Source organism: Macrobrachium nipponense, chromosome 44, assembly GCF_015104395.2.
Source record: "Macrobrachium nipponense isolate FS-2020 chromosome 44, ASM1510439v2, whole genome shotgun sequence".
NCBI classification, from domain to species: Eukaryota; Metazoa; Arthropoda; class Malacostraca; order Decapoda; family Palaemonidae; genus Macrobrachium; species Macrobrachium nipponense.
Window position 1 is genome coordinate 33,545,351 of NC_087221.1, and position 72,089 is coordinate 33,617,439.

At 40.5% G+C, this 72,089-nt stretch overlaps 2 protein-coding genes and 1 long non-coding RNA gene across 3 annotated transcripts in view; 2 read left to right on the forward strand and 1 right to left on the reverse strand.

The window, feature by feature from the left end:
- Positions 1-3,118: 3,118 nt before the first annotated feature.
- Positions 3,119-41,266, forward strand: LOC135204159 (uncharacterized). The gene is made up of 5 exons (XR_010312117.1): positions 3,119-3,186; positions 17,579-17,721; positions 18,357-18,467; positions 25,140-25,355; positions 40,791-41,266. It is a non-coding gene; the product is annotated as an uncharacterized LOC135204159 (long non-coding RNA).
- Positions 41,267-52,996: 11,730 nt separating this feature from the next.
- Positions 52,997-53,860, forward strand: LOC135203955 (uncharacterized). The gene has a single exon (XM_064233885.1). It carries the CDS (start codon positions 52,997-52,999, stop codon positions 53,858-53,860), a length of 864 nt encoding a protein of 287 aa, XP_064089955.1.
- Positions 53,861-69,708: 15,848 nt separating this feature from the next.
- Positions 69,709-72,089, reverse strand: part of LOC135203956 (hatching enzyme 1.2-like) — a 6,104-nt gene continuing 3,723 nt past the window's right edge. Inside the window, exons 5-7 of the mRNA XM_064233886.1 lie at positions 70,936-71,134; positions 70,526-70,681; positions 69,709-69,834 (exon numbers count right to left, since the gene is read on the reverse strand). Coding sequence (XP_064089956.1) covers positions 69,709-69,834; positions 70,526-70,681; positions 70,936-71,134 — 481 coding nt within the window. The remainder of the gene's footprint in view (positions 69,835-70,525; positions 70,682-70,935; positions 71,135-72,089) is intronic.

Consider the following 72,089-nt stretch of genomic DNA (forward strand, 5'->3'; position numbering starts at 1 on the left):
CGTTTCCCGCCAAATCGGGAGATTTATTCAGTGGGGAAACATAGATACAGATCTTCAGAGAATCACTACCCAGAATTAGTGGAATAACTTTTGTTATCTTTCTGTATGCAGACCTCTATATTAGAGCTGTTCAAAATTGATTATGTATATATATATATATATATATATATATATATATATATATACATACATACATATATATATATATATATATATATATATATATATATATATATATATATATAACATCATTACAATATTTATATATGCATACATGTATGGTTGCTCATTTCAATACACGGTACAGCATACATACTACAGGTATGAACATGAATACGCTCATGTATAAAAATACTTGTACATATATATATATATATTTACATAGATCACATACACTAAAACTATAAAATAACAAATTCCTTCTTTTATTGCACTCACACTATTTAAGACACACTCTCTCTCTCTCTCTTCTCTCTCTCTTCTCTCTCTCTCTCTCTCTCTCTCTCTCTCTCCTCTCTTTCTCTTTTCTCTCTCTGTTGGAGCTGCTTAGGCAGTGCACTGAAGAACATTATTATTATAATATCTGTGATGTCTTAGTGTACTTGGCGCAAGAAGGGCTCAACAGGCAAAAGGTGAAGGCGACTTGAGGGTCCGGAACTCAATTCCGAACTCTTTCATATGTGATGTTACTATATAACTGGATAGTTTATTTTCTATACATAATGAAACATTAATTATTGTAAAGTATTTATCTTTATATGTAAATGATTAATGTCCATTTTAGCACTACAGAATATAATGTGTATTCTGGAATTTTTTAACTTATTACCTGGCAAAGTGAAGTACTTCTGTGAAATGTAATGCCATGTACTATATTAGAATACTGTAGTGTACATCTGGTAGACTTATGTCAGTGCAGCTATTAAATTTCTGGAAAGGCTTCTTTTTTCAGTTCCAGCTGAACTTTGTTTTTCAGTTTATTGAGTAAGCAATTTTAAGATGCAGTGTACTGTAACTGAAAATATTTTAAAATAAAAAGAGTATTAAGAAAATTATATATCAATATTTTCACTCTAAATATGTATATAGAACATACAAGAAAAGGTTAGTATTATTTTATTATCCCAGATATAATATACTTTACTGAAATGGCAGAGAACTATTTTATTATAGACACTTTACAGGGATTTATGTATGAATGTATCAAGTGTCTGAAGAACTGAACTCTATAAAATGAAGAAAACTATTTCAATGGCCAGCTTGGCCTTTGTACATGACCCTTAATATAATGGACGATATTCTGTTAAACAAAAGACATGAGCCAAGAATATTCTCTTTATTAATAATGGGACATTGACCTTAACTTGGTTTGCATTGTCAGCAAGAACCATCAAATCAGAAGCACCAACAGCCATCAAAACCGAGGCCAGCCGCCTGTTTCGGTAATCGGTAAGCCAGTAGCCATCAAGCTTTTGGTGTCAAAATACCAACCCATCCAAGTGCATAACCTTAAAGAGGCCTACTTGCTGCTATATGTCATGTCGAGTACCAGATCCTCCAGCTGCATAGCCTGAATGAGGCCTAATTGCTTCTTATGGATGTCATGAAGTCTGAATGTGGCCATTGAGCCACATTCCTAGTATCAAGTGGTTCGCCTGAAACATTCGTTCTTTAACGACAGGTGAGAATCCAAGAAAGGTATAGAAGATGGACAGTTAAGTAGTAAGAGACCAAAGGGAATGGATGAAAAGTATATTTAGAGGACAAAGCCATAGGTCTACAAGCTAAAACCATGATAATTGTGAATGTTAGCTTACTGGGCTGTTTGTACTACCATTTAATAGTAATAATGGCAAACAGCTTCCAAACTTCACATACTGAATTTAAACTGAAGTTAAGTTGGTTCTTTCAGAATCTAAATACCATTGCGAAATTAATTCTCCTTCTATTGACATCCAGATCTTGTGTAGTACTGATTTTCATTATTATTTAAACAGACAGCACAGATAGATCTCCCAGAATTTTCAAGTTATTTTGAATAACATTCGAGACTAAATAAAACAATAAAAGAAATCTATATGTGTATTCAATATCCAAGGATGGAGTAAAAAATCAACTTCTGCTGTCTTGAAAATTCTTGGAAGGGTGTGTTGAATGTAAAGCCTTGATACTACTAGTAAGTTAAGAAGAAGAAAAAAATATATGGAACACCTTGACACGAATTTTTAAATGTCACGAAATTATAACTGTTTGGGTGAGAAGATATTAACTGTGATTGTAAGTTGTCACAGTTGTAGATGTACGTTGGTAAATGCTAAGGTACCTAAAGTCAACTATTGACTTGGGAAGTTGCAACTTTAGGAAAAACCACAAACGCATTTTGAGGCTGAAAGTCTGATCTAAGAACTACACAGATTACATTAAGTCTGAAAGTTTGCTGCTGTTTTTGTGAAGCTTTGGAGTTTCCCCAATGCACTAACAGCTTGTGTCTTACCAGAAAGGATTCGTAGCCTTATTAGGTTTCCTTAAACCTAATACTACTCTTAGTCAAGGCAAATGAATGACCAAAATTCGACATTTACCAGAATATTATGGCACATCATTAGGTACTATGCAGTTCTTTGAACATGTTTGGCCAAGGAGGAGTGGCTGGTGTAGATGAAGGTAGTGTATGCAAGCACAAACTCTTTCCCTTGGCCTGATATCATAAGTTCAAATATTTCAAAAGCGTCAGATATATTTTAAAATTAAAACCCCAGCCAAAGAGTAAACAAATTTTGTTATTCATGTCTCTGTTTTCCTTAAAAAATATATGATTAATGAAAAAGTCCTTGTGAGCACACAGTTATGGCACAATCTAAGGCATATAATGTGGAGACATAACTATATACTTATGATCATAGACCAGTGGCTATAATCACTTAACCCCGAAGAGTTATCCTCAGCAGTCAGCATATATTAAATTTGACTAGTATTCAAGTTCTGTCGACGTACAATCGAGGCAACGGACACAGAAAACATGCAAGGAAAAGAAAGTCGTGACGACGGTGTCGCCATCTATCCCCTGAGTAAATAATTTTACAGCCTCGCCGAGACGCGACGACTCGAGTCGAGTGACCGAGTCGCCACTCATAAAGTGTCATCCATAGATCATAGACCTAGAGTCACGTTCTACTAATTGTGGTGGTATTGTTACTACTGTTACTGTATTCGTTTGAAATTTTAAGTTATTTATCTTCTGATAGTTTTTATGTATCATATCATGATGGTATACGGTGAGTAATCAAATCCAGTTCCTTTAATTGGCCTTGTATAGACAAGCTGTTGTGCTACACAGAGCAAAAAGATATAGGCTATAGTAGTAGCCTATAGGGGCGCACCCATATTGGGATGTAGGCAGTTGCTGGCCTTGGAACTGCTTTACTGCTAACTCCAGGCAACAAACCTATTATATGGTAAATATAAACCATTGCATTTCAAAATTCGAAATACCTATTAGTGAAATACTAGAGGCCAAGGATGTATTGAACCTGGATGTGGAGTCTTCACCTGACTGCTATTCCCCCTTCCCAGTAAATAAAAAATAGGGTTACGATTTAACCTGACTCCGCCTAACCCAACTTAAGGGTACTTGGTTCTTACTTGGATTAGGGTGACCCGCGACCTTCACCTAACCTGTTCTAAAAGACCCCTGCCACCACCCTCCCAACTAATGAATGGGCCCATCGATTGAAAATTAGGGTTGTAATGTAACCCAAGCACAGGTAAGCTGAATAAACCCAAGGATGCCAGGTTTTTGTAACCTAGGGGGGCTAGGGGTCTTCACACTTACCACCCACCCTTCACTCTACTACTAGGTAGGGTAGATCTAGGTATAACTCCATGTTAGGTATTTCTTTGTAAATTACAGTATCCTATGGTATTTTGGTTCCTTATTAAGAATTTACTGTAATTTTTTGGGAGTCGACAGCAATTAACCTTCAGGGGCTAGTACTAAACCCGAAATACATTGGATGCCCCAATTCATAGTGGCTTTCATATTCACGGGACCATTCCTTGCAGTCCATGCGGAGTTATTGCCTGGAATTACCCAAGGTAGGTTACCAGCTTCATTTTTAGGTTAACTTCAGAAACATTCAATAGAACTTGCCTTAGTCAGAATGCAGAAGTATCCATGGGTTAGTACTTTAATAGCCTAATGTGTATCCTTGCATTCTAGTCTTTTGCATTTTTCCCCACCCTAAAACCCTGTTTCTCAGAGGCTCCTCTTAAGTGTAGGCTATAATTGTAGGATGTAAGTATATTTAAACTACTATTAAAACTTTGTTAGTGGTCGGTATAGGAAAAGGATATATTAGCTTATGCAGTGTAAACAAAATTGGTTATCATAGATTCAGCATAAAGTGACTGCTCCATTTGTGCTTTTACCCAAAGTTACTAAAGGTTTATGCAAAATGGTCAGGAATGCCATTTATACACAGCAGTTGACAAATCATCAGGTCATTTCCTTATTGGATGGAAGTGCTCATGAACTATCTCGTATGAAAATTGAGAACTATTGTTTTAGAAAATTTATTAGACACCGTTAATCATTTAAAATGGTGAAATGGCAGTTATTAGCTGGTATGGTGGCTAGCATATTGTGGCATGCTACCCAGATGTCTTGGGTTTGCTCCACCCCCAGGGCGATGAAAAAGCCTGGGCTCTGTATCATGATCAGTTATCAAATTTAAGTACTTCACTAAAAAGAGATAAGTCCAAGGTTTTGTTTGATATATAAATCTAAGCGGTGCTAGGTCTAGAAGTGGTTTAAAAATCAAAATTAAATTTGACCCACCTGAAAAAAAAACTAAGTCCCTCGACTTCATAACACACTCAAATTCCTCTTCAGACTGAGAGTTAGTTTGTTTGTATGTACGTTAAAAACATAGAGTGCCATTATTACATCATCGACTGTATTCTACGTAGCAAGATGTCACCCAAACGTCATAGTTTTTAACCAATGATGATGGTCCACATTTTACTTGGGACTAGCATTTTAACAGAACTAGAATCACGTGGATTGAATACCCAATCAAGTGTCAGTTTTACTAGGAAACTAACACTTTCGACATTTTTCACACAATTTCCACCACTAATTTTTCAGTCTTTTGAGAGCCATGGAGGTGTGCGGACCTTCAACTTCTGGTGCGGGTTCTCAATTACCATCTACTTTGACATCAATTTATGTGGATTTTCTCCTAAGTTCTTGTCTCAATTACTGTTCCTGTAGAAAGTAGGGACAAAGTGACACTTTTAGCAGTGATAAGGGATTATATAGAGCCCAGCACTACCATCATTTCTGACTGTTGGAAGGCATACGATCGCCTAAATGAGGAGGGATTTCTTCATTTAAGAGTCAACCACTCCTTGAACTTTGTGGACCCGTACACTGGAGCTCATACTAATACTATTGAGAGGCGGTGGCGGGATTTGAAGAATCTGTTGCCTAAATACAGTCGTCGAAAGGATCAGTTTGTTGGATACTTGGCTCTTGCCTATTTTAAATTGCTTTTTAAAGTATTGGATCATAGGCTCCATGCATTTTTAAAGATGGCAGCTCACCTTTACCTCCAACCTAATTAAGTACACAAAGGGTTTTAGGCTGTCTTGTATTTAATATGGCTGTGTAAAGGGGGTTGCAGGGGGCGAAGCCCCCCCCCCCCCCCCCCACTAGGTAAGGATATGGCTACTGGATTAGGTTAGGTGGTTTGTTTAGGTTAGCTGGTGGCCTTGTTTATTGCTAATTCTACATGTGCCATTATTCGTATGTTAAAACGGATTCTTTAATTCATTCCCCACCCTAATACCCCGGTTTCCCACTGGGGGTCCCCCATGATTGGAAAGGTTAACAAATAGGGTAAAAATACTGTTCCTCCTCAAAAAAAGGTCAACTTTAGGTAAAGCACTAAGTTATTAATCAGAAAAAAAAAAATATAAAAATTATTGGTGGCGGAGCTATTGTATGTGTTTCACCCCTCCTTATTCCATAAACTACACAAACTGGGAACTCTTACATGTTGCCAATGGTGCCCTGTCTGCAAGATGTCTCGAGGCTTATTCAGACTGCGTAAATATAGAAAAATACTATTTATTTCCCAAAGCAATTGGTTATAACATAGAACAAAATTATTAACAAGTCATAATGGCATAAACACCCAAATCTACCCATAAAGAAACCAGTAAGATAACCTTCTACCCTCCTGACTAAGGTTACACTCCCAAACCCGAAAATGTCATAACGTCTCGTATTAGTCAAGGTTAGAGAATCCCGTTTCTAATCAACCATGGAATTGGACCCATCTGTAATAAAGATAATAGGTATAGAATCATATCCCCCACATCACTATTTTCAAAGTATTCACATAAAGAGAGTATTTCACACATCTCTCTCTTTTCAAAAGGTAACAGTTTTTCTAAGTTTTTTATAGAATGTGTTTTTTATAGAATGTGTCCTACCTTTACGATGGGCGTTTTCTCCCGACACTCTGAGCAACCACTTGATCTATTATCATTCGTCTCAAAGAATGCGTCTTCCACAAGTACCCTGAACTAGTAGGCCTGTAATACGCATACAAACGAACGTACATGCCTCACGATCGGGGGAATGATCTCCGGTCAAGTTGCTTGTTCAGCAAATAGTACCTTTTTCTCCAAGTGAACTTGTACTGCACCACCTCTTGTCTCTAAGCGAGGAGAGCTATGTGACTTCACTATCATTATATGACACTTTAAACATATTATTAGCCATTCCCCCTCTTTTCACCTACTAGAGGAGCTCGGCTACCACATGGTAGCTCCCTCCTAGCCACTAGACACACAAGCGTCTTACAATATATATAAAAAACCAGAGACTGGGTCAAAAAAGAAAATGGTGCACTCCCGTCGCACACCATATCGGCAACTAATGCACAATGTATCAGTTTACCACATGACTTAGAGCCACCTCTGTTGCCGGAGCACTTGTGCTTTGTCGAATGCTTAAAAGTTAAAGAACTCCAAGCACACAAATGGTGATCAGTATAGCACCTAACATGATCATTACTATTGGTATAGTATAACGGTCATCGAAAAAAAAAGGTCCATCTTTGCCACTATCTTCGAGCGGCGGGACTGTAACGGTATCCACTGTAGGTGGGATTCGAACCGCCTTATGGCTTCCATGTAGGTGTTGCTGAAACACCTTGATCGACGAGTTGTAGACACGCCGACTAAGCACCGAAGAAATCTGAAAGAATTCTGCAGGAACCGTCAAACAGCTGGTATCCCTGTAGAACGAGCGAATTGTTGTCTCCGTTGCACATAGTAGAAATCTTGCATCTGATGCAGAAGACTGCTGTCGTCATCTTAGTCGATATTACTTGGTATGGATCGGGGAATTCTCTAAAGTCGCAATGAGTCGGTAAGTCCTCGTGAGCTAATTCTAGTTCGCAACCTGACAGGTCAATACGTCGAAGAGTAAATATCCTACTTTCACACACACATCTATCATAAACTAACACACATCCCAGTTCATAGTCAACTGCCGAGGACTGGAATTCCTCACCTAATATATACATAACCTCTACCCTCGTCCAAACCACTACTGTCCCCTGGAAAGAACTAGGAAATGGCCTAAGTATATAACTGTGAAATGGTTTTTTATCACTAACTGGTATGTCAACAAGTAACCCCTTATCAGATAACTGTACCTATAAAACCCCATAGTATCTAAAGTAATTCTCCCGTAAAAATTATATTTGATCCCTATTCATATGCTGCGTCTTTTAAGGTTGACTCCAAAGTTCCCAACGGCAACATTTCCCTTGAAATTTTCCCCTGTGAAGCTGCTATAATTGCTTCCACGTGACTTTTGATCTCATTCAACAAAGATTCTGTTTCTTTTAAAATATTCAACAGTGTAGTGTGTGTAGTGAAAAATGTTATGGTGACGTCTAGGTCTTCCCGGATCCCTTTTACTGTTGCGTGTAATATGTTACTTGATTTCCTCAACTCATTAAATCCATTTTCTAATTTCTCATTTCTCCCTCTTAGAGAATTCAGAGCTTTCTCATGTTCGGCGAGTTCCGCCTCTAATATTCCAACCTTCACCAAACTCGCTATTGCTACTCCTGCTATGGCTGCAATAGCTACACCCCCCGCCGCCAACAACTGCACTGCCCTTTTCTGTCTTTTAGGCGGGTCCCTCCCCCCAACTGGTTTTGTCTCTGGGACCCAAGTGAGTGTTTCCCCGATCTTGCCTTGGACCCTGTTTGCAGTTATTTTTTATTTCCGATGAAAGACGTCCCAGTGATGCAGACAAGTTTCTTGTAGTCTCAAGTTCGTCTAACGTGTTTATCAGTCCTTCGACTCTGCTTCGCGATCCTTCGAGTTCTAATCTGGCTGAACCCAAACTTTCGAACTCGATGCACAGCGTAACTTTATCAGATGATAACCATACTAAGTGGTCTTCTTCAATTAGCACTCCGGGACCCAGGCGTACTTTCGTCTTTGCAAGCGCCACTAATCCCAGGGCGACGATTAAACAATATTTCAGCATCTGACAGAACGAGAAAGAAAAGAAAAGGAAAGCTGTCAGTTGTTTAATCTTCTCGGACGACATTGAGAAAAGAAAAAAAAGCATATATATAATTCAACATCTTTCCCAAAACGGAATGTGTACCGAATCTGCTAGCGCAGCAACCCTATCGACCAGAAAAGACCAGAAAAAAAAATCCCCTTACATGACACGTTCTCGTGAAATGCCATAATCAGCATCTACGAAAACAGTGCAAATCCCCGAGTAATCAATTCCAAAGAGAAGATTCGCAACCGGACTCCTTACAGCAACTTTAGCAAAAAAGAAACCCACCTATGAACACGTCAGGTGCTTCGCATTGCAGCATATTCAGACTCGCGACGCTAGAAACTCGTGACTCTCAAAAAAAAAAATGTTTAGTACTGAACTTCGTAAGCACACTCCGCAGAACCATCTCATTATTTATAAATCATCTTAATAATAACACCACTCCGGTGATATAAATAATTCCTCTATTTAATTACTGACCCCCACGCCAAAAAAAACCATCCCGTTTCTCAGCTAAAGCAAAAATTTGCCGAAAAATATTAACCCCGAAATCTTACGCCAAAACGCCGCAGATTTACATATAATAAGAAAAAAAACATTAGAAGGAAACAAAGGAGAAGGAAAAAAATGTGAAGCCATTCTGTCACCAAATCACAAAAACAGATAAGAAAAAAAAGGAAAAATTAATGCAATTGCGCAACCATATATTAATTGCCACAACCAATTCTTTTCAATTTCGAGATATGTGTTAGCCTCGACTGACCTGTTCGTTCATTTTAAAACTACAAACCTATTTCCAATTTTCTCTTCAATGACTTTAAAAGGACCTTCAAACTTCGGGCCTAGTTTGTAATTTAACTTATTTCTCACTTCAAGTTTTAAAAATACCTTATCACCGACATTGATCTTGGGATCAGATGATTTACTAATACCCTTCTGAACCATATCTTTGGTTGTGGATTCGAGATTACGGCCGAGACATGCGTGTCTCTCTCTCGCTGTGGATATCAGCGCTTCAACCGTATCCTCCCCCTGGTGAGGCGTAGTTAGCAAATCAAATGTGCCTCGCGCTGGATAACCAAACAAAGCTTCAAATGGGGACATTTTAATTGAATTACTAACCATAGTATTAATGCTATGTCTAACAACATTAATATATCTGTCCCAATTTCTATCATTACCACCTACCGTTTTTCTGAGCGCTTCGAGCACTTTCCTGTTTGCTAGTTCGCACAACCCATTAGCCTCGGGTCTGTATGGAATAATTGTTACTTTCTGTATCCCCATGACTTCAGCTAAACATTCTAAGGTTTTGTTCACAAATTCCCTCCCATTGTCGGTTAATAGAACTTCGGGTGAACCATATCTGCAAATGATACCATTGAAAAACGCTATGGCTGCTATTTCGGCCGTTTTATGCTTAAGTGGGAAAATTTCTACTATCCTTGTAAGACCATCTATTATCACTAGCAAGTACTTGTTCGCATATCTAGACTCTCAAAAATTCCCTAAGACATCCATATGTATTCTCTGAAAAGGTCTACTCGGTATAGGATACGATCCTAATTTGCATGACGTTGTCCTAGCAGGCTTACATGCGTTGCACACCGCACAATTCCTTACGAAATTTTCCACATCTTTACCCATATTTTTCCAAATGTAATTAGCACGAACCTCGTCATATGTTTTTTCTATTCCCAAATGAGGACTACCGAACCTGCAATGAACTATATCTAAAACCACTGGAATTAGGACTTTCGGAATTACGATCTGTGTCGTATCTCCTTTATTTTCACTGGTTCTCAACTTATATTTAATTTTCCTAACCAATAGATTTCCTTCTAACTCCAAACCCGAAAAAGGCAAGCTATAACGTTTCCTGACTAATTCCCCTCTCAGAAATGCTTTTGCATCTGCTAAAATCTCGTCTACATCTTGCCTTAGCTCTATGAGAGGTATATCCCATTGTATGGTTTCGCTAGTGACCTGCGCGACTTGGAAACCTTCCGTGTCATGAAAACTCCTGCTGAGAGCATCAAAATCTCTGATAGTTAAAAACCATCAGGCTCTTTTGGGCGACAAATCGGGTTTATTAAAAAGATCGAGTAATGGTTTGTGGTCTGTAAGAACTACTTTATTCCCCATCAGTAACATTTTAAAATGAACTAAGCTCGACACTATTGCAAAGGCTTCCTTATCTATGGTGGCCATGGACTTCTCGTTGCTGCCTTTTGTCCTGAACTTCCTGCTATAAAAAGCTATAGGATGAAATTTCCCATCAAACTTTTGCATAAGGCAAGCACCTATACCTTCCTGGCTTGCATCAGTCACTAATGTAAAAGGTTCCTTAAAATCTGGAAACTTCAAAACCGGGGGATTCATTAGCGGGTCTTTGAGCTTTTGAAAACTCTCCGCCTGGGGTTCCTTCCATTGAAATTGAACGTCTTCCCGCAACACATCAGTTAGGGGAGCTGCTATGTTAGAAAACACTTTTTCGAACCTCCTAAAGAAACCAGCGATACCCAGGAATGACTTAATCTCTTTCTTTGATCTGGGGGTGCGAAAGTTCGCTATTGCTTTGACTTTATCGTCATTTACTCTAACCCCTTCCTTAGATATGACGTGACCTAGATATGTGATCTGCTTTTTCAAGAACGAGCACTTGGCTAGCTTGATTTTCAACCCCGCTAATCTAAGCCTCCTAAGTACTTCTGTAAGCACTTCCAGGTGTTGCGCGATCGTGTCCGCTGCGATCAGGATGTCATCCATATACACAAAAACATTTTTGCCCAATAACCCGTGCGAAACTGTGTTCACCAACCTGGTAAAAGTCATCGGACTGCCCGATAAACCGAAAGGCATTCGTTTAAATTCATAGTGTCCCTTGGGCACTGAAAAGGCGGTATATTCCTTGCTACTCTCGCTGAGAGGGACCTGTAAGAAACCTTGCGCCAAATCAATTGAGCTATAAATGTTATGTCCCCCAATTTCGACAAATAGATCTGGTATGCACGCGACTGGGTAGCGGTCAGGGATCGTTTTCTCATTTAAACGTCTAAAATAGATGCATACACGGACCGAACCGTCTTTCTTAGGTACCGCTAACAAGGGAAAGTTGTAAGGAGACACGCTGGGTCTAATGATTCCTTCTTCTTCCCATCTATTAACCTCTTTCTTTACCTGTTCTCTGATTTTGAAAGGTATGCAATATGTAGGAATATAAATAGGTTTTGTGTTACTCTCCAAATTTACCTTATGCTGTAACACATTAGTCAACCCCAATTTATCACCTTGCAAGGCTACCGTATCCCCAAATTCTGCCAAGAGCCCGCTTATCGCTTCAACGTGTTCGCTATAATCCGCATTAGCTAAATGTTCTGTGAATGTTCGTTTCCTTGATTGTATTTCTGCCTCCGAAAACTCAGGGTTCCCCTCTACGATAGCCATAGAACCACTATCACAATTCCAATCTTGGAAATCCAATATATATGTGCTTTTCTGGAATCTCCTAACTGTATCATTACAGTATAACAACTCCACCCACGTAACCCCATCCTTGGATACACTGTTCACCGATGCTGTGCTTACAACTCCTCTGAGCTTTTCGCTGTTTTCAATAACACACACATCTATGGGTTTTCTCATTTCCTTCAATTTAACTTTTACCATAGTCTTTGAACCTGGTAGTAACATAATATCTTCAAATAAAACACCTCTATATTTGTGGTTAGTATCTCCCCTTGCCACTGCCCCATACAAATTACCACCCTCAGTATCATCCCCAGCATTGTTAGTATCAGAAATAACATCCATATTAGTATCATCACCACCATAATTATCATTGTTACCACTATGAACTCTGATAGAACCCCCGTAATCATCTCCCATATCACCAACGTGTGTTTTAACATTACCTTTCCCCATAACACTCTTATCACCGCCATTAATACCACCGAGCACCTCTCCTCTTTCAATAACCTCCATGTCCTCCATTCTATGCACGTCCTCATATGGTATGAAATAACCCATCTTTCCGATTGTTATCCCATTAGCACCCGCATGGATGGAAATCTTGTCTTCTACACGCAGGATGACCCAACAAGATTTTATTACCAAACGCAATTCCTTTTATTACCAAAAAAGGTTCTGTTAACAATCTGTCACCGAGAGTAAACTGTATTTGAACACAACCCAGGGTGTTTAATCTATGGGCTTGCACATCACACACCGTCTCCGTTGAGGGCTGCAAAGGGTAATTGGAGAACATGGATTTGTACAAATTATAGTCCATTAGATTTATTGATGCCCCTATGTCTAAAAAAACCGGGATATCCACATCCCCTACTATTCCATAGACTATAAGCTTGGGCTCTGGGGCGTCCCCCACGAGACCACAATGGCATTTACCAATCACCTGTACCCTTTTTGTTGACCGGGCTTCCAAAAATTTCGCCGATCCCTGTGCCCTCTTGTTTGACCTGCCTGGGAAGTTCTCACATTATAATTACCAGAATCTTGAGGTGTAGGCCGTATCTGAGACGGACAAGACTGCCAATAATGATCAGTACTTTTACACATTCCACAATATTTAACCCTACACAATTTCTTTGGATGTCCTGGTTTATTGCAGTTGAAACAACGCAACTGCTGTTGCTTTTGATCGATTGATCTTTTCTTATACTCAACTTTTGCGCACAGACGATGAGGAGAAAGTTCCGTGTCTCTCTGTACTCTATCCCTCGGGCCTGTCCCGTTAAAAATTGTGCTATCTACGGTGGGACATTTAGACCTGTGTTTATCTATTTGGGTATAAAGTAATTCTTCGTCTGAGGTAGGCTCAACCTTTTCATCAAAGCTATCCACTATTGCATCGGGTACCTTGTGTAAGAGCAGGGAAAAATAGATCAGGTTTATGAACATTATTTAGAGGGAGATTATCCCCTGTAACCCATTTAGATGTTTTCAATTTTCCTACCCAATCTGCCACTGCGTCAAACAGCTTTGAACTATGTCGTACAAGGCTATTAGTGCCTTTCCGTAGTTTATAAAGACCTCGAAGGTCTCTCACCATATCTCCGTGTTCCTTTGAGCCATATGCTGTTTTCAAAAATGCTTGCAAGTCTGTCCAGGTACGACATTTTGTAAATTGGAAACTCCTTGACCTATGACTGAGGTCTCCCTTATTGAAATCTAGCAAAGCTTTCGCCTCTCTAAATGCCTCTACATCGTCTACTATATTCTTTCCCGCTAAATAGTTATTAACTCCTTCTATGAAGATATTTACAGGTTGTGACAGTATGCCATCTACAATCCCTTTGAATGGGCTGACCCCAGCAGTAATGTTTGTCACATGATGTAGTAGCGTTGTAGGTTTACCATCCGCCATTTTTTCCTGTTTCCAAAGGCTGTTTTTTTCAATAAGCTTCCCCGATCTCAATATCATCAATGTATTTATATACATTAAACCCAATCAAGAAAAATCAACACAAATTTTCCCCCAATAATGGATAACATAAGGTAAGCGCGTCCCGTCCCCAATCACAAAATCAACCCCACGAAAATAACAATAAAAAAATAATAATAAGGAGGGGATTGGAAAGGAAAAAGAATGCAAGACGTTTCCCAGCCAACTTGCCTCGGCAATTGCCTCGTCCCAGTTCTCTCTCTCTCTCTCTCTCTCTCTCTCTCTCTCTCTCCGGCGTGACTCGCAGAAAAAATTCCACTCAGGTAAGTTTGCCACACAAATACAAGGAACATGAACAAGAACAAAAGGGTAAAAAAAATACACAATATAAAAAGAAAAAAAATAAGAAAGAAAAAAAACTCGAAAATACACTTACGTCTTCATATGACCGTGAACCAAATTCATATACACCGCAAATATGCGCGAACTGCGAAACACTTTAATATGTCGAAAATTAAACTTTTCCTCCTCACGTTTTTTTTAAAGCACCTTTATTCCGTAACTTCAAGAAATCGAAACTGACTTGGCTTGGGAGAGGAAGTCTGAGGGACAGCTTCTCTCTGCCGAATCAGCAGAAAGGACTCCGAGTTGCCTGTGACATGATTAATAACCCCTTTTCCTACCAAAAAAAAGGAAGAAACCCCCTATTTCTAACTGGTCACCCGTCCCTTCGGAGCGTACCTACAGCTTATAAAAATTATATAAAAAGCCTTTACCACTGCCACCACTGTTTCACCCCTCCTTATTCCCTAAACTACACAAACTGGGAACTCTTACCTGTTGCCAACGGTGCACTGTCTGCAAGATGTCCCGAGGCTTATTAAGACTGCATAAATATAGAAAAATACTATTTATTTCCCAAAGCAATTGGTTATAACATAAACAAAATGATTAAAAAGTCATAATGGCATAAACACCCAAATCTACCCATAAAGAAATCAGTAAGATAACATTCTACCCTCCTGACTGATAATAGGTATAGAAACATATCCTCCACATCACTCTTTTCAAAGTATTCACGTAAAGAGAGTATTTCACACTTCTCTCTCTTTTCAAAAGGTAACAGTTTTTCTAAGTTTTTTATAGAATGTGTCCTACCTTTACGATGGGCGTTTTTCTCCCGACACGCGGATCAACCACTTGATCTATTATCGTTCATCTCAAAGAATACGTCTTCCACAAGTACCCTGAACTAGTAGGCCTGTAATACGCGTACAAACGAATGTACATGCCTCAGATCGGGGGAATGATCTCCGAGTCAAGTTGCTTGTTCAGCAAATACCTTTTTCTCCAAGTGAACTTGTACTGCACCACCTCTTGTCTCTAAGCGAGGAGAGCTATGTGACTTCACTATCATTATATGACAATGTAAACATATTAGCCATTCCCCCTCTTTTCACCTACTAGATATAGAATTACCTGAGGTTGAAACTAATATTCTTTGGATGCATGAATTTCAAGTCGGTCTCCTGTGTGCTTGTTCCATGTCAATATGTTTCATTTAAATAAATATAGTAATAATTGTTAATACGTATTGATTTCCATATGGCCTTTGTCCCAGAAATAATGGTTGTGTGTTACTTGGTTACCACAAGAAATGCTCCAGCTTTGATATGATATGTTGCCTTAAGCATCAATAGAGGCTTTAAATATCTCCAACTAAAAGATTGGCAACAGCCTGCCTTAGGAGGAAGGAGGAAGTTCAGACTTTTAGATTAAGTAGGTATAGATGTGACTCTGTTAGTAGTTTTTTTTACCTCCACCAATGTTAGGAAAACTTAGTCTCCAAGAATTTGCAATAGCAGATGAAAATGAAGCTATGAGGAAGATGGTTACATGTCTTAACAGACTGGAGATGTGGCTCTGTATGTTCTGTGAAAAAAACAAGACTAAGCTATACATTAATATGAGATACTTTATTTCTACTTACTAAATGCTTAATCTAGAAAATACCCTCAGAGGCATGGGCAGTCCTGAAAAGCTTTGTTTGGGAAATCAACATCCCCACAAGTGTTCAGGTAGTTCATGCTCCCAGTAGCAGTTTATTACTGGTTCTGTAGGCACCTATACTGTGCTAAGATGTGAGAGATATACATGCCATGTGATATTGTGAAGTAGAGATATGGAGTGTACTAGAGGTTAGATCTAGGTAACAACTCTGTGTTGGGTATTTCTATGGAAATTACAGTTTCCTATAGTATTTGGGTTGCTAATTAAGTTTACCATTATTCTTTTGGGGTCGTGCTAAACACAGTGAAATACATTTGACACCCCAATCCCTAGTGGCTAGCCAAATTTGCGGGAATGGTCCTTGCAGTCTGTGCGGAGTTAAGGCCTAGAATTGCCTAGTAGAGAATGCTATCATCTGGTATACCAAAAGGTCTCCATTTTATGACCATTGAAAGCAACCTTTGTGGTGTTGAAGATTATTACTATAGTAACCCCTTAAAGAAGATTCTAAAGAGGCTTAATTACAAATTACCAGGTTCACAGCTGGAGGACATGAGATTATAATACTAATGAGAGTGTTACCTAAAGGTCATATTGTAAGACTGTTCTCAACATTTAATAACAGGAAGGTAATCACTAGAGGCAGAGTAGTAGATATGGAAGAAGTTGGATTCTACTTGTGGGAGGACCCAGTAAATCTTGTGAAAAGGTCATGAATGAAGAGAAATCAGATTAAAATTCGGATGAGCATATATGCAAGAGTGTAGAGATTATAATTGTCTAACACGAGGAAAAACTTAGTACAAGTAATGTGGTTAATTAGTAGCTTTTGTCTTACTGTTATATTTGTTTGAAAGTTCCTGAGGGTTTAGAAGTTGACTGGTCGAAGAATTCTGAACAGTGTAGTGAATGAAATTGGTAGATTAGTATTTTAACTTATTGAGATAAAGACCAGAAAAGAGCTAGAATGCAATATTATTGCATTTGTTTTAGTTACATTATCATAGAAGTTGAAGCAAAGCGAAGTAGGTAATTTGTTCATTTATGCAGAATTGGACTGAATTCCAGGGTGGGTTAGACTGACTTCAAGGTTATGGGTTCAGTGCCTTTCCAAACTACCTTTCTACACATGGAGTCATATCTAATGCTGTACAGCATTGCTCATTGATAAACATGTAAACGTAGTACTTAAGTCCCCCAATACTAATTGATGTTTGGTTGATATACTGGTAATTATAGCAATGGGCTTGTGGTCTATAAGGATAGAGGCAACGAGAGGTATGTATGATAAGAATATGTGATAGAGGTTCTGTAGATGGATTGATCACCAAGAAATGTCGTTCCTCTGCGTGGGTTGTAACATGCACCAGTTAGAACAATTTAGTGGCTTTGCAAATTCAATTAGGATAGAATAGTCAGTTATTTCATATACTGTAACTCCATAACTCCACTCTATCAGAGGGGAGAGAATATGACTGTATGTAGTTCATGTGAGGAGGCCACAGACATCCACCATTAAGTAGTTGAGTACAATTTAATTTTTGCAAATTTTATTTCAGGAAAGAAGAATAGGCTTGTACATACTAGATGTCCCAAGTTGTTTGGACCTGGGTTCTTGCTTCAGAGTGGTCACTGCATCCAGATATGCAAGCCACAGAATACTGTGATGGTGGACTTGTTCGTTGTAGCCACAAACAATAAGGTATAGATTTAATGTTCTCTATTCTCAAATCTTTTTTTCACCTGTGGGATAATCTTGTGACAACTGTAGGACTATTTAGACTATTTTCTTCACCTTATTTGTGTACCTATACTTACTTATGTTATCCCAGCTTCGTTGTAAAATTTTAATACTCTACCTGTATTATGACCTATATTATGGGAATTTGACTCTTAAGTCGAAACCTGGACCTTATCTAGCAATGCATTTGAGGGAGGATTTCAATTACCCACATGTCAGTGAGTAATGTTGACAGCATGCCTTTTACTGCATAATGCAACTGTGCTTTAAAGGTTCATTGCAGTGTTTCCTCTGGTCCCCTGGCTGCATTTCTTTCAGCCTTTTAATTTCAGGTTTCCTTTATTCTTCTCTCACCCAGTTGCCTAATTTCTTTAACCTACCTTGCAACTAGTGTAAAAATTATAGAAAAATGTCAAGGTTTCGTCTAATCTCTTACTGTATTTCACATCACTTTCCTTAAAACAATATACAGTATGTATGTTTATTCTTGTAATCAGCTTGACTGTCATATATTTTGTAATGAGCTCTGCCTCCTTTGAGAATTGGTATTGGGTCTTCCTAGATGGCATCTCTGATTTTCCCTTTATCTCATTTAGGAGGTTCAGGTGGGCTGCAGTTAATATAAATCTGGATCAGCAGCTGGCTAGCTAAGAGGATGATGCGCACCTGGTGACCAGTGCCACCAATGAGTGCTCAAACATTTGAAGGTTTGTTTCTTGTGTGCTGACTTGTCATACTTCTGCTGTATGTATAGAATAGCTATGACTACTCCGTACCACTGTAGTATATATATATGGAATGAAACTAGAGGACAAATTGGGTTGTGAACCTTTACTTTTTTAGGAGACCCTTTGTATGCAGATGATCATATTCAATTTTCTTATACCACTGCAAGGAACTTCTCCTTAGTCAAGAGTACTGCATTAGGCTACTGTGGGATATTTTCTATGGATTTTATTTTTTTGTCTGATGGCATATTGGAAGCTTTTGAGAAAATATTATTTTGTTAGCGTTGGATACTTCTATGACTCCGAGTCATACAGTACTGGGGCTTTTCAGATTTGGGGGAGTGGAGCCCTTAGGAATATTGTCAACTAGGTTCCAACTTACCCAACAGTTTTGGCACAATGTTAATGGGCTTGTTTCATGAGTTTGGTCACAGCAAACTCAAAGACTTCATGATGAGGAGGAGGAATGCAACAGAGTTGACAATAGGGAGTGAAATGTTTAAGACCACAAGTGCTTCTCTCAGGGCCCTGTCGTGTCATTCTATAAAATCATAGAACACTTCCTGTAGGGAATGCATAAGATTTTAAATAAAGCTATCAAAACAGTCCTAGACGACTCTGCGACCTCCATCACTTCTTTGGTAGTGGTATGAAGGAGTAATGATAGTAGTTTATATTTGACAACGTCTCCAAAAGTTGTGTATGAGAGAGAGAGAGAGAGAGAGAGAGAGAGAGAGAGAGAGAGAGAGAGAGAGAGATTGGTGGAAGAATAAATGGGAGTGGTTAAATGGCGGTCGGAAGCATGTCTGTTGTGGCGCTCTGTAGAATGTCAGTGGCAGTCTGTTAGGAGAGTCGTAAGAATTAAGGCAGTTAGTGAATTCACAGAGTTGGTTAGGCAGCATTTGTCCGTTGGTTGTTAGTTGGTTTTGTGGTATTTGATTGATTTTGGTGTTGTAAGGTTGTTATGCGTGTGTGTCTGGTTTTGGTGAAGTTGAAGAGGTTTGGAGTGCATTTTCGGTGTCTGTGAGTGGTGGTTGGGGAAGTGTTGGTTTTGGTGGGTGGTTGTGCTGGGGGGAAGTCGTGTGGTTGTCGTGTTCTTCCGGGCTGTTGGTGTTCGTCTGCAGTGATTTGTCGGGTTATTGAGTTGTTGTGGGGTTGTGGGTCTTGAGTGGTTGGTTTGTGTTTGGTTATCGGTGGTGGTTGTGTGTCGGCTAGCCTATAGCCTATATCCAGCGGACAGCACAGCCTAGCCCTGAGTATCAGAAGCCTGAGGTGAGTACCTGTTTGTGTTTTTTTGTTCTGTATGTAGGTATGGGTCAATTGTCCTGCTGTATTTTGTAGTGTATAGAGGAAAGTGTGATTGAGGGTGGGTTTGGTAGCCAGACAGATTAAGTTTATGTGGGGGAGATTTGCTGCTTGCTCTTAAGCTTGTGATCCCGCCACATTATTTTTTGGCGCCCGAACAGGGACTGCTGGTGTGGCAGCTGCAAGACATTTGGTCTAGGCTAGTGTGTATGAGTGGTGAGAAAGTTTGGGATGGAAGGATTGAGTAAGGTGGAGAGGCTGAAGGAGGAGTTGAGGCTGGAGAGGGAAGTAAGGGGACAATTGGAAGTGGAGAATGAGAGGCTAAGGATGGAGTGTGAGGAGCTGAAGAGCAAATAAGAGGAAATGAGAGGAATGCTAAGGAGTGCAAAAGTGGAAGTGAAAGGAGTGGAAGAGAGTGGTTGAGAAAATGAACGAAAAATTCTTAGTGATGATGAATGCAGTGCAGGAGATGATGAAGGGGTTCATGGGAGAGGGAGCTGTAGGAGGTAGGCCTACTAGGTCTTGTGATATGCCAGAAGTGGTAAAGACAGTGGAAGAGCGAGTGGATGAAACGAGTCATGAAGGTGACTTGGTTGTGATAGGTAAGGGAAAGAAAGGAAAGAGACAGGGTAAGGATAAACCTGATGACAAGAATAAAAAGGGGGCTGAGGAAAAGAAGACGACTAGGGGAAAGAAGGCTAGTAAGGATGATGGACAGGATGAGACTAGGACTGAATACATTGGGGAAAGGGCCGAGAGTGATTTAGATAGCGGTGAATGGAAACAGGTGGGTAGAAAGAAGGGTAAGAAGAGCGTAATCAGGAGCATGGATGTTAGTATGGAAGTTGATTTGCTGTATTCGGACGAGGTTAAGAGGGATCAGAATGGAAGTAGCGAAAGTGCGAGTGAGAGTGAGTGGGAAGTACGAAAGGCTGTATATATGAGAGAGATACTTAGATGTGCACAATACGAGGAATATGGTAGTAGGGACATAGGGGATTTTTTTAAGGAATATGAGAGGTATTGTGAGGCAAAGTATGGGGATAACAAGAGAGTCTGGGTAAGAGAGTTGGGTAGCTTTTTGACGGGATTTTTGTTGAGTATGTATGGGGTGGTGATGAGTGTAGGAAATGTGCCTTATGAGAGTGTGAAAGCCAGGATTGTGGAACAGGCTAAGAGGATAAGGAGTAGTGTTAGATTTAGGAGAAAATATGGTTTTGATGAGGTAAGAATGAATGTTGGTGAGTCGTCAACGATGTATGTGTGCAGGTTGGAAACATTAGCCAGGAAAAAGTTTGGGGATGAAGGGATAAATGAGTGTAAAGAGTTAGTGAGGAAGTTGTTGGCGACTGTGCCTGAGAGTGTGTATGAGTTTGTAAATCTGAAACGTAAGGAGAAAATGCGATGGACGAATGAAAGGTTGACGTGGAACGACATTTTGGAAATGGTTGAGGATTATGAGTTGGATAGGTGTATGAAAGAGAGTAGAAGTGTTAGTGTTAGGACTGAAGTAGCTGAGGTTATACCAGAGTTTCAGAGCTATAGGGAGGCAGTTTTGGAAGGGCCAAGGCGAATGGCAGAGCCAGTGGTTGATAGGAGCGTTAGAGCTAGTAACATAAGTACGGTTAGCCCTAAGAGAGATTGGAGTGCAAGCGTTGGAAGAGTAGGGTCGGTTAATCGAGAACGAGAGCAGTAGTGTTACAGATGTGGAAAGCTAGGGCACAGGAAGAATGAATGTTGGTGGCATTAGGAGCCTGCTTTGGGTGTGGCCAAACTGGGCATTTGGTGAGCGAGTGTAAGAAAGATAGGGATATTAAATGTTACAGGTGTGGGCAAGTAGGGCATATAGCAAGTGGATGTCGAGGTATCCGTGTGACTGAGGTTTGCGGTAATTGCGGGAAGAATGGGCATTATGCTAGGATGTGTAAAGAACAGTGGGCAAAATGTGTGGAATGGAAGGTCATGTAGCGAGCGTGTGTAGGCGAAAGAGGATGAGTCAAGCTGGGAATTCGGGAAACTAGGTGTTAAGGGGATTCAGTTGGGTGGGTCCTCTAGTATGCTACAGTATGTTCAGGAGAAAGTAACGAGTGAGTGTTTGAGGATGGGTAAATGTGGGCCGAACATCTGTGAGCAAATGGGTCTGGGAGATCGGCAGCTGGTGTTGGTTGAGTATGGAAGAAAGCGGAAGAAGGTAAGAAACGGGAATGAAAGGGAGAAACATGAACTGCATGATAGAGGGGTTAGTGGTAGGGTGCAAACAGTTGATAAAGCATGTGCTATGGATGACTTTGAGGGAATGAATGATCCTTGTAGTGTATGTAGGTTTGAGTTGACATGGACAAATAAAACTTCAGTGAGAAGGAAACTGAGTAGTGACAAGGTAGTTGATAGGATGGATAAGTCTTTGCAGGAGTTTGACAGAAGTATGGATGAACTGAGTGGTTTGGTGGCCGAAATAGGGGAGATGTTGGAACCAGAGTTAGTAGACATCGGTGAAGTAGTAAATGGAAGTTGGGAGGATGGTAGTGAGGGAGATAATGGGAGTTTGAATGAAAGTGGTTTGGAAGAAGTGAATGGCGAAGTAACTAAAAGAGTGTATGATGGTCCTTAAAGAAGATCCAGGGGGCCTGCATCTGAGCATCCTTGGGTGTTGCGAAAGGCAATTTAGTGAGGATGTTGCGAGTGTAAGGAGACGTTGTCAAATGTAATGGGGAAGGTAATGTGGAGGAATAATGATAGTAGTTATATTTGACAACGTCTCCAAAAGTTGTGTGTGAGAGAGAGAGAGATTGGTGGAATGTCGGTGGAAGTCTGTTATGAGAGTCGTAAGAAGCAAGGCAGTTAGTGAATTCACAGAGTTGGTTTGGCAGCATTTGTCCGTTGGTTGTAAGTTAGTTTTGTGGTATTTGATTGATTTTGGTGTTGTAAGGTGGTTGTGCGTGTCTGTCTGGTTTTGGTGAAGTTGAAGAGGTTGGGAGTGCATTTCGGTGTCTGTGAGTGGTGGTTGGGGGCAGTGTTGGTTTTGGCGGGTGGTTGTGCTGGGGGGAAGTCGTGTGGTTGTCATGTTATTTCAGGCTGTTGGTGTTCGTCTGCAGTGATTTGTCGGGTTATTGAGTTGTTGTGGGGTTGTGGGTCTCGGGTGGTTGGTTTGTGTTTGTGGGTCTTGGGTGGTTGGTTTGTGTTTGGTTGTCGGTGGTGGTTGTGTGTCGGCTAGCCTATAGCCTATATCCAGCGGACAGCACAGCCTAGCCCTGAGTATCAGAAGCCAGAGGCGAGTACCTGTTTGCGTTTTTTTGTTCTGTATGTAGGTATGGGTCAATTGTCCTGCTGTATTTTGTAGTGTAAAGAGGAAAGTGTGATTGAGGGTGGGTTTGGTAGCCAGACAGATTTAAGTTCATTTGGGGGAGATTTGCTGCTTGCTCATAAGCTTGTGAACCCGCCACAGTGGTAGATGTTAGAATGGGAGTTGGAGGCTTGCATGGGCTGTTCCATTGAGACTGTACCCATAGGGACACTAGACTTCTGGTTAGCCACATCTAGCAGCATTCAGAGAGGAGTATTGCCCATTCCTTTATGGAGTTGTCAGCCACTGAGATGGCTGAAATAAATGCAGTAATTTTTGTTATTGTCTCAGACTTCCCATAACTACAAGTTGACAACTTACCCTCAAATGATACTGTATACCATTTTAAAGGTGAAGGAGCTGAAGGCACTTTGTATGCTGGCAAGCATGTACAGTAAATTGTGATTCAGACAATGGATGTGGTGATGAATGAATTTCCAAATCATAAGCCTAGTTTTAACATACATAAAAATCCAAAAGTACTTGTTAGCTGATTGCTCTCCTGTTTTTGTTTTGCATTCAGCCCAGACAACAGTGAATGTGGGCATGTGGTTAATGAGTTTTTATGAAAAAATATAGTAATGCAAAAAGAAGTTATTATATATACTGTAATGCAGAAGCTTGCTTACCATTTCAAACCCGATGTGGCATCATTGTTCGGGAATATTTTCAAGGCTATTAGTCGGACAGTTATATTTATCTTAGATTGTATAAGTATGGTCGTTTTTCTGCACCCATTGTTTGATTGTTCGTATAATGTGATGAGGTAGATTGGGCAATAGGCATAATTATTCTACCATTAGATGGTGTCAGTAAAATTTAAAATCTTATTTATAAAAGTAGTAATGGATAATTATAAACACAAGAATTCCTATTTTTCATTTTAATCATAATCGCTGTTAAGGATAGGTCATCCTCATCATCGCAATCAAATGTTACAATGATGAGTTTCACAGTCAAGGAGGACCAATAATCCTCCTCAAACTCATGGCTTGATGATTAGTACTTAGGAAACCTTGGGTTTGATGATAGTTAACTTGATATTAATATCACTATAATTTCACTAAAAATTGTCATTGCTGTGAAATTTGTTGCATAAGGCTATACATAAAAAGAGTTTGGGGTAATAATTACTTGTCAAAGACTTATTTTCAGTGCGACAGCTCTCCTATCTTGGTTGAATATATTAAAGTTGGAGTCCAATCACACTTTTGCACCCAATTGCGCATCAAAGCAAATTGGCCATGTGCATGGTGATTGTAACACACCCTCAGTACCCAGTGACAAACTACTTTCTGGGACCGCATACCAGTGGACATTTATACTATATTGCTCAAATATTACTGTATTCAAAACTGATAACCGAGCCAAAACAGTCCTGTCCATTAACCATCGATTCATTACCACACCCGAAATTTCTATTCTTAAACTATTAAACAAAATTACTATAGAATAACTGTGTAAGACTTAATATCTCCCTTGTACAATTCAGAGAGAAAGGGGTGGACTAATAGCCTTAAAGATATTCCCAAAAAAATTAGGCCACATCGGGTCTGAAATGGTTAGTATAGTTTAATTACAGTTTACCTTGTGGAAAGTACAGCATTGAATGCAGTTGAACACTATATAAGCAGGGATATTAAAAATTTTGTATCCTAGGTAGTTATTGGATATTGTATTTTTTATAATGAAATTTGCAAAGTATAATTCTTATGCATAGGTAGGAGAGAGAATTGTTTGGGAAATCGCTTTATATGAATAATGTTCATAATATCAGATGAAGATTTGGACAGAATGAAAAGGAATTCATTTTTAGTCAAGTGCACTAATTATAGGTATCAGTTTTGTTTTGATGGTAATTTTAGCCAAAGCTCATCAGTCAATTTTGTGCACATAATCAAGAAACCTGCAAATTTAATGTTTGTTTTACCAGACATGTTTTGCCAATATGTATCATCTTTGTTATGCAATTGTAATTCATTATTCTCATTTATGAAACTTAGGCTGGCAAGCCCTGTATTGGAGTACTTTGGCCAATAGCACTCAAGACAGTGAAAAAGAGGGAATTACTGTGGATGGATAGCAAGAGAGAAATCCATAAAATAAAGATGAAGTTCAAGAATCTAAAGGTGGAACGTAAAGAAAACTCCACAGTTGCACTAAGAAGTAATGGTTAGAGGGGTCAGACAGCAAGATGAAGAATGGGAGCAGCAATGGAGGTAAAAACAGTGCAGCTAGGGATGCTGCAAATACTCTCAAGTAATCTCTACAGTGCACTGCACAAATCATTTAAGGTTTTAAATAGTTTTTCTTCACAACAACGAAGAAAGTAAAAATCTTTGCTTGTTGGCATATCTTGGGTTTTTGGGCTTTGCTGTATTGCTACTTGAAAGAATTCTTTCAGTCATGCACTTGAAGGGTTTATTGTTTGTTTCTATGGTGTTTTTATGTTGCATGGTACCAGTGTAGTTAACTCGTTTAGTAGAACATCACTTAGAATAAGAATAAAATTACCTTCATAGCTAACATTGGTTTGTAAATAGGCTGAATTACATAGAATGATTAGTCAGAAGTTAGTGTAGGGGAACTTTCATCACTCATCCCAGTAAATTTTAGTAGTCTCAGCGGAGGTTTTTTTTTTATAATTTTCAAAACTACTGTACCAGTTTTTGTTTTTCAGCAGTCTTGTTTTGGTTCAATCTTTTTGTGAATATGTAGAAAAAAAAATTTAGGTTTGGTTGTGTTTTTTATGAATATGTAAACATTTTTGTAAGTACTATGATTTTGTGGCCTGAGATTTTCAACTACTAATGCATTGTTAAAATGGTAATTGGTATGAAAATATGTCCAGCTATACATAACTTTTTCCAAAGATGTTGATTGGTTATTTTGGGTTATGGTATATTAAGACCAATTGTGTCATCTAGTTATCAACCAATCAACATTTCTATGAACCTTTTAACAGATACTTGAAACCATTTAACTAATACTAAAAGTAAACTTTTCATAAGTTTTCATTTGTAGTTGGTCTGATGTTTGCGCTTCACGTAACCCCATTAACATATGAAGAAAAAAACATACATTTTTATGATAAAATAATGTTTTACATATACTTACCTGGTAGTTACATATAGCTATAGTCTCTGACGTCACAGCAGAATTTCAAAACTCGTGGTAGTGCTATTTGATAGGTCAGGTGATCCCCCCCCCCCCCCCCCCCCCCCCCCCCCCCTTCCCCCCCCCCCCCCCCCCACCCCCCCCCCCCCCCCCACCCCCGACCCCTATTGAGATACGAAATTAATCCGTTCCGAGGCGGCCTTCGTATCATGAGTTTTTCGTATCTTGAACCGCATTTTACATGTAAAATGGCTAATCCGTTCCAAGCCCTCCAAAAATACCCCAGTAAATTATATTTCCAGGCCTACAACACATGTTCTAGGGTTACGACGCCGATCCGACAGAAAAAATATGACTCCAAAAAGGCAAAATACTGTACATACTTGAGTAATATTCAACTGCATGTAATGTTCAACCCCATTTTTACTGCATATATTAGGACTTTAGCATATGTCCCTTAGCAATAAGCCTAGCCTATGTTAGTGGTTGCGATGGTAGCCTAGTCTATGATTCTGACAGCTAAACCTAAGAAGCTAAAAGCTTAGAATATGCCAATAAAATGTATAAATAATCAGTATGTACTCATTTCAAATAATTATTAATTAATCATTAACTATAAAAAAAAAAACCTTCCAATCTTTTTACATTCAGCTTTTACAAGTACTGAACGAACGCCAAGCAATCACTTTTCCTAGGACACAGTAAGCCATAAATTTTCATTAGTATCTCTCTTCAACTAATGAAACTACCAAACAGTATAATAACCATTCATTTCTATTCTTTATTCTATCTTTACCTAATGGAGATACAGTTACTGACAGCTATAATGAAACATATACGTAACGTAATATCAAAACAGAAGAAGAATTCTAAAAAATACGTATTTGTTGGCTTCGATGATAGCTGTCTGATTTATTTGATATTTTATGATATCTAATTCACAATTTTTTTTATTAAATGTATTGCATGTACTCATTTCAAATAATTATTAAGTAACCATTAACTATAATAAACAAACAAAAAAAAAACTTCCAAACTTCTGTTTACATCCAGCACTTACGAGTATCGAACGATCGCCAAGCAATCACTTTTCATAGTACACAGTAAGCCATAGATTTTCATTATCTCTCTTCAACTACTGAAACTACCAAACAGTATAATAACCATTCATTTCTATTCTTTATTCTATCTTTACCTAATGTTTATTTTTATTTAATGTATTGCATGAATAAGTTTTTAAATTTACAGCATCTTTTACCAATAAAATACATAAAGCACAAGGGTTAGATGCTGACCAATAGGAGAGCAGGATCTTATGGGGTGACTAGCATCAGGAACCAATGGGAGAGCGGGAGGATAGTGGCGAGTTTACTCAGTTGGCGGCGCGCGAGTTTTAAAATTGTTCTCGGTGGTCCAGGCGAATCTCGGGACTTTACAGCAATCACCTTTTGTAACTTGAGCAATTTTCGTATGTAGAGCCGTAACATTTTTCGTATTTGCTTTTGTATCTCTAGTTTTTCGTAAGTTGAGCCTTTCGTATGTCGAGGTACCACTATACTAGGAACTACTCCAGCAAAGCTCAGATTTTTTATGCCTACCTGTCCACAGAGGGGAGGTGGATGGGTTTTTGTTATGTAACTACCAGGTAAGTATACATAAAACATTATTTTATCATAAAAATGTCATTTTTACGTATACAACTTACCTGGTAGTTACATATAGCTGATTGGCACCTTTAGGAGGTGGGTCAGTGACAGCTAACTACTGCTTAACAGAATTGAATAAGACTGAAATAGTTCCTTACCTGCTAAGGTAGCCGATTTAGCAATTACTGCCTCTGTAATCCGCTAACCTTAGAGCAACAGCGGGGTGTATGGACCTGGTCGCTGGTTGCTTACAGGAGTGCATGTTGACTAGGGCGTGACCTGTATGCGACACGACATCCATAATGCCCCTTCTCTGGGCGCAGTACCACAACGAAGAAATAAGGAGGGATCACCTAACCCCAGACGATTAAAAACTAACCTTAAAACACACTTCATCTTTACCCTAATTTGACTGAGGAGAACTCTAATAACCTCTGTTCTTTCAGGCAACCGTAAAAACCAAACCACCACAATAATAAAAGTAAGGAAGGAATGACTTCCTACGTTCTCTCCCCCAACACTGTGCCAGTCACTACAAAGTGACCTAAGTTATTGTAATTTTCAAAAGTCGTTTGCACATCACTGAGGTAAAATGACGCAAACACTGACTTACACCTCCAGTATGCAGCCTGGAGTATCGCCTCTAGAGACAGGTTCTTTTTATATGCTAGAGAAGTCGCAACTGTTCTCACTTCATGTGCCTTTACTCTCGCCATGGTTGTTTCTCTCTCTTGCAGATGCGTGTGCGCCTCTATAATTAAGTCCCTTAAAAAGAACGACATAGCATTCTCGGAAAGGGGCCTTGATGGATCCTTGACCGAGCACCAGAGATTACAAGACGGGCCTCGGACTGTCTTGGTGCGTTTTAAATAATATTTAAGCGCTCTCACTGGGCAGAGAAGTCTCTCCTGTTCCTCTCCCACTAAATCCGTAAGGCTTCGAATATCAAATTAGCGCGGCCATGGCCGAGAAGGATCCTCATTCTTAGCTACGAAGTTTAAAATGAAGGAACATACTGCTTTTCCTTCCGTAAAGCCAATTCTTTTGTCTAGTACTTGCAGTTCACTGACTCTTTTAGCTGTAGTGAGCGCAACCAGAAAAAGTCTTCCTCGTAAGGTCCCGAAGCGAACAGACCCCAGAGGTTCAAACTTGGAAGACATCAGCCATTTTAAGACCAGATCCAAATTCCATGAGATTAGTTTTGGAGACTGAGCCTTGGATGTATTAAAGGATTTAAGAAAATCCGTCAAATCCTACTTGCTTGAAACCTCAATGCCCCCATGGCGAAACACTGAGGCAAGCATAGAACGATATCCCTTAATTATCGAAAGAGAAAGACGGCGCACTTGATGCTGATGAAGGAGAAAATCCGCGATCTGACTCAGAGTGGTTTCAGAAGAAGAGATTCCAGATCGTTTGCACCAGTCTCTAAAATTAGACCACTTGGACTGATAAACTATGGATGACGAGGATCTCCTTGCTGCTGCAATAGACTTCGCAACTCCCCTCGAAAATCCTTTCTCTCGGAGGAGATGTTGGATAGTTTGAATGCAGACAGCCATAGAGCGGATAGGTTTTCGTTGAATATCCTGTAGTGCAGTTGTCCGAGTAGATCTACTCGTTCGGGTAGTTTTCTCGGGTAATCTATTAGATGTAGGAGTTCCGGGAACCATTCCCTCGCTGGCCAGAATGGAGCCACCAGTGTCATTCTTGTCTTCCGATGATTCACGAACTTGTTAAGGACTGCTCTTATTAACTTGAATGATGGGAAAGTGTATAGGTCCAGGTCCGACCAATTGAACATCATCGCATCCATCGAAAGGGCTTGGCTGTCCGATACCGGAGAGCAGTAAAGTGGAAGTCGGAAGTTCTTGTTGGTTACCCCAAAGAGACCACAGTAGATGGCATAGATGGTCGTGTAACATCCATTCGGTCGCTAAAACTTGATTCCTCTTGCTGAGTTGGTCTGCGCTCACATTTAGCTTTCCCTGGATGAACTTCGTGAGGAGAGTTATGTTGATCATTTCCGCCCTCAGCAGTAGTTCTTTCGTCGCTTTGCATAACAAAAAAGAGTGAGTCCCCTCCCCCCCTGCTTTTTTTATATACAACAGGGCCGTGGTGTTGTCTGAGTTCACTAGGACCACTTTGTTCGGGACGACTGACTCGAACTTCATCAAACCTAGATGAATTGCTTTCAGTTCCTTTACGTTGATATGCAATTCCTTCTCTTCTGGAGACCACAGGCCCAAAACCTCCCTGTCCTGTAGCGTTGCTCCCCATCCCCGATCTGATGCATCAGCAAACAGTTCGAGGTTCGGGCTCACTGGATGGAGGGATTTCCCTTGCAACAGTCTTTCCTCCGAGTTCCACCAATTCAGTTCCAACTTGATTCCTTCCAGAATGGGAAAAACGAAAGAATCTGGCACCTTCTTTTTGTTCCCAGTGCTCTCTCAAATAGAATTGGAGAGGTCTCATGTGTAATCTTCCCCGAAAGATGAACTACTCCAACGAAGCCAGTGTCCCTAACAGGCTCATCCAGTCATTGGCTGAGCATTGCGACTTCCTCATGAAGTCTCATATTTTCTGGAGGCCCACACTGACCCGCTGATTGGACGGAAAAGCCCGAAAAACTACTGAATCCATCCATACTCCCAAATAAGTACTGACTTGGGACGGGATCAATTGCGATTTCTGGTGGTTCACGATCAGACCTAATTCCTTTGCTAACTGAAGCGTGACTTGAAGATCCTCCGCACACTTCTCCTTCGACTGCGAACGAAGAAGCCAGTCGTTGAGGTATAGAGAAATCCTGATTCCTCTCAAATGAAGCCATTTGGCCACAGGTGTGAGAGCTCTTGTAAACACCTGCGGTGCTGTCGAGAGACCAAAGCACATCGCCCTGAACTGGAACACTTCCGTTGAACATGAAACGCAGATACTTCCTTGAAGCTGGATGTATGGAGATGTGGAAGTATGCGTCCTGCAAGTCTATGGAGACCATCCAATCCCCCTGTCGAAGAGTGGCTAGCACCGATTGGTTGGTCTCCATAGAGAATTTCGTCTTGCGTATGAATTCGTTAAGGGCACTTATGTCTAGCACTGGTCTCCAACCCCCCGATGACTTGGGGACTGGACTAGAAAGAGGCGGTTGTAAAAGCCTTGGGAAGGTGGAAGAGAGACAGTCTCTATGGCTTTCTTCTCTAAAAGGGATACTATCTCCTCCTCGAGGATAGAGCATTTTCCTGAATTTTGCAATTAGGAAGGAAACTGGATTGGGAGCATCGACAGGGGAAGGATCTCTTCGAACGGGATCCTGTATCCCTCTGGCTCCTACTGGCGTGCAGAGGTACACACTCGCTTTTTGGTTGTTGAAGGTCTGATTGCTTTGGGTGCGAATCTCTTCCTTCCTCGAGTCTTGGAGAAAGGGCGTGAGGAAGATCTGCTCCGAAAGGGCTTCTCGGGTTCAGGATTCATTGCAGGACGCGAAACAGTAGTTTGTACTGTCCTTGGCTTCTTAGTTGATTGTGCCAGAAGGTCTTGAGTGGCTTTCTGTGCTAGCGACTCTGCAATCTCCGCTACTAGGTTGCAGGAACAGAAAGCGCTTATCTAAAGGAGCGACAGTAAAGCCGACTTCTGAGAACGTGATAGCACTCCTCTCGCAGTGAAGGAGCACCACAACTGTCGCTTCTTCAGCACTCCAATCTTAAATACCGAAGCCAGTTCCGATGCACTGTCCCTGATGGCTTTATCAATACAGGACATCACTCCCACAAATTCTGACATTTGTTGCTTCGACAGGCCAAAGCTCGACCTTCCTCCCGAGAGCACCAATGGGCCAATCAAGGAAGCTGATCACTTCCAGTACCCTAAAAACATTCTTGGAGAGATGATCCATTTCAGGCGATGTAAAAAAGATCTTGGCGGAATTAAGGGCGGATCTCTGAGCTGCGTCGACTAGACTGGAGAATACCCCTTGGGAGGAGGCAGCAACTCCCAGAGAGAAGGCTTCCCCAGTTTCGTACCAAACTTTACTCTTGGAAGAGAGTTTGGAGGGAGGAAAACAAAACACTCTTCCCTTGATCCCTTTTAACACTATGCCAATCATCCACCTTCTTTAGTGGTTTTCTGGCTGAAATCGAAAGCACCAGCTTCATGAAAGTCGAGGAACTCGTCCTGGTGTCCCTCTCATACTGCGATTCTGGAGAAGGATGGGCGGCAGGAGCGAAATCTTCTGAGAAGTTGTCGGCAAAAAATTTCAGTAGGAGTTTGTAATTAGGCTGTACGGACTCCTTCTCTGCTTCCGGAAAGTCTTCTGCGGATCTTCGCAGAGATTCTCCTTAGAAGAGACCGGGGAAAGGTCGACAGAACAATGTTCTATCATTTCTTCCTCCTCTGAGAAAAAATCCACTCTGATATCCACTGCTTCAGCAAGGGGAGTGTGAACTGGATCCGCAATCAGCAACGAAGAAACTTGCGGTTGCATCTGCTGAGTACCCGGCTGTACGGCAGGTGGCAGGGTAGGCAGCAGGGTGGGTGGGACGGGGGGGAGCGCGAGCGGAGTGTCTGGCGCCAAAGCAAGCGTAGCTTCAGTACACGTCAACGCTTGCGATTGACCTAGCAGCCCTAAGATATTGTCTAACTTAGACTGCATATCTTAAAGGAAAAAGGAGGGGCAGACACAAAAGCGGCTGCATCCGATTTAGCAGAAGCAGGAGCGGCAGGTACACTCATGGGAGCGTCAACTAGTGCCACCTTAAACACCTCTTGAGGTGCTGATTCTTGATGAGAAGCGGCAGAAGACATCGGGAGAATCCAAGCGTGAATCATGACACTTGGCAGTCAAAGACAAAGCAAGTCTAGAAGCTCTTATGCTTTACCTTGAGCGTGGGAGACTTACGCTTGGAAAATTCTTCCTGCGAAGACGAAAACCCCTCTGGAGATTCCTAAAAACTACTCGAAGGACCTACCTGTCGCCTGATAGAAGGTTTCTTCTTGGGTACTTGTCCCGTAGAAAGCTTGCGTGTTCTCTTCAATGGGCGAGACTCGTCCGGAAAACGCCATCTCCTGCGTGGAGTCCTCCGAACTAGATTCGGAGGAAAGACACTTCCCTGAGTCGCCTTTTTGGTGGCGCTCGGCAGCAGTTTGGGAAATAGCAACAAAACTGCTTGAGGGGGCAACTGCTCGGGAGCAAGTCCCACTCGCCTCCCTTGGACTGTCAGCATGCCTCCTCCCAGGGGCTAGGGAGTCTGGCAGAGGCGTAGGTCTAGAACGAGAGGGCCGAACAGTCACATCCTCCACAACACTCGCACTAGGCACTGCACTCAACACCTTTTCCGACAATGACTTAACTGTCTTGCTCATCTTCTCCAAGGTAGTGAGAATTACACTAAATTTAGAGTCCATTTGGACTTTAGGATCAGCAACAGTGTCGGGTTCAGGAATTACAGAGTAATCCTAATTTGAAAAGTTACTTATGAATTATTTTGTTATAAATCTAGAATGAACTAACTTTTGAGATTTCTTGAGTAAATATTTAATGCTTTGTATAATAAAATATTTTTTTGCAATTGTATTTGATGTAATTATTTAATTTTAGAGTCAACGATCACTCTGTTAAGATTTCAGTCATTAAAAGCGCTGTTTTCTATGGCTTTACTACAGCAGTTAAAGAATTGAATGTTCCTTTGAGAGAACTTCTGAATTGTTGACTTGTCTTAATGGATGTACTCAAATGATCAGAGGCCTTGAGGTAAAGCCTTGCATTCGGTATACTAATGAAGTCGAACTGGGAGCAAAACAATGTGGTTATGTAGGAGTGTATCCTTACAGTTTGCAATGGTTTCTTCATTCTTATTTGAACACTGTTGTCATTTGCTTATACATAATTAATCATATTGATATATTTCATTTTCTTTAGGTTTGAGTGCTTGGTCCTCAAGACCTAAATTTGATAATCAGTCAGTCAAAGGCCTAACAGATTAATGAAGCTTCATAATTTTAGATTTGAAACTCCATAATTTTAGGTTTTGAAAGCAATGAGTCTTTGATAGCCAACAGCTTGAGTGACTGTAATAGGGTAGATTGGTGACAATGTTTTCCATTCAGCCTTTATGAAAACTTGTATAATTCTTACCCTGTCAAATCCATATTTGTTGTATTCCTCTGTAATGGAACACTAAATATTGCTAATAACAAAATACTATAAATATTGGAGGAAACAATCAACGAGGAAGTTATCATATTCACTAGTTATTCATGAAGTTTAAAAAAAAACAGCATTTGATTTAATTTGGAACCAGACAGCATAGTAGTAGCAGGATAATCAATATACTAGTATGCAATTAAATTCCTGATGACCAACAATCTGAGTAGACCAGCAAACTTCCATCTTCCATTCCAGGTTCTTTTCTTTCCTTATACAATGACCAGGCTGCTCTAGAGTTGCAATTCTGTCAAGTAGAGAGTTATTGAATTGTTTCTACCAGTTTGTCAAGTAAATACTTATTAAAGTAAGGTTTTGTATGATTATTTACTAAAGTCTATTATTTTGGATATGTGAATGTATTAGTTTAAAAATTTCAGGCTACTTGTTCCCATGCAATAGAAATAAGTAGGTTTGTTTGTTTGTATGGTGTTTTTACATTGCATGGAACCAGTGGTTATTCAGCAATGGGACCAACGGCTTTACATGACTTCTGAACCACGTCGAGAGTGAACTTCATCACCAGAAATACACATCTCTCCCCCTTAACTCATGTTCTCTTGTGTTTACTTCTTGGCAAGTTATTTCAATTGCAGTGGAATCGCTGTGAAACTTGCATCTCTCCAGTAGTACTCTTCATTGCTTTAACTGCGAGTCTGGAATTAATATTATTGCTTTTCAACATATTCCAGTGAACCTGGGGTGCCCTATCATGAAATGTGCTGCTGAAGCTAGTGAAGATAGTTACTTTTGGCCCTAAACTGTTAAGGAATTTTCAATACATTGGAGTGTCATGAAGCCACTTTCCATAAATTTCCATTTCACAAAAAGTATCGTGAACAGTTTTGGTTCAGTGTAAATTAGCAGTCTAGCTGTTTGTTTTCTGTTGGATTTCCTTTTGCTCCTTAGACCATAGCCAAGACCTAATCTAGAATTCTAGTGAACATGACATCCTTGGAATCACTGGTCAAACATGCCTTCCCTTCTTCCAATAAAGATGTGTTTTTCAGACTGTAATTTCACAGCTTCATTAGTAAGCTTCACAAGAGGGTAATTTCACACCCTCATTAGTAAGCTTCACAAGAGGGTAATTTCACACCCTCATTAGTAAGCTTCACAAGAGGACTCGCAACTTGAATCAGGGTGTGAGAGGTCTGGGCCTGTTCTTCCTTTCAGGCTTAGAAATTCAACCTGGAGCACTGCCACACTTATGCAGGCACCTGACAGTCGGAACACCTTTATGTGATGTGACCAATAAATCTTGATGTAATTTGGTAAGACCAAATCTTTTCAAATTTATCAAACTTATTAGTCCTACTGTATAACAAGTTTGGCTGCTCAAGTCAAATCTCTCCATCTATTTAGATTCCTTGCATCTTCTTCCCACCGTCCCACCTCACCACATCCATCCAACTGATCTGCTCATGGCCCACACTACTCCTCCCCATCTCTTGCATGTTCTTAGCTCTCTTGATTGGTTCCACCTCCTCTGTTCTTATAATGGCCATAGTATTTTGACGAGCTTACCTAGCCTTCTCCTTTATATAACATATGTTGCACATTCTTTTTATATCCTGACCAATTGCCGAGACTGATCCAGGCTTTTCCATTATGAATTTGGCATACATGGAGGCTTGCTAACTAAACACTGAACATACTTTGATGGGTTCTATTTATGGACTTTGCTTCCATTTGAACTCCCATATTCCAGATGATTTAACTATGCACCCCTGCAATAAAGGTAAGGGATTGGAATTTTCTTCATTGGTCTGGGTTCTTATTACAGTACTAGAAACTGAAAACCAAATTGGTTATCAGCATTAAGACCTGAAACCACTTATAAAAATACATTAAGCTGAAATAACTTTTAGAAAAAAATGGCTATCTTGCATTACAATCTACAGGTTAACTTGACAAAATGAACAATGTGCAGGGCAAAATGTTTCCCAATAAATAAATATTAACCAAGTGAAAAACATTTTTTTTAAATCCTCTAAAAATTTATAAAAATATGCAAGATTATGAAAATAGTATTCAAGGCAGGGACATAATCATCCTTATTAAATAAATTAACAACTAGAATTTGGAGTACAAGACCTTCCACTGTAAATTAGAATTTTTAGTCAATAAAAATTTAGAAACAAATGTGCCCTACCAACTCTAGATATGCATACTGTGGATCAAATTATCACATAACAAGGTGGAATTGTGGTGAACTAATACTGACAAACTGTTGTCAGAATCACCATGCAAAGTACATATAGTGGGTATCCTAAAAATAAACTACAAGAGAAACCAAGTATTCATTAGACAACTGAAATAGCAACTCTACTAGGTTGGTTTTATAACCCAAGAACAAAACTTGCATACAAAACCATAACCCCAGAAAATTAAAAGAAAAAAATAAAACACTCAAGATTGGATAAAGGCAATATACAATCAATAAAAAATAGCATTAAAAGGGCCAAACCCATAAGATGTACGTACTGTTGCAACTGGAAGTTAATGAAATTAGCCAAACATCATAGAGGAATTCAAAGAAAACCACCAAATTGACTATGACAAAACTAACCAAAACATCATAGAGGAATTCAAAGCAAGCCACCAAAACAATTTTATTGACTAAGACAAAACTAACCCTTCTGAAAAATAAAAGAAAACCCAGTCAAGAAAAAACTTGCTCACCAATCAAATAAGTCCCATCTCAATAAATAGTGTACCAAGAAAAAAAAAAACCATATATCTTTTGTATACCATGAAAATCTCAATACTCTTTCTTACACAAGACATTCAATAATACATACATACTCCAGTGGAATACTGTGGCCCCCAGTTACACCTTGGAAAAGTTGAGTTTCCTTTACAACTATGAACCATTACATGCTAACAAATCAGTAGCATAAATTTGAAATATTTGCTAGCAAAAAATAAGACGGAAAACACTGCTTAGACTATCAGGTATGCATAATCAACTAAATCACAAATATTAACTAACAATGGCCCCATTTAAGGCCCTGTCCACACTACCGGGCAGTGCCCGACGGGCAAACAGTTACCATACCCCGTTTCAAGACACAAGGTGGGAGAGTGATCGGCGGGCACAAATGGAGGTGATTAAAGATGGGGAAACCACGGGCAAACTAGCTAGTAACCCGTGAGTGTAGTTGAGTAAAACACCAGAAACTGACGTGTCCGGTGGTTTGTTTAACCAACGCTGGTGTCAAGCATAATAGGTTTCCAGGACCATAGTTTATTATCGATCTCTCACTTACAAAAGGGTGTTCTAAGTATAAAGTCATCATGTCCGGCAAAGAAACTACAAACATTCAATGGTCAAGACAAGAAATCATACAATTAATTGACTTGTACCGCCAACATCCATGCCTATGGAATGTCAAAAGTGACATGTACAAGGACAGAGCTAAACGTGTAGCGGCTTTGACAGCAATAACCGCGGAATTACGCAGGACATGTGCTGCCATTACCACGGGATATAAAACGGAAAATAGAAACCCTGCGAAATCAACACAGACGTGAAATGCGATTGGTTGAAAACTCACGCAAGTCAGGAGCTGGGATAAACGACATTTACATCCCCAGATTATGGTGTTTTAATGACCTTTCTTTCCTTAATGATGGTGACACAATTAGACCATCTCTCTCAAACATAGATAATGCCACCAACGATACAGCTGAGGAGGAATATTCTGATCATGAGGTATGTACGGTGGGTGTGTGTGTCTCTTATTTTATTTATGCTTTATGATTTTAGCATTGGATTATCATATTGTGTTTGACATATCTCCTTTGGGTGTTTTATACTATTCATAATTCTCAATTATCCATAATTCACAATGATACTTTAATTTTTTTTATCAATAATAACTATATATATATATATATATATATATATATATATATATATATATATATATATATATATATATATATATAAGTCATATCACATTTCCGTGATTCATATACATATATCGAGCTACAATGTCCTTTAATATCTAATTCGCTCTACCTCGGAATTAATATATTTTCATATATGCTTAACCGAAGGGGAATTTTTTCTCGATAATAGATTTGCCTGGACCAGGGCGCGAACCTATGGATCCTTTCAAACCCAGGAACGTCAGTGAAGCTTTTCCTACTACACCACCGCGGTGGTGTAGTAGGAAAAGCTTCACTGACGTTCCTGGGTTTGAAAGGATCCATAGGTTCGCGCCCTGGTCCAGGCAAATCTATTATCGAGAAAAAATTCCCCTTCGGTTAAGCATATATGAAAATATATTAATTCCGAGGTAGAGCGAATTAGATATTAAAGGACATTGTAGCTCGATATATATATATATATTATATATATATATATATATATATATATATATATATATATATATTGTTGCTTGTGCTGTTTTATGAATTTTCGCAAACATTTTTAGCAACAAAATAAGTTATTCCAAATCTGTATTCTACATTTGTGGCTATATTTCAAAAACTTTTGTAAAGAATAACCAATATATCATTGTAAATATAGTTTATCGTCATCATCATTTTTTGTACTCTCTCAAGAATAGATATTAACTATGTGAACAGACAGGATGTGTGTCATGATGAATTCTTAAAATAGTGCCTGAAAGGAATATGTGAGCACATACTCTAGTAATGATTTTTCCAGTATGAACAATGATAACTAGGTTTATGATGCCGATATGCATATTTTAGGGCTGTTGCCTTGTATAATAAGGTGCCTTATGAGGTAATGTTAGACTTGCGATAATCTTACGCTAAGTCGGTTGGTATTGCACGGAGTGTCTTGGGGTTTGTAGATCACTTACGAAGTCGGTATTATCTTCTTTGGTTATGACGACGATGTGTTAAACTCATGATGATTCGGTGAGGTTCTAGTCGAAAACACGAAGTATAAAAATACATATATTCTTCTGAAGTTACATGGTGAAGATCAGGTATGATTGTACAGGTCTTCTAATGATGATGGCTAATTCTATTCTCTCTACATGATAAAGCTTAGGTGAAGAGATATAGGTCTGCCAATGATGATGGCTAACTCTATTCTGACTACCATCTCGGTTACAAGTCATAAAGGAGCAGAAAGTAGCTCGAACATATGAACATACATACAAAATGAGACACGCTACAGATCACGTAGGCCGTTTGAATTATAGGTCGCGGTAGTTGTCTCAAGCAGGGAGCTTGGACTAATGTTTTCAAAACAAATGAATGACTACAGGTGACGGCATGTTATCTTAGCCTACTTTTATTGTATACGTCATCTTTAGCGTCTCTAGTCTGATCACATTCCTGCAAGCAATCTGGTTGACCTCTTTAGTTTTTGTCTTTTATATATATGGAATAACATTCCATATTTTTATTATGTAATCACTTACACATATACTCGTTTCATGGTGAGGAAGAAAGAAAAGCTACGTACATAACGGTTCATTTATTATTATTATCATCATATCTGTATTTTCTCGTGACTAAAAATGTTAAGTTTAACAAAAAATGCACTACATTGATAGCTAAGCAAAGAGGTAATTAACACAATTATTAATCATTTATCGATCTATACTGCCATGGCACTGCCCCTTCTCCATTAATATACTGCATATATTGTTCACGGACATTCCTGGCATCAACCATGTCATTCCGGCTCACCCTCTGTAGCCCTGGTAATTCATAAGTTTGTCGCCAGCTTCCAGGAATAAAGTGTCCTACTGACAAATCCTCAACATCTAAACATCCTTCAGGCGTGTAGTGGCTCACATGGTCTCTCCTGAGGAAGTTATTCAGAGATGTGCATGCTAAAACTATGGTGTCAATTTTTGATGGAGGTAGTTGAACAGGTGACATAAACACGCGAAATCTGTTTGCCAAAATGCCAAATGCATTTTCTATAGTACGTCTTGCCCTGGAGAGACGATATGAGAAAATCCGTTCCCTTCTAGTCTGATTAGTATGTAGAAAAGGTTTTATAATGTGTCGGCGCAACGGAAATGCTTCGCCTGCCACAAAAACGTATGGTAGTGACATCTCACTTCCGGTAACCATTCGATCCCCTGGCAGACCAGCAGTTTGACTTGCAATACGAATATTGAGAGTACAGTTGTCCCACACGCCTCCGTCTGATACTCTACCATTTGTGCCTATGTCTACATATATAAATTCACAGTTTGCATCACATATGGCAAGGAGTACGATGCTGTGGCTTCCTTTGTAATTAAAGAAGTACGAACCACTATCAGGTGGCGGCCTTATCAACACACGTTTCCCGTCAATAGCCCCCAAACAGTTTGGGAAATCCCATCTTGTTTGAAAACCATGTGCCACACGCATCCATTCCTCTGGGGTTGTAGGTCTCTGTAGATGAAATGTAGAAGCAGTATGTCAGTGAACTTTAGATTAAGCAAATATAATGACTCAATTCCATGACCTTTACCTGCATACTTTCATAACCAAGCAGTCAATCTTTCTCTCCCTCTTCTTTTTCTATTTTGTTTATCTTTTCCTCTCTCTCTCTCTCTCTCAAAAAAGATAAAAAATCTGATATATATATATATATATATATATATATATATATATCTATATATAGATATATATATATATATATAATATATATATATATATATATATATCACTACACGTGTCTATTCTCAATATTACAGATTTTCAACGATCCAGTACTGATGGGAGTTGGTGAAACATCTCTTGCAGCAACAACACCTGTAATGACACCGCCTGCAGTGTTTACTGCATGTCCTACGGACAATACAGCCAGAAATGACACCTCTACTTCAGTGAATACTGCCAATCGATCAGGCAAAAAGATGCGTGACGATGCAGACGATGTCATGTCGTCTACACAGGACACTGCTGATGATTGTACTGCTTTTGCAACCGTAGTTGCAAACGATCTTCGGCAATTGAAAGGGGAAACCAAAATTTATGCAGAAAAACTAATTTATGATGTTCTTTTTCTTGCTAAACTTTGTCGTCTTTCGTCGACATCAATGGTTAAAGAGTAGTTTTTCACATTTATATTACTGTTTATTGTTGATATAAATTACCATTACTTGTTTTTTTGGGAAGGGTTCGTCAGGATACACAATTTGGCATTATTCATAATTAGCATAGAAAATATAAGATTGCTTGGTGTGAAAGTGATGTTATCATTAACCTTTAAACAGACACTCACCTTTGAAATAATTATCTTTGAGAACTGCATATATGGCTTCACATGTCTCCGGTATAATTAGAGACAAACTCTGCTTTGATATCCTCGTGGTATATTGCAGCGATGTATATGAGTACCCAGATGCTAAAAATCTGAGCGTTGCTTCCAGACGAGCTTCTGCACTTATAATCTGCCTCAAATTGGTATCCTGCTTTCTTATGTACGGTTCCACTTTTTCAAGTAGTGTATAGAAACTATTTACATCCATTCTCATGTACTTGATAAATTCATGCTCAGGTCCATGTTGGAGTTCACGTAATATAGTCACATGACTTCCCAACTCTCCTCTTCTACGCAACCACTCTCTATTTTTTTCCTATTTTCTTAAACACACTGCAAGTATTACTCCACACACCAGACTTAACCCACCTATCCTGCGTTGTGGAGAAGACTATAGCAGCGTTGCTATATTTCCTCGCCGAGTATTTCCTCATTAGTTTGATAGAAAACGTGAGGGGCATACCTGACCTAAATTACCCGATCTCTCAAATTCAGGAAGCATTACATGAAGATTGAAATAATAAAACAATTTTATAAGTTTTTTTATTTACATAACTACTGTATTAGCTATACAGACATTTTATTTACATATCCAATACCATTTAAAGAAGTCGTCATTACTCTTCATTAATTGTCCTACTCCTCCACCACCCCTTCCTCATTTATATCATCACCACGACTTCAAGACTATGGCAGTTGTGGTTTTTCTATGCAGTTTTACCTCCTGAAAATGAATTTTAAGTTATATTTATTCCGACGACTGTAATTAAACCCCCGGGGCTCATACTAAACACGGCAAAATACATTTGATGCCCCAATTCCTGATGGATTTCGTATTCGCGGGGACAAACGATGCGGAATGCTTCTACAGAGATACCAAATTGTATATATGTAGGTCAAGAACGATCGAATCGGCCCTGAAAAGAGCTCCGAAGAGGAGATTAAAAGAGGATTTGAAATACACAGAAATCGTGCTCTGCTGTATTCATGGTGGCAAGGAAAACTACCAAAGTCGCTCCTCTGGTAAATGGCCAAATCAATCGTAAGTAATTGCAGCTGATGGAGAAAACGATAAAAGTTACCAGCTAGTGAAATGGCAAAATTAAAAAAAATTTCAGCACTAATCCATTAAAATTGGGATAGTTTTGTTTTAGTAGCACAAAAAAGCAGGACAAATCTCACAAAAGCAAACAAAAGGCGGGGGCGGGGGACATTTTGCTAACTTTAAAAAAAGCGGGACAGATGTTCAAAAAGCAGAACTGGTCATATAATACAGTATGATTAGCAAATTGGTAAACGGATACAGCTAACTGCCCTACCTACAGCAAGTCAAGAGCGCAATACTGCACCACCAACAGAATCTGTCGTACCCCCACCACACTATGTTATTTGTACTGCAGGAAGTCTGAAATTGACGCATGCGCAATTCACTGCCGTATCAATATCTACCGCGATCGGGATACGGCTGCCGTACCATTATCCTGTGCCTTACTTTTATGCCTAAATTTCATAATGCAGCTTTGTGACCAGAAGCAGCTGTTCTTGACTTTTATGACTAAATTTCATAATCCAGTCGATTGTTAAAGATGTGACTAAATGAGAATATACAAATTGAAAGCCAATAAAGGAAACAATACAGTGTAATTAACATGAGATAGTCTCCATTCAAATGAAAACTCAATTTAAAAAGTAAAAAGAGAACAGCAAACCAGTCAACAAACCCTATCAATAGTAATATCTATGGATAAAATCTTTCAATACAAACATCAAACCACCTTCACTTTTTATACTTGAGATGTAGTCCACAAGCTTTTGGAAAACTTAGGACCTGTGGTGGCTACTCAACACTTGCAGTATTCCAAGCAACTATAAAGTGCAAGTGCACTGCTGAGTGACTCTTTACCCTTCCTCCTTTTCTACAATTATCACCACAGCCAAGACAGAGTAAGAGTTAGAACTGGCCAAGTGCAGGCAAGTTTTACTATCAAGTCCCATTACTTAAGGCCACAGCCAATTTATGTGATGCCTTAACCCTCCAAGATGTAAGTATAGATAGCAGTAGAAGCTGCAGTAGTTCCACGTTGGACGAGTCGATTTCGTGCTCGGCTACCAATCTGGTGGCCCGAAGTTCGATTCTCAGCTCAGCCAACACAGAACCAGAGGAGTTTATTTCTGGTGATAGAAATTCATTTTTCTATATAATAAGGTTCAGATCCCACAATAAGCTGTAGGTCCCGTTGCTAGGTATCCAACTGGTTCCTAGTTACATAAAAATATCAAATCCTTCAGGCCAGCCCTAGGAGAGCTGTTAATTACCTCAGTAGTAGTCTGATAAAACTAAGATATACTTTACTTAGAAGCTGCAGTGGTAGCTATTGTGATTTTAATTAGGAAGTTGTGATACTTGACCGTTTTTTTTACTTTTGCATCTTATAATTTGAGGGCACCTTTCTGACTTCTTCCTTAAATTTAAGAAGTTGAATTGTGGATCGATTATGTAACATTTGCTAATGCAATGTGCAAGACCCAAGCTAAGTGGGCATTCACTAGATGGAGAAGCTGCAACTTGTGCCATGCACTGTGCCCTGTTTTTGCTTCTTATGATTGCTCAAATATATTTTTTTCCAAAACACATTTATTGCTAAAACAAGTAACTCTGATTACCTTTCATTGCTGCTGTATTAGGAGATTTACATTTCCCTAGTGGCTTGTAGGAATAAATTACTAAAATTCATTCACCTCTGCTCTTCATTGGGACTGTTGCCACTTACCTCTGACAACTCCTCTATTTCTGTGTGATAAATACACGGAATATAGAATGTTGAGATATTAGTTCACATACCTGGCTCTTGAGAAATTGGTTCACACACCTGGCTCTGTCACCAGAGGTCCCTTAAATTCAAGGGAGCAGCTACCATACACATGGGATTGGCTATCAAACTTACTTCCTCCTCCCTTCTACAGCCTGGGGAACTTCAAACTTCACTAGTCTTATAATGATACAGACAATGTAAGGAATCAATACAGAAATCATTCCAGCTGATGGGCCCTTTACTTTGCGATGACCTTTGCACAGCTAGAAGCTGTTTGAACTTACTGAACAAGACCATGTCAAATTCTAAGAGCTCAAGCCCTGACCCTGTAGTGTCATAACTAAGCTTACAAGGTTGCTTGGCAAACAATCACCGTTACCAATTACAGTATTAAAACTGTACATAATCCTGTTTTCTTACCAAGACACTCAGTGCACAATCTATCGTATTAAATAAAAGGCACAGGATATTGGTACGGCAGCCGTATCTCTGGTTGCGATAAATATTGGTACGGCAGTGAATTGCGCATGCGTCAATTTCAGACTTCCTGCCGTACAAATAACAGTGTAGTGGGGGCACGTCAAATTCTGTCAGTGGTGCCGTATTAAGCTATTGACTTGCTGTAGGTATGGCAGTTTGGTAATCATGCAGCAGTTGCCGTACACTGTTGCTAAGAGCTATAGGTACGGCACTAGAAGTTCGACAGTAGTAATAATAGTCGAACTGAATTGTTTCTCTGAACATGTTCAATTCAAAATGTCAAAGTGAAGCACCATACTGTCATCACCAAAGCACCAAAACATTTTGACAGTATATGAAAAAATTAAAAATCACAATAATACTTCAACATACTTAGATTTTGACTACTACTATATACATGAAAAATAAAACTAAACTAATCTATCTGTGTGCTTCATATCTTCTTTGAATCTCCTCTGAACCATGTAATACATCAGTTTTCGCCGTCAAACAGATATTTTCATGTCTCAACGAGCTGAAAAAGCAATAAACGTCTACTAAGAGTCAAACTTCCAGAAATTGTATATCCGTAGGTCAAAAACGATCGAATCGGCCCTGAAAAGAGCTCCAAAGAGGGGACTCAAAAGAAGACTTGGAGCTTCTCTTCGGAGCTCTTTTCAGGGCCGATTCAATCGTTCGTGACCTACGGATGTACAATTTCATAGACGTCCATTGCCTTTTTCAGCTCATTGAAACCTGAAAACATCTGTTTTTCAGCGAAAACTGATGTATTATTACACGGTTTACGTTGTTAGGTCGTCATTTTCTTGCTGTTACTGATATGCGCCTGAGGCAGTAAACAAGGGTTCGCGCATGCACAATTCACTTCCGTACCAATATTTATCACAATCTGGGATACGGCTGCCGTACCAATATCCAGTTCGTAAATAAAAAAGCTAATTGGAAAAACGGGGCAAAATTCCTTTCCAAAATATTTTGAATATGAGAAAATAAGACAACACATGCCTTCACTGTATAGGATATAATTATAGAAAACATACTTTCGTCATTTCCTACATTCAGTCGCTAAGACATCAAATTTGTACTTTAAACCATAACTGCATTATTAAAAATAAACCTATGATTTTCCTAAGTTTTAATGTGCTTTTTAACTGTTTCTGATGCTCATTTCAGTAGCAAATTAGGTGATCATTTAAAATAAACTGGTCTCTGACCCTTTAGCCTAGTATATCCTACAATCCTGGGGGACCACAGTGGGAAGCATTGTTTTTGGAAGAGGAAAAAGAAAAATTGAAAGTAGGGGAAACAACCAACTGGACTAGCAGATCCAGTTTTCACTGCGTGTGGATCCACACCGAAAAAGTTCTTTAACACGTCCTGACACCGGAGATGGGCACCATTCACGAGTCATCTGTGGTGAGAACAACATCTTGAGACCTCTACTATCCTTTCTAAGTAAGTATTTTCTTCAAAGTTAGAAATTAAGGTCATAATTTAAGATTAAACAGAGGTTAATAAAAGTCGGGCCATGCGCAGTGCAAACATAGGTGCCTCCACGACGCTTTCGAAATTTTTACTTATAACACCAAAAATGTAGAAGACAGACGCCATCTTGATGTTTGCGGAGTCACTTGTGTCAATAAACTTTCCATTCCATGTGCGAAATCCGCACACCACTTTTACCCATAGATGCTGAGGCACTTTTTTCAAAAGTCGACAATGACACCAACCGCCTGGTACATCCAAAGAAACTACAATTTTTTTGGTTGAAAAAAGCGTGCACTAGATTATTATTTAAATGAATAGTTAAATAGCAGTATAAGGTCATGAATTGCATAACATTTTTACATTCAGGATTATTAATTTGAAAATATTCGTTGTTGAAATTTTAACTAGATTCCTGACTCAAACATCAACAGTTTTGCTGTGAACAGTACCTACGGCGTTGTTCGTGCTCTTCTATTGTTTAATAATCAATGTTGCCAATTGGTATGAGTTTACCCTCAAAACTGGGTATAAGACTTACACAAAACCGGGGAAATAAGTTAAATTACCGTATCTATTTGTAGTATATATACATATTAGGGCAATTTTATCATTACTGCAATACTATGGCAACTAGAATTCATGGAAACAGTTTGTAAATGCATCGGCGTTTGTGTGAAGCTCCATTAAATTGGCAACAATAAAATTTTGCCGTCATCTGCTCGTATCTACTTTAGAAATATCTTTAATTTTTCGGGGTTAATTTGGTTGGAAAAATGGGATAACAGACAGAAATTAAAATCATTTTGAAGTAACAAAGTAGTTAAACTAAATAATGAGTAAGGTAAACAATTAAGGGAATAAAGCTTTGCACCTCATAAACAGTGTAGTCGTGTGCTGTCCGCAACTGTTTGTGGAGTAAGTGCTTAGGAACCAGGAACAGCAACGTAGTTCAAGTGCAATTTGGAGTGAATTAAGACCAAAATAGGTATAATTACAATCAAATAAGCACTGTAGTAAAGTTTCAGTTGTGATGGCAGTAAAGATAAAACCACCGATTACAAGGTCAAAATGAATTTAGTTCAAACCATGACCCCTGGAATAAAAAGTTTCATGGTTTCACTATAATAGGCGTCACGTGAATTTTATAGTTAAAGCTTGTTATGGTTTAATTCACTAGGGTAAAGGAGACCGTTCCCTTCATAAAAGCTTCATACACAAGACAATGGTAAATATTGCAGAAAGGAAACCAATTTCTTTAAAAATATATATTACAAAAAAAACTTGGATTGAACATAAACCAAAATAATAGCTAACTAACAATTAAATGCAAACTAATAAACAATCGTAACTAATACATTAACACACAGCAACGTATAAAGCAATTAAATAGTCGGTACGTGACTTGCGGTTATGGAGGAGTTATGGAGTTCCATTTGACAACGTCTGTGTGTGCTGTGATAGAGAGAGAGAGAGGAGTAGAGAGAGAGACGAGAGAGAGAGAGAGAGAGAGAGAGAGAGAGAGGTGTGTGTGTGTAATTGCTGTATGGATAGTTAACGACTGTATTGGCTGTTAGTGAGTTCTGGCTGGGTTGTCTGCTGGTAGAGATCAGAGTTCTGTGTTTTTGGTGAGTTTTTGAGTGAGTCTTTAGTCAGAACTGGTGATGTTCATTAGTGTCGGTAGAGTTCTTTGAAGGCATTGGGAGTTAGTTGAGTTTTGTGTGTTATTGATTTGTTATTATAGTTGTTAGGTTGGTGTTGTTTGTTTAGAGTTGTTGTGCCTGTGCTGTTGTGATTTTTTGTGTTGTTTGTGCAGTGGTCTTTTGTTGTGTTGTTGAGTTTTTGGTTGTTTGCTGTGTTGTTAGGTTGTGGTTGTGTTTCTTGGTTGTTTGCTGTGTTGTTTTGTGGTTTTGTTCCTTGGTTGTTTTTTTGTTGTTGAGTTGTGGTTGTGTTCTTTGGTGGTTGTTGTGTTTATTGTTGTCCTTGGGTTGTTTGTTGGGTGTAGTCCGGGTTTGGGTTTTGTGTGTTGTTGTGTGTTGTGGTTCTTGGTTATTGTTATTGTTGGGGTTGTTGTTGTTTATATCTCTGTGACCTCGACCAGCGGACAGCACAGGATAGGGTGGAGTAACTGGATTGATTGGTAAGTACATGTGTTTTGTTTTTTCGTTTGGTTTTGTATAGTGTTGGTAGGTACATGTGTTTTGTTTTTTCGTTTTGGTTTTTGTTATGTTGTTGGTAGGTACATGTGTTTTGTTTTTTGTTTTGTATAGGTGTAGGTCAATTGACCTGCTGTATTTGTTGTGTAAAGAAGAAAGTGTGATTGTGGGGGGATTCTGCAGCTTGTTTTTGAGCTTGTGATTCCGACACATTATTTTTTGGCGCCCAAACAGGGACTGTTGGTTCGGCAGCTGCTGGGCAATTGGGGTATTGAATTGTGTGATTGGTGGATAAGTGAGGATGGAAGGGTTGAAGGAGATAGAGAGGCTGAAGGAGGGGTTACGGTTGGCGAGGGAAGCTAAGGGAAGATTGGAAGTGGAGAATGAGAGGTTGAGGGTAGAGTGTGAGGAGCTGAAGAGCGAGTTAGAGGAAATGAGAGGAATGCTAAGGAGTGCGAAAGTGGAAATGAAAGAAGAGGTGAAAGGAGCGGAAGAGAGAATGGTTGAGAAAATGGACAAAAAATTCGGGGTAATGATGAATGCAGTGCAAGAGATGATGCAGGTAATGATGAAGGGATTTGTGGGAGAGGGAGCTGTAGGAGGTAGGCTTACTGGGTCTTGTGACGGGCCAGTAGTAAAGAAAGTGAAAGAGCGAGTGAATGAGAGTACGAGTGACGAAGGTGATTCGGTTATGATAGGTAAGGGAAAGAAGGAGAAGACACAGGATAACAATAAACCTGAGGACAAGAATAAGAAAGTGGCTGAGGAAAAGAAGAAGACTATGGGAAAGAAGGTTAGTAAGGGTGATGGACAGGATGAGACTAGGTCAGAATACATTGGGGAAAGGGCTGAGAGTGATTCGGATAGCGGTGAGTGGAAACAGGTAGGTAGAAAGAGGAAGGGTAAGAAGAGCATAGTCAGGGGTATGGACGTGAGTATGGAAGTGGATTCGCTGTATTCGGAAGAGGGAAAGAGGGGTCAGAATGAAAGTAGCGAAAGTGAGAGTGAGATGAGAGTGAGCAAGTGGTACGAGAGGCTGTGTATATGAGAGAGGTACCCCGATGTGCACAATACGAGGAATATGGTAGTAGGGACATAGGGGACTTTTTTAAAGAATATGAGAGGTATTGTGAGGCAAAGTATGGGGATAACAAGAGAGTCTGGGCAAGAGAGTTAGGTAGCTTTTTGACGAGATTTTTGTTGAGTATGTATGGGGTAATGATGAGTGTAGGAAATGTGCCGTATGAGAGTGTAAAAACTAGGATTGTAGAACAGGCAAAGAGGATAAAGAGTAGTGTTAGATATAGGAGAAAGCAAGATTTTGAGGAGGCAAGAATGAATGTTGGTGAGTCGTCGTCGATGTATGTCTGTAGGTTAGAAACATTAGCCAGGAAAAAGTTTGGGGATGAAAGGATCAATGAGTGTAAGGAGTTAGTGCGAAAGTTGTTGGCGACTGTACCAGAGAGTGTATATGAGTTTATAAATCTGAAACGTAAGGAGAAAATGCGATGGACGAATGAAAGGTTAACATGGGACGACATTGTAGAAATAGTAGAGGATTACGAGTTAGATAGGTGTATGAAAGAGAGTAGAAGTGTTAGTGTTAGGACTGAAGTAGCTGAGGTTGTACCAGAGTTTAGAAGCTATAGGGAGGCAGTTTTGGAAGGGCCGAGGCAAATGGCAGAGTGAGTGGTAGATAGGAGCGTTAGGGCAAGTAACATGAGTGTAGTTAGCCCAAAAAGAGATAGGAGTACGAGTGTCGGAAGAGTAAGGTCAGTTAGTTGTGAGCGAGAGCAGCAGTAGTGTTATAGATGTGGTTTAAAGAATATGAGAGGTATTGTGAGGCAAAGTATGGGGATAACAAGAGAGTCTGGGCAAGAGAGTTAGGTAGCTTTTTGACGAGATTTTTGTTGAGTATGTACGGGGTAATGATGAGTGTAGAAAATGTGCCGTATGAGAGTGTAAAAGCTAGGATTGTAGAACAGGCAAAGAGGATAAAGAGTAGTGTTAGATATAGGAGAAAGCAAGATTTGAGGAGGCAAGAATGAATGTTGGTGAGTCGTCGTCGATGTATGTCTGTAGGTTAGAAACAGTAGCCAGGAAAAAGTTTGGGGACGAAAGGATCAATGAGTGTAAGGAGTTAGTGCGAAAGTTGTTGGCGACTGTACCAGAGAGTGTATATGAGTTTATAAATCTGAAACGTAAGGAGAAAATGCGATGGACGAATGAAAGGTTAACATGGGACGACATTGTAGAAATAGTAGAGGATTACGAGTTAGATAGGTGTATGAAAGAGAGTAGAAGTGTTAGTGTTAGGACTGAAGTAGCTGAGGTTGTACCAGAGTTTAGAAGCTATAGGGAGGCAGTTTTGGAAGGCCCGAGGCGAATGGCAGAGTGAGTGGTAGATAGGAGCGTTAGGGCAAGTAACATGAGTGTAGTTAGCCCAAAAAGAGATAGGAGTACGAGTGTCGGAAGAGTAAGGTCAGTTAGTTGTGAGCGAGAGCAGCAGTAGTGTTATAGATGTGGTAAGCCTGGACACAGGAAGAATGAATGTCGGTGGGCGTTAGGAGCGTGCTTCGGGTGTGGGCAAACGGGGCATTTAGTGAGCGAGTGCAAGAAAGATAGGGATATTAAATGTTATAGGTGTGGACAGGTAGGGCACATAGCTAGTGGATGTCGGGGTACCCGTATGAACATAGTTTGCGGCAACTGCGGGAAGAATGGGCATTATGCTAGGATGCGTAAATAACAGTGTGCGAAATGTGTTGAATGTGGAATGGAAGGTTACGTGGCGAGTGTGTGTAGGTGAAAGAGGATGAGTCAGGCTGGGAGTTTGGGAAACTAGGTGAGTTGGGTGGGTCCTCTGGTATGCGGGCAGTAGGAGTGATGCATATGCGTGAAGGATTGTTACATGAAAAAGGGTTTGGGGATGGAGCTCATGAATGTATGAGTGTAAAAGTGAGATGCAAAGGGGTGTGTTTGGTTGCTTTGATTGATACTGGGTGCAGTGTCAATGTTCTTTTTAAGAATGGATGTGACAAGTTGCGGAGTGAGTGTGAAATCGGGGAGTGTAAAGGGGAGGTCAAGGAATAGGAAATTAGGGTATGCCTGTGGTGGGAGTGGTGCGTGAAAATGTAGAAATCGGAAGGGTAGTGGTGGATGAAAGTGACTTTTATGTGATTGAGGGAGTGAGTGATAAGTATGATATGTTGTTAGGGTACGGGTTCTTGAGGAAGTGTGGGATGGCGGTCCGTCCAAGCGCAAATATGGTTGAGTTGCATATGAAGGGGAACATACGGGGAGAGTTGTACTTAGGTAGAACTGGGAAGGTAACCAGTAAAAAATGGAAGGGGGTGCCATTAATTGCAAAAGAGAGTGTAAAGGTGCCGCGAGAAGTCGGGGAAGTTGTTAGTGTGAAAGTTGTGTGGCCGGATAGTCTTGGGATTGGCGGAGGTGACAAGTGTGCATACGTGGTCGAGGGTGTGGATGCGAACAAGTTGGTAAGAGCAAGTGTGCATGTATACGACGGGATTTTGGATATGGAGAATCCGCGGGTTTTTGTAGCCTCATTGCCGAGGGTTAGGAAAAAGAGAGTGCGGGGTATACGTGAAGGTGATTGTGTGGGGTTGCTATACACGTTGGAGAGTACAGATGACGCAAGATATGTTGAAGTGAGACAGGTGATGACAGGTAGCATGACAGGCAGTGATGATTGGGAGTATGATGAGTTGAGAGGAAGAATTGAGGTCAGTCAGAATGTTAGTGACAACGACAGGAGGCGGTTGATGCAGATGTTGTGGGATCGGCAGGGTGCGTTGAGTCGGGTTGACGAGGATTTTTGGGGGTCTAAGCTTCCCGAATTCAGGATAGTTTTGGAAGACGATACCCCAATATATCAGCGTCCTCGCCACTTTTCCCTGCCTATTACCCAAGAGATTGAGGAACAGTGTGAGGAGCTTGAGAGAGTGGGAGTGATAGAGAGGAGTGAGAGTGCTTGGAATAGCCCCATAATCTCTGTCCGTAAGCCGGATGGAAGTCTGCGGATGTGTGTAGATTATAGGAGGGTGAATGAAGTGACTGTGAAGGAGCAATTTCTGATGAATGTGGTGTCTGATTGTGTGTACAAGATGCATGGGATGAGAGTGTTTACCAAATTAGACCTGGTAAGGGGCTATTACCAGATGCCTCTTGAGGAGGGGAGCAGGCCTGTTACTGCTTTTTCAAGTGGTAGTTGCCACTACCAGTTTAAACAGTTGAGTTTTGGGTTGGCTAACATGCCTGCTGCCTTTCAAAGGGCAATGAATGGGGTTTTGGCTGGGTTTGATAGAAGGAAGGTGACTGTGTTTATAGATGATATTTTGATTGTGAGTGAAACTGTTGAGGAGAATATGGAGCTGCTTGAGAAGGTATTAGAGCGGTTGGAAGAAGTTGGAGTGAAAGTGAAGTTGGAGAAGTGTTCGTGGTTGGCTGGGGAGGTGGAATTTCTTGGTCATAAGGTAAGTGCTAGTGGCGTAAGGAAGAGTGAAAAGTTTCTGAAAAAGGTAAGGGAGTTTCCACGTCCCCGGAACGTGCGCAAGTTAAAGGGGTTTTGGGGGTTGATTGAGTTTGGGAGGAAGTTTGTTAGCGATTGTTCGGGTATAGGGAAGCCGTTGACGGAATGGACAGGGAAAAAAAATTGTACTAAGCTAAGGTGGGATGAGCGAATGGTGGGGGCATTTGAGAGATTGAAAGAGGAGGCTGCTAGAGATGTCACCTTGGCTTTTCCAGACTATAGTGAGGAGGCGAGTGAGATTGAGCTGTATACTGATGCGAGCGAGGTTAGTGTGGGAGGGTGTTTAGCACAGATGCAAGAGGTGAATGGGGAGGAACAGTTGAGAGTAATTGCGTATGTCAGTAAAGCTTTTAATAAAGCGGAGCGGAAGTATTCGGTGGTTGAGAAGGAGCTTGCGGCAATAAGGTTTTGTGTGAAAGTGTTGAAAGTGTTTTTGTATGGGGTAAAATTTATCATCCGGACGGATCATCGGCCATTAATGTATATGATCAAGAAGGAGAGTGTGAATGCTAGGATCGCGAGGACGATTGAAGATTTGAGTGAGTTTGATTTTAGGTTAGAATATGTGCCAGGGAGTAAAAATGTGATTGCTGATGCAATGTCTAGGATGCATGGTAGGGGCAACGGTGTCGTGAAGAGTGACTGGGGTCCGAATGTGGTGCCTGAGGGTTTGGTTGTAAGAGAGAGGTTTGAAGGGGATGACAGGGTGTGTGAATGTTTGTTTTCGGCATTGAAAGACTTGGAAGGGAGAGGTCTGGTTGAAGAGGTACCTGGTAGTGCAAATGAGTTGCTAGTGAGGTTGATGAGTGAAGTGCAGAGGGGAGTGGCATATGCGGAGGAACAAGATGGGGAAGAGGAAATGTTGCGTAAATTGCTGTTAGCAGTAGCCGAGTTGTTTGGAATAAAGGTGGTTTTGTATTTTGGATGGGATAGACCGTTCGAATATCAAGGGAGGATAAGTACAGGCAGTGAGCATGGAGTTTTGAGGATTCAGTGCGGGGAAGATGGTTGTTAATTGGTTGGTTAGGAAAGGGGACTATGAAGGGGTTTAGAATCAGGAGTATGGAAGTGGGGAAGTAGCTGAGGATGAATGTGGTGAGGATGACTGTGATGTGGATAACCAGGTGGACGTGGCACTGAATGTGTGTTTGCATGGGACGTGAGGGAAGATGGTGGCGTTGGTCAAAATAAATGATAGTGAATACTGTGGTTTGGTTGATACGGGGGCACAAGCTTCCTTGGTGAGTGGGCCAGTAGTAAGTGAACTGGAGAGAGGCGATTGGGAAGTGAAAAGGCGGTGTACAAGTGTGAGGATACATGGGCTAGGATAAGGAAGTGTTTTGGTGTGGGAAGAGGTGCAGTTAAAGGTTAGGTTGGGAGATTTGGAAGTTGTACATAACTTTATAATCATGGGAGAAAATGATATGCCAGCTTGCTTTTTGATAGGGATGGATTTTTTGAGGATGCATGATGTAAGCGTAGATATAGGAAATGGGATTCTTAGTAAGGTGGGTAGCACAATAGCTAGGATTCAGGATTGTAGTGCATTTGTAGCAAACTTTGTGGGGGTAATTGATATTGCTAGAAGTGAGAATGATTTGTTGAGTGAGGAGGAGATTGAGGAAATGCAAGATAAGTGCTTGGAGATAAGTATGTTGCGGCAGTGTGTCTTGGGGGGAGTACGTGTGGAAGATTGGCCGCATGAGTTGGGTGTGTATAAGAGGGTTGCTAAACGGTTTGTGGTTTGTAAAAACATAGTGTACTTTTTGCATCAGGAAGGGGTGTATGACAGGGAAGTGTATGTGCCGGTGTTTTCTGCTGAGTCAGCAGTGAGTATGTGTTTGTTGGTGCATGGTCGGTTTGGGCATATGGGGAAAAATAAGTTGTGTGGAGTGCATGAGAGAGAGATTGTATGCGCCTGGGTTGAATAGGATTTGTGTGGATGTGGCTGTTACATGTGAAGACTGTCAGAGGGGAAAGTATCAGAGTGTGCATGCGAGTCCACCTGTGTTGCGATTGCAGGTGAAAGAGCCGTTTGAAATGCTTGTGATTGATTGTGTTTCGTTGCCAAAGACTGTGAGGGGGCATGTGGGAATGATTGTGATGGTAGATCATATGAGTAAATTTGCCTATGCGGTTCCCATCAAAGATAAGAGGAGTGAAACTGTTGCACGGATGGTGGGGCAAGTGATGTTGCCTATGTGTGTGTGTAAGCCGGCAAAAATGTTGAGTGATAATGGGCCTGAGTTTGTGGGGTGGGAATTTGAAGAAATGTTGAAGGAATGGGGTATTGTCCATGTGTATTCTACTCCATATATGCCCAGTGCGAATGGTTTGGCGGAAAGGACTGTTAGAACGATGACTTAGATTTTGCGAATGATGAGTAAAGGCGACAATGATTGGGATATGTATGTAGGACGTGCAGTTTGGGTATATAATGCCACACTGCAGAAGAGTATAGGTATGTCTCCTTGAAAGTATGTGTTGAATTTTGAAAGGATTGTTAGGCCTCGGCTGGGTCTGTCAGAAAGTGATCGAGATTTGTGGAAGAAAGCGAGTGAAAGGTTTGAAAGTTTTAGGGTTGGAGATAAGGTGTTGAAAGAGGTGGTTGAGAAAGGGAGAATGAATGTGAATAAGGTAAGGGAGAAATTTGAAGGGCCTTTTGAGATTTTGGAAGTGGGACCAAGTGGATTGAGTTATGTGTTGGGGAAATTGCGAGTAGTTAGGGGTGTGGATGAGGTTAGGGCACACCATAACCAGCTCCGTAAGTGGAGGGAAGTACCCCAGTATGTTCGGGAGAATGCAATGAGGGAGTGGTTGAGGGTGAATAAATGTGAGCCGAGTGTCAGTGAGCAAATGGGTCTGGAAGATCGGCAGTTGGTGTTGGTTGAGTATGGAAGGAAGCGGAAAAAGGTAAGGAATGGGAATGAAAGGGAGAAACGTGAGCTGCATGATAGAGGGGTTAGTGTTAGGGTAAAAATGGTGGATAAGGCTACACAGTGTAATACAGATGACTTTGAGGGGAGGAATGATACATATAGCGTGTGTGGGTTTGAATTGTCAGGGTTTAGTGAAGTTTCACCAAGAAGAGAATCAGGTAGTAAGGATGTAGTTGGCAGTATGAATGAGTCTCTTCGGGAGTTTGGCAGGAGTGTAAATGAGGTAAGTGATTTGGTGGCAGAGTTACGAGAGATGTTCGGACAAGAGTTAGAAGGGGTAGATGAGATAGTGAATGGGATTTGGGGGGATGGTAGTAAGGGAGATAGTAATGGTAGTCTGACTGGAAGTGATCTGGGAGAAGTTGATGGCGGTGTAACTGAGAATGTGTATGAGGGCCCTCAAATGAGATCCAGGGGACCTGCATCTGAGCATCCGTGGGTGTTGCGGAAGGCTATTTAGTGTGGGTGTTGTGAGTGAAAGGAGACGTTGTCAAATGTAACGGGGGAGGAAATATGGAGGAGTTATCGGTTAGTTCCATTGACAACGTCTGTGTGCGTGTGTGTGAGAGAGAGAGAGAGAGATGAAGAGAGAGAAAAGGGGTGTAATTGCTGTATGGATAGTTAACGACTGTATTGGCTGTTAGTGAGTTCTGGCTGGGTTGTCTGCTGGTAGAGATCAGAGTTCTGTGTTTTTGATGAGTTTTTGAGTGAGTCTTTAGTCAGAACTGGTGATGTTCAGTAGTGTTGGTAGAGTTATTTGAAGGCATTGGGAGTTAGTTGAGTTTTGTGTGATATTGATTTGTTATTATAGTTGTTAGGTTGGTGTTGTTTGTTTAGAGTTGTTGTGCCTGTGCTGTTGTGATTTTTTGTGTTGTTTGTGCAGTGGTCTTTTGTTGTGTTGTTGAGTTTTTGGTTGTTTGCTGTGTTGTTAGGTTGTGGTTGTGTTTCTTGGTTGTTTGCTGTGTTGTTTTGTGGTTGTGTTCCTTGGTTGTTGTTGTTGAGTTGTGGTTGTGTTCTTTGGTGGTTGTTGTGTTATTGTTGTCCTTGGTTGTTGTTGGGTTGTAGTCCTTGGGTGTTGTTGTGTTGGGTTGTGGTGTTGTGGTTCTTGGTTGTTGTTGTTGTTGTGTTGTTGTTGTTTATATCTCTGTGACCTCGACCAGCGGACAGCACAGGATAGGGTGGAGTAACTGGATTGATTGGTAAGTACATGTGTTTTGTTTTGTATAGTGTTGGTAGGTACATGTGTTTTGTTTTTTCGTTTGGTTTTGTATAGTGTTGGTAGGTACATGTGTTTTGTTTTTTCGTTTGGTTTTGTATAGTGTTGGTAGGTACATGTGTTTTGTTTTTTGTTTTGTATAGGTGTAGGTCAATTGACCTGCTGTATTTGTTGTGTAAAGAAGAAAGTGTGATTGAGGGTGGATTTTGGCATCTGGACTGATTAGGTGAATGTGGGGGGGATTCTGCAGCTTGTTTTTGAGCTTGTGATTCCGCCACATGGTCAACACCTAAAAGAAAACAAAAGAAAAGTCTCTTACAATGACATTATACTAATTACACCAAAATTAAAGTATCACCACAAAACCACAATACTTTAAAGTCACATTCCATAAAATTTTGAACACCAAATTTAACACAATTACCTAAAAGAAAACCCATGGACAGATAAAGCACGCGTAACAAAGGTTATCACTACCAAAGATGTATTACGGTATATGCTGTCCACTCCTAAAACAAAACAATTACTCGTGTAAAATAAGCATCAATAACTATACAAATGTTCTATATACAATATAGAATCAACACTCAACCTAACGGTCAATATCACGAAGATTACCTTGGGGATTCTTCCAGTTTATGTAAGGGCTACCGGACCACGTCCTTACACTGGCCCACTACTCCTCAAAGCAGAGCACCTCTTTGCTTGCTGACGAGCTCCCTACTGCCGTAGTCAAAATTGCGGCTACGTTGTTGCTTCGTTAACAAATGCAGCGATAGTCAAATTGGTAAACTGCACTTTGCGGACCCAACAGGCAACTTCCCTATACATGTCATCATAATGCATGACAATATCCCCATGATGATTTAAGAAATTCCAAAATTTTTTACAACCAAATACATATTAACAAAAGAAAATATCACTCTAGTACAATCATACCTGTAGAGTAACCTCATCATACAGAAATTACTTGAGCATTATAACACATATAGAAGGTAAATACATTCCAAATCAGTAAAAACATGACCCCAACAGCAAAAGTTACAAAATTTCATAATTTTTCGAAAGAAAACAAGTCGTTACAACCTACTCAAGCAGTCTGGACCAACATTTTCTTTCCCAGGAATATTATGTATGGCATATTCAAACTGTTGTAAATACATGGCCCAGCGCATTAGTCTACTGTTAATGTGACAAGCAGAGTTCAAGTACTTCAAAGGTTGGTGGTCGGATTCTATGACAAATGCCCTGCCGTACAGATACTGGTAGAGCTTCTTTACAGCCCACACTACAGCGAGGCATTCCTTCTCGATTACAGAGTAATTCTGCTCTGCACCTTTGAGTTTTCTGCTAGCATATTGCACTGGCCAACGTTCTCCATCAACATATTGCATAAGGATTGCCCCTAAACCCACATTAGATGCATCTACCTGCAACACAAAATCTTTGGGTAAATTAGGCAACCTAACTATTGGACGTGTGCTTAAAAGGTTCTTTAACTTATCAAAAGATTCTTGGTGACACTTGCTCTAGCTTACTTCATTGGGTTGAGATTTCTTTACAAGATCCGTTAATGGTGCAGCAATAGCAGCATAATCAGGAATATAATGGCGATAGTATCCAGTCAAACCAAGAAAAGATTTTACCTCCTTTTTCGTCTTTGGTGCTTCCACATTTAATATGTTACTTACTTTGTCTTCAGTTGTCCGAGCTATTCCATTACCGATCATACTGCCCAAATACTCAACTGAAAAATAAGCAATTTCAGTTTTGGAAGGCTTAGCTGTGAGCGATGCTTTTATTAAAATATCCAATACCAACTGCAGAGTTTCCTTGTGCTCTTCCCAACCCTGTGAATGAATCAAAATGTCATCAACAAACAGCTCTACATTTTTCACACCATTAAATAATTTCTTCATCATGCGGTTAAAAGTCGCACCAGCGTTTACCAAACCAAATGGCATAGTAACAAATTGTAAGAGTCCTCTGTTAGTTTGAAAAGCGGTTACTTCTCTGCTCTGTTTTTCTAAAGGTATTTGCCAATATCCTTTAGAAAGGTCAATTTTTGTAAAATACCTGCTCTTACTTATGTGAGTCATAATTAAGTTCTGATCTGGCATGGGTTTTGAATCGAATACCGTAAGCTTATTGATCTTCCGAAAATCTAAGCACATTCGATTACTGCCATCTTTTTTCTTCACCACTATCAAAGGTGTTGCATATGGAGAATGTGAGCACTCGATCACTCCTAATTCGAGCATCCTTTCAATCTCCTTATCCATATCTTGCTGCAGAGCATAAGGTACAGGATAGGGTTTAGACCTTATAGGACCCTTGCTGGACAGGTTTATCACATGTTCGATCACATCAGTTCTACCTGGTACATCAGTAAACACATTTTTGTATTTTCGTAGAATCCCAGCCACCTCTTCCGTTTGATCATCAGATAATTCCCGATTAATTTTAACATTAGACACATCTTCACTCTGAATATCCCTTGACACAACTGGTACCTCATATTCATCACTATCCTCAATAATTACTGCTACACATGCAAGATCATGACTCTCCTGATCATCTGATTTGAAATCCTCACTACCCTCTGCCTCAGTAACTTGAGACTTACCGTTAAAGTTATTGCCTTTGCTTATCCTGTCATGGTACAACTTAAGCATGTTAATGTGGTATTTGCGCTCAACTCCATTAATATCAATAATAGCTAGAATTATACCTATTAACTTTCTTTACCACATCAAATGGACCTTGCCACTGCACTAGTAGCTTATTGTTACTTGTGGGCAACAGTAACAAGACCTTATCCCCTTTATTTATTTCCCTTTTACAAGCATTTTTATCATAGTAATATTGATACTTATCTCTAGCCCTCTCTAACCCTTCTTGAGCCAGCCTACATGTATCCTGCAACCTTTCTCTCATGTCGACTACATACTCATACGTGGTCCTCGTACTATCCCCAACTGCGGTATCTTCATCTTCCCACAGCTCCCTCAAGAAACTAGGTGGTCCCCTTACAGTACGACCATATACTAACTCAAATGGAGAGAATTTTGTACTAGACTGCGGAACCTCACGATATGCAAATAATAAAGGATCAATGTACCTTGGCCACATCTTGGGTTGCTCTGTACACATACGTCTGAGCATTTTCTTTAACACTTCATTAAACTTTTCTACTAAACCATTGCACATAGCTTGATATAGGGTAGTAGTAATGCTCTTAATAGACAATAAGCGATTAAATTCACGCATTACATCAGAGGTGAACTGTGTTCCCCTGTCAGATAATACCTCCTTTGGAATTCCCACTCGACTGAAGACTGACAGCAAAGCCTCAGCCACAGTAACCAAATCTATATTCTTCAATGCTACTGCCTCAGGGTAACGTGTGGCATAGTCAACAATGGTGAGAATATATCTTGATCCGTCACTGGTACGGGGTTCAACACGCTGGAATGGTTCTTGAATCAGGGGTATTCTTCCCATCTTCACCTTTTTAACTCTTCCCTTATCAACTGTACGTTGACAAGCATCACATGAACCGCAAAATTTCGTTATCTGCGCTGACATACCTGGCCAATAAAAATTACTTTGTATACGTGCTGTGGTTTTCTGTATTCCCAAATGTCCACTCATTAAAGAATCATGAGCCAATTCTATTACTGCATGACGAAATTTATCAGGAACAACTAACTGATCATTTACATTACCTTCATTTTGCACTCTACAATATAATATACCTTTCTCAATAACATAACAATGAGATTTATTTTCATTCTTCACAAAGACCCTATTTGACTTCGCATGCTCAAAAACCTTTTTTAACGTTCCATCTTCTGCCTGTAATTTACCTATATCCTCTTTCCGCATTAAATTTATAACTTCCTTGACCTTAAGCTTTGATGGTCCCTTTAACTTTTTCTCTTGCATTTCACTCTGCAGTCGGGTGGTAACAGCACTAACCTCAGTACTCAACTAGTCAGTCGAACCATCAATTGCTCCTATCACTAAATCATAAATAGGATCAGGCATGCAGACAGCTAATGCTTCGCCTGTAAAATATGGCGAGACAATATCAACAATTGCCTCAGGATATCTAAAAACTTGGTTATTAGCCATTTTAAGGTCAACATGCTTACCAGTAAACTTACGTTTCGGTACTAAAGTCTCTTTAATAAACACCGTAGTACAACCGGGATCACGAAATACATTAACCTCCACTCCTTCCACGGTACTTTTATCCGCCATTAACTTATCCCCATGACCAACAACAGCTGCTTTCTCGGTCGCACCCTTACTCACCCCCAAACCTTTCGAAACAATCCTTAGCAAGGTGATTATCACGACCACATACGTAACAATTTCGTGCCGTAACTTTCCTATTACTATCGACACCCGTTTGCCCTTTGCTATCCCCCATCATAACTTTACTCGCAGAGGCACCCTGCTTTTCATGACTATCACTGAAATCCTTCCTGCCATAATTTAAATGGGCCTCCATATACATCTCGGCATAGGTACTTTACAACTTTATCAAAAGTTTTCATTTCATGCTCCTTCAAAAATACAACCATATTTCTGTCAGTAGCATTTAAAAATTGTTCTATTAAAATTAAATCAAACAAGTCATCCAATGTTTCTTCACAATCAGCTAATTCCACCCACCTCTTTAAGGGTATTTTTCAATCTATTCCCAAATTGCTGAGCGATCTCGTTCTTAAAGAACTTACAGTTACGAAATCTCAACCTATATCCTTCCGAAGTGCACTGAAAACAATGCAATAATGCCTCTTTAACACAATCAAAATCCTTAGCCTAAACAGGTGAAAGGTGCTGATAAGTTTCCAAAGCTTTCCCTTGTAATAATGACGCTAAACTAACAGCCCAAACGTCTTTGCTCCAGCCAGCACTAACGGCTAAACGTTCAAATCTTAAAATATAGGCGTCAATACTATCAGTAACATCTTTAAAAATAGGCAGTTTAGGTAACGAGGGTTTACACAAATCAGTATCATTTCCCTTTCTAATGCCGTTTCTTGAACAAGTCTTTCCTTTTCAACAAAATCCCTTAAATCATTACCTTCATAACCCATTTCCTTCCCCAAACTAATTATTTCTTTTAAAAGTACTCATATCCGAATGCTTTACAGACCTTGTCTGCAATACACCACAGCCTTGTAAATGAATGAACGGTCCCTGTTCGGGCGCCAAATGGACGGATGTATGAGTCTTGGGGCAAAAGCCCAGGCACTCAGGCGCCAAATTGTCACGTGAATTTTATAGTTAAAGCTTGTTATGGCTTAATTCACTAGGGTAAAGGAGACCGTTCCCTTCATAAAAGGTTCATACACAAGACGGTGAGGTGTGAACAAAGAGGCAGGTAGAAGCGTACTGATCTTTATTATGTTGTTGTTTAAGATTAAGCTAGCCTTGTGCCAGCACGGGCTCTTGCTCGTATGATCTTTATTACAGGCAAGGAAATTCAAATATACACCATGCGGGCAGAAATGTGGTATCCGACCCGCGAGAGAGTAAAAGTAGGTCGGCGAGAGCCGATTTGATTTTCTTGCGAGACATAGAATATAAAAGTACATAAAACATGATCTTATAAGATATATACATTGGCGGAAAGCCCGCTGAACGCTCTTGAGAAGGGAAGTAAAAACAACGTTATAAGGCGTTGTCCTTACAAATACTCCCCACCTAAGACAATTAGGGCATAATTGTTGGATGACTTTTAGTTCTGATCGCTACTTGTGGAAGCGAGCGGGCCGGTGGAGGCGGCCTCGGGTGCGCAAGACCAGCTGCTGTGGTAGATCCTCGGCCTCAGAGTCCTCGGGGAGTTTTGGGGATGGGATGCCTCCTCTGAGGTGATCCTCGGGTGGTTCGACCATCTTCTGAGGGCAGCCACGGCTACGACTGGGTGGTTTGGCGATCAATGGAGCCGCTCCTTGCCGAGGAAGAGTGAGGCGCCCTATGGGATCCGCGTCGGCGTACTCTTCGTCCATCAGGAAAGCTGGTTTCAGTCGGTCGATCGTGACCCAGTCCTCATGACCATTTATGGATATGAAGTACTCCTTGTCGGTGGGTCGGAGGACGTGGAAGGGGCCTCGGTAGGGTCTCGTTAGTGGCGGGCAGCGGGCGTCGTCCCTGATGAAGATGTGTTTGCAGAACGATAGGGCCTTCAGGAGGAAGTGTTTGGTTCTGTCGGAGAAGGTCTTGATGCAGGGCGTGAATTTTCCGGCGGATTCCCGAAGTCTGGTGATGGAGACGTCTGTGTCGTCGGCGTTGGTCGGGAAGAACTCGCCTGGGACTGCCAATGGTTCCCCTTATACCTTCTCCGTAGATGATGCTTCGCCGTTCGCCCGTGGGTCGGTCCGGAGGCCGAGGAGGACCCACGGTAGTTGGCTCTTCCAATCCTCGCCGGTGCAGCTTGCCATTAGGGAAGCCTTGAGAGATCGGTGGACCCTTTCCACCATGCCGTTAGCTGCCGGGTTGTAGGCGGTGGTGGCGTGTAGCATGTCCCCATCAGGCGGGCCCGGGCGGTCCACAACTCCGACAGGAAAATCGGTCCGCGGTCCGTCGTGATATAATCCGGCACTCTGAATCGACTGACCCAGCTGGCGACAAGGGCTTCGGCGCACGCTTTGATGGTTGCCTCCGACATCGGCGTCGCCTCAGGCCATCTGGTGGAGCGATCGATTATTGTCAGGAGGTATCTGGCGCCTTCCGACGGGGGCAGGGGACCCACGACGTCTACGTGAATGTGGCCGAATCTTCGTTTCAGCTGCTGGAATTCCCCCACGCCCGATTCTGTGTGTCGACTTACTTTACTTGTTTGGCACGGAACGCAGGTCCTGGCCCACTCGAGGGAGTCCTTTTGAATTCCGTGCCAGACGAACTTCTCCATCAGGAGACTTATAACTACATTTAACTTAAAACTGACGAACCAATATTATTACGTCATAATTCACGTATTTTCCAGATGAAAAATAAGAAAATATGGCAAGACATTACCATTATGGTAGATATAGGGTACTTATCCACGGCGGCCTAGACTATGGCAGTTGCGGTTTTTCTATGCAGTTTTATCTACTGAACAAGAATTTTAAGTAATTTTTATTCAGACAACTGTAATTAACCTCCCAGGGGCCAGTACTAAACACGGCGAAATACATTGGACGTCCCTATCCCTAGCGGATGTCATATCAGCGGTTACGTTCCTTGCCGTTCGTGCGGACTGCTTCTGTAGAAATATCATAATTATTGCTATAAAATACATCTTACCCACAATACACTGGGGGAAACAAAACAAACCCAGTCTGAAACCCCACCAACCTGACCAATGTAAAACGTCTAAATAAATACCAGTTTATCGATGATTTTACTCACAACATCAACATACTGAGATATATAAAGTTATCAACCAAGGCAAGATAATGTAAGCAGCTGAAAACTACCTTGAAGAATTTTGTTTGCTTCAAATAACGAGTAACAGACCATAGCGAATGTCTCTCGCACCAAAATCATAAGAAATTTTGCTTGAAAATAAAAAAAAATTTTCATCTGATGGGAACATGGACAATTTTATAACATGTGCCGAATAACTGTCACACTGCACAACTATACTGGTGTACTTTTGTTTCTGTACTAAATAAATTCGCACCATGAAGATGAATTCACTTTACATTAGCCAAATCAGCATAGAAAAAACCACAACCGCGGATAAGTACCGAGATAAGCTGTAGTCTGTCCATCCTTCTGGCTTTGGTTCTGGACCAGGGATTGGTTTGACACCAGAACACGTGTACAGCAAGTTGAGGCGTTTTACATCCAGCTGAAATGATAGCGATAATTAAAAACATGAATGGATTTATTTGAACTGGTTATACAGCACTGGGGCACATTCAGCAACTCGATGCTCATGGCAGTGAGTGGGAGTGGTTGGAAAGCAGGATGGAAGGAAGAAAGCAGGAATGGAGGGCAAATTTAAGGCTAAAGATTGGATGCAAACAACCTTTAGTAATGCCTACAAAGTACCGCATGCAGTGAACAAACAGTGCTAGCCCCCTATGGACTACATGGGTTGGTGGTTAGCTTTATGGATTATAATATTTACAATATTTAAAACTTTTACATATATCACTTCCCCTAGACACTTTTACAGTCATAACAAATTCATTATCTGTTGTATCATGGCAGAATTTAAGGTTTTGTCAAAATTAAGATCGCTTCTAATTAAGACTCTCTACACATACACACACACACACGTGTGTGTGTGTGGGTGTACATACATCTACTACAAGAAATCGTTTCATAAAGCTATAATAGTCTTGCACGTTTTCTAAAGTATGGAGCGTTTATCGAAGCTTTGTTTTCCCATTACGTTGATGCGAGCTGAAATATTATCTACACAACTCAACATTCTTCCCTCAACACACAGTATCAAACTATCCACCATTACGACCGGAAGGAATTCTTTCCCAAGAATGGATAATATATAAGGACATAGACTAAACGGAGGCCTTACCTGAGAAAACCCACTTCGCTGTCCGATGTCGACTCCTGATCTCTTGGGAACAATGGTTGGGGATCCGTCCCACCTGGTGAAAGCGTACATACCATAGTGCATGATGGACGCGTAGTCGTAAGGTAGGCCTAAGTTGGTCGTATCGGCATCGGAGTTCTGGAGAGAAAGGCCCATTGTTTAGCTCAAGCAGGCTTAGTGCGAACGCTTTAAGAGCGGCAGTTGTATACATAAAAAAAAACTGAAATGTAACGTCAACAAGTAAATAAAAAAACAATGTAATGTACAAATGAAGAGCTTGTTAAAAGGAAGGAGCTCCTGTTTTAACCACGGTAAATAAAGAAACAAATATAATTTAATGTGCATCAGTTAACAAGACCTCATGGAAACCATGTCGCAATAAACCTTATCAAAATTATGTTGGAAACCAGGGAGAATATTAGCCTGGTGGATAGTGACGTAATTGTCTCTGTCGGAACGAGACTGCTCGTGCCAGAAACCGGCTGTGTGCATGAACTCGTGGATGATGATACCGAAATGAATGCAGCCGTCGCCCAGAGATACGACCTGCAAGCCACCATTTCGTCCAACTGAACTGGAGCACCTATCCAGGGAAAGAATAGATAAGTCGATCAATCAAAGGGCACGGAAGACAAAGAGAAAAATCATAAAATACTTGAATCACTGGAAACCTATACAGCTAATAATTTTATCAGCAGTCTGATTATAGCCATAACTTCAAAACATTGAAGAGATATGGGCCAAATGAATTTTCCAGACGTTGATAAACCTACTCAAGCGGTCTGGACCAACATTTTCTTTCCCAGGAATATTATGTATGGCATATTCAAACTGTTGTAAATACATGGCCCAGCGCATTAGTCTACTGTTAATGTGACAAGCAGAGTTCAAGTACTTCAAAGGTTGGTGGTCGGATTCTATGACAAATGCCCTGCTGTACAGATACTGGTAGAGCTTCTTTACAGCCCACACTACAGCGAGGCATTCCTTCTCGATTACAGAGTAATTCTGCTCTGCACCTTTGAGTTTTCTGCTAGCATATTGCACTGGCCAACGTTCTCCATCAACATATTGCATAAGGATTGCCCCTAAACCCACATTAGATGCATCTACCTGCAACACAAAATCTTTGACGCAAAACTAACAGTCCAAACGTCTTTGCTCCAGCCAGCACTAATGGCTAAACGTTCAAATCTTAAAATATAGGCGTCAATACTATCAGTAACATCATTAAAAATAAGCAGTTTAGGTAACGAGGGTTTACACAAATCAGTATCACTTTTCTTTTCAATTCCCTGCATCCGTAACTTTAATCGTTCGACTTCTAATTGCTGCTTTCGCATTTCCCTTTCTAATGCCCTTTCTTCTCTCTCCCTTGCCTTTTCTTCTCTCTCCATTTCCCTTGCCCTTTCTTCTCTCTCCATTTCCCTTTCTAATGCCCTTTCTTGAACAAGTCTTTCCTTTTCAACAAAATCCCTTAAATCATTACCTTCATAACCCATTTCCTTCCCCAAACTAATTATTTCTTTTAAAAGTACTCATATCCAAATGCTTTACAGACCTTGTCTGCAATACACCACAGCCTTATAAATGAATGAACGGTCCCTGTTCGGGCGCCAAATGGATGGATGTATGAGTTTTAGGGCAAAAGCCCAGGCACTCGGGTGCCAAATTGTCACTTGAATTTTATAGTTAAAGCTTGTTATGGCTTAATTCACTAGGGTAAAGGAGACTGTTCCCTTCATAAAAGGTTCATACACAAGACGGTGAGGTGTGAACAAAGAGGCAGGTAGAAGCGTACTGATCTTTATTATGTTGTTGTTTAAGATTAAGCTGGCCTTGTGCCAGCACGGGCTCTTGCTTGCAGAGCAGCCCGTATGATCTTTATTACAGGTAAGGAAATTCAAATATACAGCATGCGGGCGGAAATGTGGTATCCGATCCGCGAGAGAGTAAAAGTAGGTCGGCGAGAGCCGATTTGTGTTCCTTACGAGACATATAACTTAGAATATAAAAGTACATAAAACATGATTTTATAAGATATATACATTGGCGGAAAGCCCGCTGAAGGCTCTCGAGGAGGGAAGTAAAAACAACGCGATAAGGCGTTGTCCTTACAAATACTCCCCACCTAAGACAATTAGGGCATAATTGTTGGATGATTTTTAGTTCTTCTGATCGCTACTCGTGGAAGCAAGCGGGCCGGCGGAGGCGGCCTCGGGTGCGCGAGACCAGTTGCTGTGGTAGATCCTCGGCCTCAGAGTCCTCGGGGAGTTTTGGGGATGGGATGCCTCCTCTGAGGTGATCCTCGGGTGGTTCGACCGTCTTCTGAGGGCAGCCGCGGCTACGACTGGGTGGTTTGGCGATCAATGGAGCCGCGTCTTGCCGAGGAAGAGTGAGGCGCCCTATGCTATCCACGTCGGCGTACTCTTCGTCCATCAGGAAAGCTGGTTTCAGTCGGTCGATCGTGACCCAGTCCTCATGACCATTTATGGATATGAAGTATGCCTTGTCGGTGCATCGGAGGACGCAGAATGGGCCTTGGTAGGGTCTCGTTAGTGGCGGGCGGCTGGCGTCGTCCCTGATGAAGACGTGTTTGCAGGACGATAGGGCCTTCGGGAGGAAGTGTGTGGTTCTGTCGGAGAAGGTCTTGATGCAGGGCGTGAATTTTCCGGCGGATTCCCGAAGTCTGGTGATGGAGACGTCTGTGTCGTCGGAGTTGGTCGGGAAGAACTCGCCTGGGACTGCCAATGGTTCCCCTTATACCTTCTCCGCAGGTGATGCTTCGCCGTTCGCCCGAGGGGCGGTTCGGAGGCCGAGGAGGACCCACGGTAGTTGGCTCTTCCAATCTTCGCCGGTGCAGCATGCCATTAGGGAAGCCTTGAGAGATCGGTGGACCCTTTCCACCATGCCGTTAGCTGCCGGGTTGTAGGCGGTGGTGGCGTGTAGCGATGTCCCCATTAGGTGGGCCGGGGCGGTCCACAACTCCGACAGGAAAATGGGTCCGCTGTCCGTCGTGATATCATCCGGCACTCTGAATCGACTGACCCAGCTGGTGAGAGGGGCTTCGGCGCATGCTTTGGTGGTTGCCTCCGACATCGGCGTCGCCTCAGTCCATCTGGTGGAGCGATCGATTATTGTCAAGAGGTATCTGGCGCCTTCCGATGGGGGCAGGGGACCCACGACGTCTACGTGAATGTGGCCGAATCTTCGTTTCAGCTGCAGGAATTCCCCCATGCCCTATTCTGTGTGTCGACTTACTTTACTTGTTTGGCACGGAACGCAGGTCCTGGCCCACTTGAGGGAGTCCTTCTGAATTCCGTGCCAAACGAACTTCTCCATCAGGAGACTTATAACTACATTTAACTTAAAACTGACGAACCAATATTATTGTCATAATTCACGTATTTTCCAGATGAAAAATAAGAAATTATGGCACGACATTACCATTATGGTAGATCTAGGGTACTTATCCGCGGCGGCCTAGACTATGGCAGTTGCGGCTTTTCTATGCAGTTTTACCTACTGAACAAGAATTTTAAGTAATATTTATTCGGAACACTGTAATTAACCCCCCAGGGGCCAGTACTAAACACGGCAAAATACATTGGACGTCCCTATCCCTAGCGGATGTCATATCAGCGGTTACGTTCCTTGCCGTTCGTGCGGACTGCTTCTGTAGAAATACCATAATTATTGCTATAAAATACATCTTACCCACAATGCACTGGGGGGAAACAAAACAAACCCAGTCTGAAACCCCACCAACCTGACCAACGTAAAACGTCTAAATAAATACCAGTTTATCAACATACTGAGATATATCAAGTTATCAACCAAGGCAAGATAATGTAAGCAGCTGAAAACTACCTTGAAGAATTTTGTTTGCTACAAATAACGGGTAACAGACCATAGCGCATGTCTCACGCACCAAAATCTTAAGAAATTTTGCTTAAAAATAAAAAAAATAGGTTCATCTGATGGGAAAATGGACGATTTTATAACATGTGCTGAATAATTGTCACACTGCACAACTATACTGGTGTACTTTTGTTTCTGTACTAAATAAATTCGCACTATGAAGATGAATTCACTTTACATTAGCCAAATCAGCATAGAAAAACCACAACTGCCATCATAGTCTAGGCCACCGCGGATAAGTACCGAGATAAGCTGTAGTCTGTCCATCCTTCTGGCTTTGGTTCTGGACCAGGGGTTGGTTTGACACCAGAACACGTGTACAGCAAGTTGAGGCTTTGTACATCCAGCTGAAATGATAGCGATAATTAAAAACATGAATGGATTTACTTGAACTGGTTATACAGCACTGGGGCACATTCAGCACTCGATGCTCATGGCAGTGAGTGGGAGTGGTTGGAAAGCAGGATGGAAGGAAGAAAGCAGGAATGGAGGGCAAATTTAAGGCTAAAGATTGGATGCAAACAACCTTTAGTAATGCCTACAAAGTACTGCATACAGTGCACTAACAGTGCTAGCCCCCTATGGACTACATGGGTTGGTGGTTAGCTTTATGGATCATAATATTTACAATATTTAAAACTTTTACATATATCACTTCCCCTAGACACTTTTACAAAGTCATAACAAATTCATTATCTGTTGTATCATGGCAGAATTTAAGGTTTTGTCAAAATTAAGATCGTTTCTAATTAAGACTCTTTACACATACACACACACACTGTGTGTGTGTGGGTGTACATACATCCACTAAAAGAAATCGTTTCATAAAGCTATAATAGTCTTGCACATTTTCTAAAGTATGGAGCGTTTATCGAAGCTACATTTTCCCATTCCATTGATGCGAGCTGAAATATTATCTACACAACTCAACATTCTCCCCTCAACACAGAGTATCAAACTATCCACCGTTAAGATCGGAAGGAATTCTTTCCCAAGAATGGATAATATATAACGACATAGACCTAAAGGAGGCCTTACCTGAGAAAACCCACTTCGCTGTCCGATGGTGACTCCTGATCTCTTGAGAACAATGGTTGGGGATCCGTAGGTCCTGGTGAAAGCGTACGGACTGTAGTGCATGATGGACTCGTAGTCGTAAGGTAGGCCTAAGTTGGTTGTATGGGCGTCGGAGTTCTGGAGAGAAAGGTCCATTGTTTAGCTCAAGCAGACATTTCATAGGCTTAGTGCGAACGCTTTAAGAGCGGCAGTTGTATACATAAAAAAACTTAAATGTAACGTCAACAAGTATAAAAAAACAATGTAATGTACAAATGAAGAGCTTGTTAAAAGGAAGGAGCTCCTGTTTTTAACCATGGTAAATAAATAAACAAATATAATTTAATGTGCATCAGTTAACAAAACCTCATGGAAACCATGTCGCAATAAACCTTATCAAAATTATGTTGGAGACCAGGGAGAATATTAGCCCAGTGGATAGTGACGTAATTGTCTCTGTCGGAACGAGAGTGCTCGTGCCAGAAACCGGCTGTGTGCATGAACTCGTGGATGATGATACCGAAATGAATGCAGCCGTCGCCCAGAGATACGACCTGCAAGCCGCCATTTCGTCCAACTGAACTGGAGCACCTATCCAGGAAAGAATAGATAAGTCGATCAATCAATGGGCATGGAAGACAAAGAGAAAAATCATAAAATACTTAAATCACTGGAAACCTATACAGCTAATCATCTCATCAGCAGCCTGATTATAGTCATTAACTACAAAACATTGAAGAGATATGGGCCAAATGAATTTTCCAGACGTTGATAAACTCTATCTTTTATGAGACGATTAACCCTCTTACGCCGAAGCCCTAAAAATCAAAACCTCTCCTGTATGCCGGCGCCGGTTTGGAGTGAGCGCTGAAGCGGAAAAAATAATTTTTTCAAAAAATCACAGCGCGCTTAGTTTTGAAGATTAAGAGTTCATTTTTGGCTCATTTTTTTGTAATTGCCTGAAGTTTAGTATGAAATCATCAGAAATGAAAAATAATATCATTATCATATGTAAATAATGCGATATATGGTAGCGAAAAAAAATAAATTCATAGATAATTGTATTCAAATCACGCTGTGCAAAAAACGGTCAAAGCTAACGAGTTACTTTTTTTTCGTTGTATTGTACACTAAATTGCAATCATTTTGATATATAATACATAGTAAAACAATAAAAGCAACACCGGAAAAATATTATCACAATATGATCTACGAATTCGTAACGCGCGGACGCAAAAAAATGTTATTTTAAATAATTCACCGTAATTCTAAATATTGTTCTAGAGACTTCCAATTTGTTTCAAAATTAAGACAAATGATTGAATATTACGATACTGTAAGAGTTTTAGATTAGAATTGCAGATTTCGACCATTTCGGACGAGTTAAATTTGACCGAATGTCGAAATTTTTATATATATATTTTTTTATATGCACACATTTCGGAGATGGAAAAAGCTACAACCTTTAATTATTTTTTATTGTATTCTTCATGAATTTGCGCACATTTTGATATATGAAACTCTATAAAACGGCTAATATGAAAAG

Excerpts from the sequence above, each read along its gene's own strand:
- LOC135203955 (XM_064233885.1), top strand. The coding sequence starts at position 52,997 with ATGGTGGGGGCATTTGAGAGATTGAAAGAGGAGGCTGCTAGAGATGTC.